The sequence below is a fragment of the Thermobia domestica genome, chromosome 15, assembly GCF_964235325.1.
Source record: "Thermobia domestica chromosome 15, izTheDome1.hap1.1, whole genome shotgun sequence".
Lineage (NCBI taxonomy): Eukaryota > Metazoa > Arthropoda > Insecta > Zygentoma > Lepismatidae > Thermobia > Thermobia domestica.
Genome location: NC_137468.1, coordinates 19861605 through 19933693, shown reverse-complemented (window position 1 = coordinate 19933693; position 72089 = coordinate 19861605). Strand labels below are relative to the sequence as shown.

General features: G+C 35.8%; 1 protein-coding gene across 1 annotated transcript; it reads right to left on the bottom strand.

Moving 5' to 3' along the window:
- Nucleotides 1-34481: 34481 nt before the first annotated feature.
- LOC145672100 (salivary antigen-5-like) lies at nt 34482-71051 on the bottom strand. The gene is made up of 3 exons (XM_081741368.1): nt 55940-71051; nt 46375-46601; nt 34482-34581 (listed from the first exon to the last, which is right to left on the bottom strand). Exons 1-3 carry the CDS (start codon nt 55945-55947, stop codon nt 34559-34561), a joined length of 258 nt encoding a protein of 85 aa, XP_081597494.1. The 5' UTR covers nt 55948-71051; the 3' UTR covers nt 34482-34558.
- Between the last annotated feature and the right edge of the window lie 1038 nt (nt 71052-72089).

Below are 72089 nucleotides of genomic sequence, written 5' to 3'. Positions count from 1 at the left end.
TAATCCTTATACCGATGGAAATTTCCCCCAAGTACTACGCTTGCCAAGTGCTTGTCTTCTGGGCGTTACCACGTTTGGCACTGTGTGATCGATGGAAAATTTCCAGTTCACTCTGAAGAGGTTTTTTAAAAAAGAAAGAAAAATTATAATAATTATTGTTTTCAATAACTGACCAGCGGGCCGGAAGACAGGGTTAGGCGGGCCCGCGAGCCCTGTTGTTGCAAACGGCTGTTGTACAGATGAATCAAAATAACGTTAAACTGTGGTTGGTATGACTAATGGGTATATGGAAATAAGAAAGAAACTTGCTTTCTTCCTACGCAGAGAGAGAAATCGTCCAGGCAACCCAGAAGATAGTGGCACCGAAATACCAATAGATTTCGTTCTAAGAAAAAAGAAAAGCAAGGAAGAAAAGCATTGGTATGAGAACACCTTTCCTAAAACACTCATTTGCTTGGAATGTAGTTATAGGTGGTACTGAAAAAACCTTGCTGGGAAAGGCAACAAAACTAACGAAATTGTGAGATAATAATAATAATAATAATAATAATAATAATAATAATAATAATAATAATAATAATAATAATAATAATAATAATAATAATAATAATAATAATAATAAAAATTACAGCTTTCTTTTGCTTATTACCATTACACACAACCTTATACACACACAGGCGCGTCTGTTCGAGCCAAGATTCGAATATGGAGCTCTGTGATTGGAAGTCTAGTGACGTAAACCTTCCAATCACACAGACTAATACTCAATCACGCGGGGGTCTCACAATTCATTATTCAGCCTTCTGTATTCATTGATGTTCCTTTTTTTTCTCTCTCTCTCTCTCTCTCTCTCTTCTGCATTCCTCCATCTTCGTAAGAATCGCTACAGCTATCCATGGTTTTCTCGGTGCTCTTTCCATCCTGCCGATGTTAATGAGGAGTGTGTGAAGTAGAATCTGTTTCACTTTTCCCCACTATTCTCTATATTGTCAATCATATCTCCCATTGCACAGAATTTTCCTTCAATCTCTTCTTTCACATCATCGTCAATATTTCTTAGTCACTTATGTTCCATTTTCGATTTCTCCTTCCATTTTTCTTGATCGATTTTAACCATTTTTGCACTTCCGCCACCATGATATTGTGATCCGAATCAATGTCCGCTCCTGGCAGTGTCTTCACGTCTCATACTCTATTCCTGAAACGTTGCTTCTCAAGAATGTAATCGATTTGGTAGGTTTTCTTATCTCCTGGACTTTTCTACGTGTACAGCTTGGTTTTCCTTTTCTTAAACCTCGTGTTTGACACCACCAGATCATATTGCTTACAAAAATCGATAAGCATTTGACCTCGTTCGTTTCTTCTACCTAGTCCAAACTGTCCCACTACTTTATTCTCAGCTCCTCCTACTACGCTGTAGAAGTCTCCCATTACTATGGAGTTGACCTTACCTCTTCCTTTTTGATGCAATATGTCACTAATCTGATCATACATTACCTCTACTTCATTATCATCATGGTCGGTTGTTGGTATATACACTTGTATTATCACAATATCCACTGGTTTTGCATGTTGTTATACAAACATTAAGCGGTCACTGCAGTATTCCACTTTGGTTACACTTCTTGCTACTTCGTTCTTCATTGCTATCGAGACACCATTCTTGGCCTTATCGCCATCCAAATAGTACATTCTGTAATTTACCGATACTATTTCATCTTTTCCTGGCCATCTCACTTCACCCAAGCCCACTATGTCCACTTTACACTTGTTCATTTCCCCTTTTAAGTTTCCACGTTTTCCCGCATGTCGTAGATTTCGTACGTTCCTGGTGCCCATGCTGAAATAAAAGTTATTATTTTCTTCTCTGATGATACTTCCCGGAGTAATCCCCACCCGGAAGTCCGAATGGGAGGACTATTTTACCTCCGGAATTTTTTACCTCAGGAAGAATCATTATATTTATTTCTTCTCACCCTTTGCACATAATTAGCCTTGAAATCTAAACGCACAACAAAGAAAAACTCATACTAAATATGAATCCGAATATTATAATTTTTTATGTGTTCACGTTTCGTTTTTAAGTTTTGAATATTAAATCCAGAATATTAGTTATCTCATTGGACAACCGACTAGCAAAGAGGGAACTCTATATGCGAGTAAGTAAAGTTCACGTAAAGTTCGACATAAACCTTCGTATCTTATTTTAAAATTGTTGTGAAATTTAGTGTGAAAGTGTAGCCTTTTAAAGAGCAAGAGATGCGGATATTAAATATACTTTTGGGGAAGGGAAAATCAATCTCATTCTCTACCACCTAACAACATAGTATCTTTTGAAGCCAGAAATGTGATTTTTTTTACGTTCTGGAAACAACCATCCACAACGCATCGATTTGACTATCAGTCCGGGTGCTCGTAAAGAAGGATAGAAGATGAGAGATGTATCAGAAAAAGGGCAACAAACCAACTTCTTAAAATTCCTGTTCTATGGCCATGTTTGCATAGAATGCATCAATGTAATATCCAAAGAAAATTCTTTCTTTCAGGTACGAAAATGTTTTGTTATTTACAGTAATGTCATAGATTTTTCTTTAATTATCTTTCCACTCTGATAAATGATATTTTTCACTAGGAAACGCATCATAACTCTTGTGCTGTTAACACAATTAATTGTATCTTACTGACCACAACCTTTTAACCAAATAGCCGAACAGCAGAACAAAAGCACAGCCGAACTAACTCATAACGGATAATATATAGTTTGCACCTGAAATGAGTAGGTTGGTTTGTACTTTTTACATCAATTGTTCGAGACTTTCTAATTATAGAATTGTTGTACAGTCCGCAGCAAAAACCTGCAACATGAGCATGTAAAATTATTGTGAAACGACGAAGTCTTATGCTCCAAAATAAGTGTGCAGGGGAGGAAGCCGAGGTTTCTCCTGGCGTGATTCTTGCCACTTAGAAGTTATGTTGATTCACTGTGCTGTTAAACGTAGTTTCACAATAAACTTACATGATCATGTTACAAGTTTCTTGCTGCGGACTATACATGGGCAATAATATTTAGAGAAATAAGCTCTAGGGCAATGATAAGAAACAAACTTTAATTTCTGAAACTTATTTACATGATTCCTAGAATCGCCGAATGATTCTTATCTAAACTTAACTTGGAGTTAAAAGATCATTCCCAAAAGTAATTAGATATTACTAAGTTCTGAGAGGGAAACGTATTTTTTCTCTGAATATGTTATTATTAGGGTTCCTAGTCTAGTAATTACAGCATTCAACTCATGTCCACGTCGTCCCATTTTCGATTCACCGCCGGTGAACACCAAATTTGGTGTTCACTCAGCGTCGGTAGGGGAAGAGTAAACTCGGGAGTCACGTGAATAAAAAAAAACGTGACGGCCATAGGTCTAATAAACTCCTTTTACGCCTGTTAGAGTCAAAGAGGCTCGAAACGTTAACTCGTGTCCATCTCAAGATTAACTTTGTTCTGCCGGTCGCTAACGGATAGCGTTGGAGCAGGCTCAGGTTCGCGAAAGACTGAAAATCTAGTGGTTGGTTATATGTAACTTTACTTCCTTGTGATGCATAGATGAGTACTTCGTAGCTGTTCAACTAAATATGAAGTCCCATTTTCTAATCTCATTGTCAACATGACAACATCTTACGTAAATCTGTTCATTATGCGTTGACACAAACTATTCAATGAACCAACACAGTATGGTCTACTGTATCCTTTTAGTGATTTCTGTGAAGAATTTACGGCACTATTTTACAATATTTTAAGGTTTGTCATGTCTACGGAACTAACTCTCACCATTAGAACGGGGATTGACGTTCACTAAGGTTGAAGCTGAATGTTGCGGTGAAATTAACCAATGACATACTGTAGTGTGGGTGAAATTTTATTATGAACTCCAATCCAGGTTCAAAACGATCACATTCTAAAACTTTCTTCTATTTCCCTTTCAGTTCGAGGAGAAACCGAATCCCACAGCCAATGTTGCAATATCACGTGCGGAAATCAAGTGTTAAACCTTCTCCACTTTATTCTCTAAAGTTAGCTTGCAACATCATCATGTTTAAATAAACAACTTCTGCTGTTTGGAAGAACAACTGTAGTATTAGTTCGTTAGTTGGTTCATTCAGTAGGGGAAGGAGAGTTTTCTTTCATGGTTTGATCGATCGATTCAAAATAATAGAAAAGAAATAAACGAAGTGACAGTAGATGGCTAAGAAAAATTAAGAAGAAAACAAGAATGAGAATCGGTTTGAGCTAATCTGTTTCAGAACAAAGACTCATTTGTCAATATTTGACGTGCAATTAACATTTTTAAAGAAAATAAAAGTAAATAGCTATAAGAAATGAATATAACAAAAGCATACATGTTCCAGATATGATTTCGCCTTATATACCTTATAAGGTGATCAATGTTAACAGGTGGACGCTATAATGCGCACCTATTTAATCCAGTGTTAAATGTGCCTAAATTTTGAATGCATGGTACCAAATATTGTTTCAAGTTGTGAATTGGTCCCTATTTTAAAAGTGGATTTCTTCTTATATTATCTCGATATAGAAAAGCAACCTTAAACACCAATTTTCAATCACATAATCAATATACATATGGTGCAATAAAGAAAATGGGTGTAAGTATAAATGGACATTTTAAGAAAATTCTCATACACAGTGTTAGATCTATATAACACTCACGTGCAGGGGTAAAAGTGGATCTGAAAAGCTAGGGGTACGCACGTGACGTTACGCTTCCCTGGTACCATTCTTTACTCATTGTATTTTTTTAAGAAAGCTGTGGTCGCCACAGATACTTTCTGGAAGTGGGAGGAAGGCGCCTCCCTGCGTTCTCCTTCAATTTTACTCCTGCCCACATGGAAATATTTAAAGTCGGTAGAGAAATTCACACACTATAGAAAATGAAATGAAATCTTTAAGTTTTACGTCCCATGGTTATGCCGGTTAGCCTAAAGGTGACGGTGATTATGAGAAATGAATGAAATGGTGGAATGAAGAAAATGGGAGGAAACAGGAGAACCGCGAGAAAACTCACGAACACGGTGTTTGTTCATCACAAAGTCCATACGGCGCGAGCTGGGATCGAACCAGGGACCTCAAGCACAGGAGGTGAACGCTCTACTACTGAGCCACCGCGCCCCCCACCACACAGTACAGATTAATACTGTAGTATTTACATATGATGGTGGTTTGCTCTCCTTTTTCCTACTGTAGGATACTTTAGTTTGTCTATTATTAACGTATTTTTTAATCAAAACCGCTTTGATTATGGAAAGGAACATCACCATTCTTTTTTCTCCGTTACATAACGATTAAATACAATTTGCCTTGAAACACTTATTCTATTAGAAATTGAGTAATAAAACATACAAACTGTTTGTATAATTCCCCATCTAACTTAAAGTACTAGAAATCGCAATTTGCTAACATACATGTTTGCAGTTACTGAATGCATGCAAGGTCATTTTGATCCGCCTTTAATTCTAGGTATTCCTTATACCTTTTGACTAAGTTTCTTCCTCGACATTGAACAACGATTTTTTCTTTTTCTTTTTTCTTTTTCTTTCTTTTTTCTTTCTTTTTTTTGATAGTGTATGTTAGGAATCTAGAAAGGGAACATGGGTAGTTAACGGCTAGTAGCTTTGAAATGTTTTAGATTCAAAGTGTACTCTCCAGTGAATTTTAAAGTTTCCAACTATTTAAAGAAGAAATATTAGTTTCATCTTTTCTTTTGTTGTTGAGGCTATCAATTTCTTTAATTCGTTATTATAGGGAAATGTAGAAATTGTACATAAAGATATACGTGAATAAGAAAGTTGACAGAAGAAAACCATTCTACGAAGCATACTCATAGAAAGTAGTCAAATGAAAACATGAACCAAAGAAGAATGTCCAACAATATGCATAAGATGATTGTGAAGAAAAGATTGGAAGACCTTCGGTCAACAGTCGATTCATAATGGTTGGTTTTCTTTAAGATTTGCCCAAAACATTGTAGAAATTTGCAAATATAAGCTTTCTACAACGATTCTTGTAAACTCTTTCCCATCTCCACTGTGTAAATTTACTTAGGGTTACATTCCGTAGCGGTTTGCGTCAGCACAACGCAAAAGTTGCGATTTACCTTGCAATAGTTTGCCATAGCAGTTATAATGACTTTTTTGCGTTGCGTTGCTGTACGCAGAATTTTTCTAGGGCTAGCACGAAATGACGTCCTTAACGATATCAATGAATTCCAAAGGATGCCATTTGATAGCTGATATTCATTTAGAGAAAACATAGGTATATAGATAAGCAGCTGGCGCAGAGTTCCTGGAGGAAGCTTATTTTACCAACAGTGATATAAGTGTAGTAGGAGTATGTATGTTAGTCAAGAGATATTGTGTCGAGAATTGTGTTGGGAAGCCACTCGGATTTTGAATCCCTTTTCTCTAAGCTGTTTCAAGACTCGATTTTTGTGTTCATTTTGTAAGCGGAATGAGAAATAAGAATAGAAAACTGATACAAAAACTATTCCCAAATATATCACTGTCGTCTGCATTCAAATATGACATTATTATTCTAGCACAATCTGTATTATCTCAGTTATAACTTTCCTAGACAATTTTGAACATTTTGTTAGTAGATTATAGGGGTATTACTTCCTTGTACAGCAATCAATGTTTCAATTACATCTCATAAACGTGATATTATTTATTAAGTACATCATTAAGTACTACACGATTAAGTACATGAAATAAAACAGTTTAATAATATAAAAGTATTAAATATATATATATATATATATATATATATATATATATACTATTGCAGCAGTTGACAATCCTGTAAACACTCTGTAGCTGTTATTTATAATATACAAAGTAATACGAAGAAGTTTTGTAATATGAATTAACACACATTTTGTTATGGAGTTTCGTTCTTTAAAGAATCTTTTCTGTGTTAGGACGTGGAAATACATCTTTTCCCTTGTTTAAGTGTCAAAATTCTATTGGTATTTTCGTTTGAATTCCTGGTAATTTAGTCGATATGCCCGATTCTGGAAGTGGAATTGAAGGGTTCGGTTGTAGGAGAAACTCGTGGTCCCCATGTGAAAAGATAGAGACAATTGCCATAGAATGTTAAAAACTGAACATGTGCATATGGAGAAGAACAAAATATAATACGCACCATCCTGATAGACCAAAACGAAAAGAACGTCGAGGTTGTAGTTAGTAGACATTCCGTCAAAGAAGCCCTTAAGTTCGCCAGGTCTAGTACTTTGCTCCAATTTCATATTTATTTTCTTACATTCGTATTTTCTTACATTTCTCCTCCAATTGTTTTATTTAATGAAGTTTCACACTCCAAGTATAAAGTACTCTTTAACTTTATAGAGATGGTAAACCGCACCTTGAAGAATATTCGTGCCTGATAAGTGATCCACGGAAATGCTGAAAACTGTGTTGTATCGCAGACCACTAAAAACACAAATTAAAAAAAAAAAAACTATGACGATATTGATTTCTTCACGAAGTATTAATTTATAAGATGCAGAACTGAAACAAGGAAGCAAAAGTTATATATTTCGTGTCAGTTGTTCACAGACAATAACAGATGAATGTTAGTGGAAATTAAATAATCCATTGAAGCCAAGCAGCTTTATCGCATGCCCTCTGGGAATACCCATCTCTTCCTGATATAATTACACTCTGATCCCCGTGATTTCCTTCTATTCCTGTAAGTACTAACTCATTTTTTCTTCTAATAATTATTAGGAAGAGACCAACTTATATGAAATTGCTGTGGAGAATTTGGAGATAATTATCTTCCGTTGATAGCACATCTGCCTTCAGTCTCTTGGCCGAATCGCTTTACTCCGTTCTACGTGGGTCAATGGAGCGTGTTAAAACCTTATTTCAATTACTTATCTCATCTTCTTATATGTTGGGTAGCTATGTGTGACGATTATCTTTTCAGATAATGGAACTTTGTATAAAAATTTGGTTCCCGTTAAAAGATATGATGTATGATGTAGATGATCAATATAGATACTCATAATAGAGCACAAATATCTTCACAATGAAAAAAATATACAGAAAGTCTTTACTCGATATGGAAATAGAAAGAGAGTAAACAAAGACATTAGTTATATGAACCTCAAAATGATTTCACCTAAAATTATATACGTTTGGGAGGTGATTGCTGACACCAAGATAAGACAAAAAGTATAGAACAACCTGGGTACACAAATGCTTCCTCTCGGAGTTATAGGTTGCTGGAAACATGAAAAAATGAACTTTTAAAAGTCCATAGCTCCGACACTATGAGACCTACTTAGTCAGGTCAAGACTTTATTTAGGAACTAGTATGTGTCCTATTAAATAAATCCATGTTTCAGAATCCTGCATTACTTCTGCAACATTTTTTATACAAGTAATTGGTGAGTATTTATATGCCAGTAGGCAAACTCTCACTATAAAAATTGTTGCGTGAGTATCTTAGGATTCTGAAACATATATTTTTGGATAGGGTACATGTTTGTCCCTAAATGAATCCCAAATTTTGTCGGTGTTATTTTGAAACACCCTATAAATATATACATATATATTAAACAAATACAATTTTAATGTTTGTAATTCAGCATAATATATTGACAAGATTTTGTTTTTCTATGTATGGTCCCGGATTTGATTGTAGATCGTTTTTCATAACTTAGGTAAAGGGGTGTGTGACGTTATATGTTAATAAAATAAAGAACTGACAATATGTCAGAAATTTAAGTCACTGACCGCTCATTACTATTAATTTTTTGGAAATACAGAGCAACTCACAGATCACAAACGTTATTATTTTATGTCATAGATGTAATACTTAGGCTTGAATCAATCCCACATTGTAAATTTATATTCTAATAATAATTATATCTTAGTGAAACATAAATGAATTTGATATATTTCACATCCCACATTTAGGTAAAGAGCATAAAGGAATCAATTCTAATTATCAAAGTTGTGAGAAAAAGAGGTATTAAGATTTTACTGTCGATACGATTAAGTACTTGGAATTAAGTACTATTTGAATAATCCTCAAAACCATTAAAGTATTTTAAAGGAAATCTTATCGTGAATCTTTCCTCTATACAATAATTTCGTTAGAAAAATGGAAGAAACATATAACGAGATGTATTTGGTTCATTTGATTCAACTATTAAATTGATAGATTGAATTTGAACTTGATTCGATTGATTAATTTATGTATCATCTTCATACTGAAGGGACGATTTAAAAAAGATATTTGACTGCTTAGAAATGTAGATTCTAGCTCTGTACCTACATACTTCTGCCATCTCTTGTAAAGCTTTACTTAGGAGAAAGAAATGAGGCCGTAATGAAAATAAATGTTTAATTTCAAGATTAGTTTCAGCTCTTCATAAATTTTCTTCATCCAAGACCAGTTGACATATTTATTTCAAAATATTTTGATTACATCTTGTAGGATGAAGAATCAAATCATAACTTGAACTAAGTGATGCTTTAGTACGTATATGCAAGGTCTATTTAGTGAGAGGAACCGGAAAATGAACGTCAAAAGGTAAGGAAATGATGTTATACACCTCCAGCTTACAGGACTTAAAATCTAATCAAAGATCCATTAAATGGGGAGCAAACATTCGTTTACTGATTTCCCAGAAATACTATATACCGAAATGTAGAAAGTATATTACCTCACCTTCGTGTATTGTAGGTAAGTGGTTGGTAACGGGAACGGGACTTCTTCGCTTATCTGGTATTGTATGGAAAAGTTTAAGAATCAAAGTCGGACATCTACACTTAAATCAAAATTCATACGTGCCATCATGGGCAAAGTTAATTTCCATATACAATACTCAAACATATATTCGAATATGCGATATACTCAAACACAGAACAAATTGTATAAGAATCTCTGGCACAGTATTCATTTTAGCTATAAAGCTAAAAAAAAAAAAAAAAAAAAAAAAAAAAAGTCTTGACGTTCAATCTCAGATTGTGTCTCAGACAACTGGTGAAGAAAAGTAATGGTCTGCTGTGGTATATTTAGCATAGGGAACATTGTTTATCTACGGCAGCTGATGGTGTACTGTGGTCAGTGTTGGGAAGTAACGTAACGCAAGTAACGTTTCCTAGTAACGCGTTACATTTTTTCCAAAGTAACTGTAACGGTAACGCGTTACAAAATTTTAAGTAACGTACCTAGTTTCCGTTACTTTTTTCGCGTTACATTTCGGATGAGTAACTATAATATATGTATATTTTGTTTTCGGAAACAAATGTTTCTTTCCTGTAAGTGAATTTCTCAGAATGAAACAATCGAGCATGAACTGCGTATGTCAGTGACCGACAGTCACAGACACACAGAGAAATAGATAACTTCGTAGGGCCACTTGCTGTTTTTTGAAGATGAGGACAGCCTTAGGGAAATCACGTGTTCTGATTGCAAGCATCTGGAAGATTTTGTCGTAGATTTTGACACCTCCAAATCAATACATTCAGTGAGTGAATTAGGAGTGAAATGATACTGGTAGTCTATTTTACTTTGATTGGTGTTGTTTTTATAAAGATGGAGAACGAAAATATTTTACCGTACGAACATTTGAAAGAACACTATTTTCTTAAGAGCTGAGGATGATGGTAGACAGAATTTAAAAGTAAAGTGTCTGAAGTGTCCCGGCAGAAAATATTTATCAACAACTAGGGTGCCATAATTAACGATCTACAATGAGGAGTTAATATGAATAAACTGTGTTCTGATGAGCAGGTCTAGTTTATTACTAGGAAATAGTTTGCTGATGGTATGTAATATTGGAGTTCTTTTAGATCAGTTTGCTTATCCTACAGTCCAGTTGATTATAGAGTAGTGTAATGTTTCTCTGTATTCTTTATTTTTAATTTTACATAACAACATTGTTACTATTATATAATTAGTTTAGTAGAAATATTAATAAGCAACCATTTTTTCTAATGCATAAGAATGAGCACGAGTCAAGCTAAAGCTCGACTTGACTCGAATTCGTTTCGAGTCAAGTCAAGGGTAATATCCTCGAGTCGAGTTCCGAGCCGATTCAGTTTTTCGCGTCGAGTTTCGAGTCCAGTCGAGTTTGATAAATGGCTCGTTCGTTTTAAGTCGTCTTGAAATCGTGGCCTGGTTACACTAGAAAACGAAAGCCATGAGAAATGTAAGCTAAATAGTAATAAGGAATACTTTTAGTGTTGCTCACGAGAGGGGACACTGCTCGTATCTCGTCTTCTCTCGATAGCGAGACCACAAGAGATTTTTTATGACAAGCTCAGCTCGGCTTGGTTTAACTAAGCCGATAGCTCGAGCCGGCTCGCTTGGGGTGAACCATCGGCTCGAGCTGGCTTGGTTGGGATGAGCCATTTGCTCAGTTCGGCTCAACTGAGCCGAGGGCTGTAGCCGAGTAGGTTGGGTGAGCTGTTGGCTCGGCTTACTTCTCGGTTGGGGTCGATAGTCAATGCGCTGTGAGCCGAGCTGATCGAGTCCTTGACAATTCTAAACCGGGGTCGAGCAGTTTTGAAGATATTTGGCCAGTGACCTATAACCTTTTAACATTGTTTGGCTCGAGCCCGAATACTCAACCTAGACCCTCAACCCAAATTCAGAAGCTCGTGAACAATGTCCTTGACTCCTAGACCTCACGATTACGAAGGATGGTAATCAACTAGTTTTTTAATATTCAAATACAAACCGGCTAGCTTTAATTTTTATATACAGTGTTGTTATAATTAATAATAATAATAATAATAATAATAATAATAATAATAATAATAATAATAATAATAATAATAATAATAATAATAATAAAAGTTGTAGTAGTAGTAGTGTCATTGATAATAATTATACTGTCTATGTAATATATATGAAGAATGTACTCGAAACTACACACCGGATTTGGCTCGAGTCGACTCGAAACTCGACCCCAATTCGAGTTGAGTTGGAGGAAATTTTCCGAGTCGAGTTCTCGGGTCGAGCTCAATGATGTCTGTTTCTAGCCGAATCGAGTGTCAAAGAAAACTCGCTCGAACTCACTCGTGTCCATCCCTACGAGTAACGCAGTAAGGCATTATATCAATGTTACATTATATGAAAATGTTCATATATCAAGTAAATATTTGTCCTTGCATTTACATAAAGCGATTCATAACGTGCAATAATAAAATTAATAATAATAATAATAATAATAATTATAATAATAATAATAATAATAATAATAATAATAATAATAATAATAATAATAATATTAATAATAGCGGTAGTAATATTAGTACGGAAAATTGAAGTCATAATTTTTTTCACATTTTTAAAGTTTCGGACCTAAAAGTAACGCATTAGTAACGCGTTACTTCCGAAGTAAAGTAACAGTTACTTTTTTGGGGCAAGTAACGCGTTACTAACGCGTTACACTTTAAGAGAAAGTAAAGTAACTTGTAACGCGTTACATTTTTACAAGTAACTTACCCAACACTGACTGTGGTATATTTCGCATAAAGAACATTGTTTATCTACGGCAGCTGAATGGCAATCAATGTCTGAGGTTGCAGAATGTGAAGATCATAACAGAATGTTTCATATCAAACATTTTTCTAGCAAAATAGTTCCCTTCCTTTATTACGACACAGCGTGCTAAATTACCTTGATCAGGCCGGTAGAGTGACTTCAACGCTCTCAGGATCTCACGTCTCTGGACTTCTACGTGTATGACTACCTTAAGGTTTTTGTATATTTTGTCAAGATATTGAATTTGCAATATTTGATGCAGCGAATTGAGGATACTTGTAGCGTCATGTGTCCAAAGACTTTGGTAATCTGAAAATGATGGGTAGAAGAAGAGTGCTATAAATATAGTTGCACAGATGATTACTACGAGAATATGTTTTGAGGAGATCAAGTCATAATTAGCAAACAGTTAGTGATAGGGTAAAATGGTCAGTAGCATTGCGCTCCTGAAAAAATATATGAAAGAAGATCGTTTATTAAAAGAACAGCCAACATGTTTTTATCTTCTCCCTAATGTCTTAAAATTAATTGTGAGCTAATAACAATAATAGTTATTATTATTATTATTATTATTATTATTATTATTATTATTATTATTATTATTATTATTATTATTATTATTATTATTATTATTACATATAAACTTTCTTGTTAATTCCTTCGTCCTAATTTGTTCGTGCAACTATAAGTTCACATATTACAATATCTAAGTTTAAGTTCATTAAAATGAGATAAACTCGCCGTGGTTTAAATTAGATAGATTAATATCTATTGAATTTTGAGTTTAATGTGTTATTTGAAAACATGTAACTATAGCCTTGATCTTTAGATTCAAAAGCTTTTTTGTTTGTTTGTTTGTTTGTTTAGTAGAAAACCAGTTGTTGACTAATGGACCACTGCTCTTCACTGGGAAAACGGATATGGCAACAAAAGCTTAAGGCCTTGTAGAGGATAAATAAACAGAGCACTCACCAACCTCATGACTTTGCAATTTTGGGTTATAATAAAAACTGAAGTAAATGTTATAACATCCCGTGAGATGAATCTCTGGTACAGTCGTTGGAGGTGTCAATAAAGTGAGAAGAAGTAAACTAGTCAAAATGCTTGAAAAAGTGATTTGAGAATTGTCTAACATGTTTGCTTTTGGAGCTGCTTTTACAAGGATACTAATATATTACCAAGAATCCTGCGCAAAGATCCCTTAAAATTTATTGATATTTATATATCGCAGGCTGAAGAGAAGGCTTAACTTTCTGAAGCCCCTCTATTTTCTGGGAGGATTTAAATATATTTTATTAACTAGTAACACGATCATGTGGAGGTCATGAATGGATAAAGTCAAGCAATTCAATGTTTCAAAAGTGGACAAATTGTTAAGTTGGTATTAAATTATATTTTCTTTATTTAGAAAAAAGTAGTTATATATTGAATATACATTTTTCACTTTAATTATTTCTTTAATTTAATTGTTTTATGAATGCCTTTTCGTTCTTCACATGAATGTGATTAACAATTTCAATAGCATTACTCTTTTTTTATAACCGTTTTAGAAATAATTACATAAGTATAGTAGATAGTACTTTGTAATTACAATAATTTAAATATTGTTGGCATCTATACCTTAAAGTGAAATCTTGAAAGCAATACGAAAGTAATTTATTGTAAAATTGTTGGCAGATAATTTTCAAAGATGACTGAATTCCTGCGCCAAGAATTTTATAATTTTATTTTCCGTGGAAAGGCAAATGATTTCATCCCTTCACTTATTTCTTGATGGAGATTATAATCGAACATTATTTGTACCCTAGGCACATTTTTGAAGTTGATTGTTGTCAGAAGGAAGACCGTCTGAGAAATAGCTCAGTTTGTTCATAGAAACAAGAAAGTATAACACGTGTGAATTAAATTATAACTTCAAAATATTAAGGCACACTCGTTTGTTAGCTTTGATATCGACATATTTTTTATTGGTTTGAAGTTTCTAACGTTAGTATTTCCTTATTCCAAACGCAGGAATAAAATATACTTATCCACAGTTGGTATTGTTTAGAATCAATTTCTGTATATACATATTCAAGACACTAGAAAGAAATGTCAGCTTTAAAGGAGTTCTCTAGCGACACATACAATACCATTTTTCAAAAGAAATATACGAGGGGCATTCAATAAGTAAAGAGACAAATTGCTATAGCTCAATAAAGATTTATTTCAATCTTTCAAAACTAAGACTATTTTTCAATATAATCACCCTTTACAGTTATGCATTTGTCCCATCTTTCTTGCAGATTCCTAATTCCCTTGGCGAAGAAATCTTTCGATTTACCCCGAAGCCACATTTGCACCGTCTGGGAACCCATCTGGCACACGCTTTTCTGTACTTTAAAATGTTCCTAATGACATTGTGAACAGTTCCAACACTTACTTGAACTTCCTCAGCTATCATTTCAACAGTAATTCTTCTGTTATCACGAATAAGTCCGTCAATCCTCGATTCCAACGAAGAACCAGAAACTTCCACTGGACGTCCACATCGGGGTTCATCACCATGTTCGGACACTTTTAAACTGATCAACCCACTTGTAGACATTCGCACGGTTCATACAACTGTTGCCGTACTGTCTCAACATTCGAGAAAAAATTTCAGTTGGTTTTACACGTTCTGCGACTAAAAACCTAATGACTGAGCGCTGTTCTTCTAAGGTGCAATCTTCTAGAGGACTTGCCATGATGAATTGATGTTTTTGAAGTTATGTTGTCATAAAATTACGAAACAGATCAGAGCATATCCCATGGTTGCCAGCTAACACCCCTGAAACAAAAAAATAATTCGTGTTAAAAAATATAGACTGTCTCTTTACTTATTGAATGACCCTCGTATTTTGGATATCTAAGTATAACTGGAAAGTAGCTTCTTTCTTGCTGATCTTGTTTCAAACGTTCTGACACTAGTACAAGTCTTTCACGCATTTTTATTTTCTCAAGGATGAAAGGTGATGCGTAACATTAGCTCTCTTTATGCCGTGGACCTCTTTCAGCATTTTATTCGGTTCGCTTATATAGGTAAGAAACTGACACCATCTGTTTCTAATGCGTTTCTCGAATGGAAATATCTCGCATTTTATTCTTCGTTCCTCTTCAAAGCAAATGCAAGGAAAGAAACGAAAGGGACTTTTCTCTCCCTCACAAATTGATCAAAGGGAAGAGAAGGATAATGGCTCAGCGAGACAGGTGAAGAATAGCAAATGTGCCAATCAAATATTAACATAAAAAATCTTACTTTTTCTTATTTTCTGTCATAGATCTTCCAAAAACTAACAATCATTTTCCTTCAGCTCAGTATCAATGAGTAGTTAGTTATGCAGTCAGAAATCAGAGCAGCAGATGAGTTTTATAATCAGAAAATTATTCATAGGAAACGTTGACATTATATTTTAAATTTATTCTCCTTTTATTTGAAAAATTTCGGAAATAAATAATTGCATGACCTAGACGAATTATAGATTCATAAGAGATGAAACTGCATTCATCCAGAAATTTTCGTTGGGGAGAAATCAAAGTTTCTGGGATGCATCATTTCAAGACACTGCGTCTATATAGTATTGAGCTAATGTTATTCTGCACATGAAATGACGATAAGTAATTGTTAATTACCTCCAGCTATATCCTCAGAAACATGATACAACATGGATTGGTTTTATAAGAAACGAAAGAGTACAAATGAAATGTAAGATGGAATATTTGGGCTACACCAGTCGTTCCTCTGCTGAATGAGTTTAGTCTATTAACATAGTGTCCAAATGCAAGTAATATGAACATTTTTTTTTTGTAAGAGAACATGGACTCGCTTGATCCTTTGATCTTCCGCGTGCCAACTTATTTATTTATTTATTTATTTATTTATAAACATAATTCCAGATGCAGCTGAACGCCAGTTTACACTGGATTATCTAACAAATCTAAGAGATGATAACATAAGATAATAATAATAATAATAATAATAATAATAATAATAATAATAATAATAATAATAATAATAATAATAATAATAATAATAATAATAATAAGAAGAAGAAGAAGAAGAAGAAGAAGAAGAAGAAAAGTTGACAATAGCTATGACAATTTATCCATTAAAATGACGTCGTAATGCAGATTTATATGCAGTTTCAGAATTGAATTAATCTACGGGTGTATGTGATATTTCATTGTGTAACTTAGGAAACCTGTAGAACAAAAAGCTTTGAACTATTGACAGTCTAGGTCATACTAAATGAAAAAGATGTGTCTTACGTGCTTTGTCTGAATGGAATTCGGAAATACAATTCTGAGAGTAATGTTTAGGATCTGAACTGGCCATGTGTCAGTTTGTAGAGGTATTTGAAATCACTGACTTTATGACGAGTGTCAGATAGTTGAATATTTAGTGTTCGCAACAGTACGTGCTTTCTCATCGCTCGTGTGCGAGGTACTCTGAAACATACTATTGCCAGAAACAAGTTGAGAACTGAGTTTAGCCGGGATACGTTTAAAGGAGCTGCCATTGTCCAGATAGGTGAACACTATTCCAATTTAGGAGAAATTATTGCCCTGTAGAACATTGCTAAGGAAGAGATGTTCCTTATCTCTGTTAACCTGTGCAAAAGTCCTAGAAGACGCATCAATTGTTTAGTGATAGCGTTTATTTGTTCTGGAAAAGTCACTTTTGTGTCAAAAGTAACTCCAAAATATGTATGAGTATTGACTTTCGTGAAGGGTGAACCATTTATCTTGTATGAGGTGTGCACAATATTTTTCTTTAGGTAAAATGTTATAGATCTACTCTTATCAGGATTTACTTTTAAGAGCCATGTATCACAACAAGAGGAAAAATTATCTATGTTGTTTCGAAGTAAGTCTGAATCTTCTGTACCGTCGACTTCCCTGAAGATTTTACAGTCGTCTGCAAATAACAAGATTCTACTGAAGGCTGAATTGAAGCCAAAACATTAGTAAACGCATAATTAGCATATACCCTAATAATTTATACACTTTAAAACTCAGAAATTATTATTACTATTATTATGATGTAGAAATCGTAAAAAATTTACAATTTTTACATCATATCTAGATATACACAAAATATTGTAGATTGTTCGTCGGCAATATCATTAATCATATAAGCATGTATATCATACAATACATAATCGTGATAGTTGTGTACTAGCTTAAAGTTGAATTCCTGCTTTCGAATTCGTTTGAAAATAAGTGGCTTAAATATAGTTTTATCATTATATTCTCTGGAAATGTTCGTAAATTAACAATAACTATTTTTCTTAAACCTTGTCGAGTTAAATTTGTATCGTTAATACAGGGTCGTATCCAAAAGTAGTAGGACTGACTTAAAAAAAAAATGAACATTTTGGTACATCGACCTAATACTCTTCAAAATAAGCCCCTTGGGCATTCACACACACTTCTGGTAGCGAGCCTAACAGATCGCTAAGGCCTTTTGGAAGTCGTCCTCCGGGATGCCGTTCAGCGCCCTCGTCATCACCGATTGCACCGCATCCACCGAGTCGAAACGATGCCCCTTAAGCTGCCTCTTGATACGGAGGAAGAGCAAGAAGTTCGGCGGTGCCACATCAGGTCTGTAGGGAGGTGAGGCAACGTGGAAACGCCGAATTTGGTCAGGAGATTCCTCACAATCCACGTGCCGTGGCACGGTGCGTTGTCATGGTGGAACTTCCATTTCCCCACCAGGTCTGGTCGGACGCCTGTGATCCGATTTCGCAGCCGTGTGAGCACTTCCACGTAAAATCTTGCATTTACACTCTCCGCAGGAGGCTCAAACTCCTTATGGACAATGCCACGACGGTCAAAAAGTGCAATCAACGTCCTATGCCACTCAAATATCCCGAAACAACTTGTACCACTCAACTATTGAGGAACGGCTCATAGTATCCTCCTTGTAGGCCTGCGTAAGCATGTCTTTGGTTTCGGTCGCTGATTTTCCCAGTTTGACGCAAAACTTGATGGCGTACCGCTGCTCCAAATTTCGTTCCACCACAACTGACGATGAGGCGTCACAACAGGAAGGTCACTAACACAGTGGTCCACACTCAACTAACGCACGCATGCGACTGCCGCCGGTCGACACCTGTTTCCAAGGCTCCCCTCCATAACATCCGGCCTTGCAGCCCCCTAAATTGCTCCGCGCCCGGAGGAAAAATCAGTCCTACTACTTCTGGATACGACCCTGTATTTTTAAATATTACATTATCTTAATTTCTACCTACCTACCTGACTGTACCTGTGACTTGCCAATAAGGGCAGAATACCTATGATGATGATGAATATTTTTAAAAGAGTTAAATATTATGAACAATCTAATGACACATACTAGGAAATGCATTTTAATACTACTATGATTAACGGTGTATGTGTAAGTAGAGATCGAACCTAAGATGGCACAACAGAAAGGTGCAAAAGACAATATTTGACTTTTGAAACCAGTTCGTGAACTTTTTTTTTTTCTAATCTGAGTCGTAGTTGTTTACTCATGACTTACAGTTTTAACTTAATAGTTTGACCATAACTCATATAAATTGTAGGAAATGGTGCTATTTCAGAAACTCCAAAAAATGCACTTATATGAAAAATTCTTCATGTTAACTGTAGGTTATACCAAGATATCTTAGAATATGCCTAGGTTCCATAATTTTACCTATCACAAACTATATTCCAAACAAGCGATAATTAATTAATTAAGATGTTTTACAAACGAACTTTCTAAATGAGTGATAGTCAGTATTATCTGTGTAATGCCAATATAAATCCAATTCAAACACAACAGCATCATTTTTAAACTCTCTTGTACACTAATCACCATATTTCAAGGATTCTGTGCCCGATCTGATTGTGGCCTTAGGAATAAATTTCCAATGTAAGTGGAGATAAATAATTCAGGGATGACTATAACACCAATTTATATGAGATGGAAAGATTATCTTTAAAAAGAAAGAAGAATATTTTTGAAATTAATAGAAAGTAGAGATAGTTAATACCTGTCACATATTTGGGTAATATTTACATTCTGCGCTTCTCAGATCTAATAAATCTAACATTCTGACTCTTATCAATAATGTCAAATCTTGTTAGCAAAAGATTAATAGGTGAAGACGACAGCGGCTCCTTTAATTCATCCGAAAATACAATATGATGTTTTGATGCAGAATAAGTAGGAACAGTTTGAAGGAAGAAAATTTTGCAAAACTGGAATGACGAAACGACCTTAGTTTTTCAACAACATCCTTGAAGTTCGTCTACTTGTCCAATGGTAACTTCACATTAGGGAGGTCGAAGCTGTTTCGTTCTGTGCTCTTTCTAGTGATATAGTGGTTCTTCTTCAATCCAATTTCCGAGATTTGCAATGAACAAATTTATATAATCATTCAAAATAAGTACTGATCACCCTAGTTACGATTCTGTTACATTGAGTTCGCGATAAACGATCTTACATAGTTCCTGTGATAAACTTTATTTTTAATTAATACATGAATTGCAACTGGTTCATTCTACAGTTGTTAGTAACCTCTCCAGGCTAGACAAATCCCTAGCACTTTACCCAACGAAGATGTGGATAACCAAATGGATTTTATTGTGGCAATGGCGTCAAGGAGATGAGAGGAAGGAAAACACTTTTACTTGATTTTCAAAAACTACATAACCTTTGGGTCTCGTTTGGTGATAATTGATAAACCATTACATGTTAGATACATATTTTAAGTATAAACATGAATAGATGGTGATCTTGTTTCGTAACTGGAAAATCAGAATTTCAATCCTGAAATGGGTGATTCGAATCTAATTCTTTTCTCAATTCCCATCCGGTATACGACGTTATCCAACTAAAAATAACAAATAAAAGTTATCCTGGAAATACGACATAAAATATTTAGTTATCGATTTGGATCATACCTTTTAAATGGAAAATGCATACAGACGTAAGTAGGTGGCAAGGGAAAAACTTTGAAATAAGAAGTGATCAGATAAAATTAGAGTTCCATAAGCAATTCTAATCGATATTGTCTACTGTAAGCTCGCAAGCATTCGGCTCGAACTAGGTTTCACTTACTCTGTAGATGAGTGGTCTGATATTAATGCACCATGTCATCTGTTTGTTGTTAACATAGAAACTCTTCAAACGTTCAAAGTTTGTATCTTTAGTTATATACCTATAATAATAAAACTTAATTTTATATATAGGCCTAATTTAATAATTGTTTATTAAATCATTTGCAATTGTACACTTTGCACGCTCACAAGTTTACTGTCCAAATTAAAGTTCTGGCAGTTTAATAAAGAAAGGAAAACATTCTTAAAATCCTGAATACCGCCTTTGATTATTTGATTTTAAAAATGTGGTATTCTTCTCTGAATGTTAAGAACTTGATATTTCAAGAAAAATATCTGAAGGATCCTTTTGTGATGGCTGCTTTGTGTGAGTGGAAGACCGTGCGATGTTTCATCACTTTAACTACGGAGGCTCTTCTACGTGCAACGTATTCCTTTTTTTTCTTTTGCTTTTATTTTTACATTTTATCCTTTATTTCTGAAGTGGATCGAGACAAGACCTTTTCTGAATAATCTTGGTCTTAAGAACGATTACGATAATATTATCTTTACACTCATAGCTATTCCGGTTTGCCTTTGTAACAATTTATTTCATTTTCTATCTTTTTCTAACTTCTCATCTATTTGCACTGCTAAGGATTCTACACATCCTCCTTGTTAAGCATTTCTTTACTACCTTACAACAGCACTCCTGAATGAGTGATAAATATGAACTCAATCCCTAAGATACTCTTCTTCGCCCAATCATAGTTGTAATGGTTCCAAGATTTGATCTGAGAATGGGCGCTTGAGGCTTGTTTTTCTTGTCACTCTCTTCAAAGTGCCTCTCATACCATCGCATGGGCCTTTGCCATGAACTGTAGCAAACAAGTGCCACTCAGCTTCTATTCCGAAGTCTTGTTGGCGTAAGCATAAGTATAGAAAGTTCTTAGAGATTTATAATGTGTAGCTGAAAAGTGGATTTTTTTTCAGGGGCAGTACTATGTTTTTTCGAAGGAATCACGCAAGCTTCAATGAAAAGACTAGAATGCCACGGTATTGTGTTCAAGGCAGTCAGGTATTATGACCAAGTTATAGTGGTCATTTTTGTTACTTTTTTTGGTGATAAATGACTAAGGGAAGGGAATGATAAATTACTTTGCTATGAAGTCATGACTAAGAAGATTATTTAATTTTTGACAAAATAGCCCAATAAATTCTGATGATGGCTTCTGAAGAGTTTCTAATGTACACTCATGTCCAAACTTATTTGTCGCATGTCTATAAATATGTTGTTGTAGGAATATAATTTGATAACGAATTCGCCCGGCATTTCTTATAATGTTAGTATGTGTATAATTGACAAAAAACAAGTATGTGACAAATTTCATGTCAAAAGAGCTCCAAATAAGAACAATAAAACGAAAATAAATTGTTATTGTCCATTTAGCAACATTTTTTTACTCATTCTAATTTTCGTATTTATAATTCTTTTCCTATGAAATTTACCACAAATATACTTTTCCAGATTATACACAGTATCAGTATTAAAAGTACACTGCAAAATCATTATCACATTATATTCTTACAAGAAGACAGTTATGCGACGAACATTTTGAACATGAGTGTACATCATTGACCAATGATAGAACCGATAATTATCGACGGAAAGTAGAGTTTCGATTAAGCTTTCCTCTAGGACGTTTTCTATCAGAGTTTTGATGACGTCAGTTCCTGAGCAAGAAGAGCAAGTTCCTACAAACAGTACTCAGACACAGGTTCACACGTCATGAGATGTAGGCAGTCTCTATAAGTTGTTGTGAAACTATTGGTGAGAGTTTTTAACTTGGAATTTTCTATCATCAACTTCACGCTTTGGTTTGTCGTACAAACGCAAACAGTGTGCGTTTCATTAGTTCCAGATAAAATAACAGTTTTTTGTGCAACGATATGCAAATTATGAAAGCCCTATGTTCATATAAAGAAACTGCTCTGTAAACGACTGATATACTTCCCGCAAATTACACAAAAGAAGGCGTTTAGAAATTTTAACCTAGTACTCTCTCTTACTGAAAGGCAGTCTTTTGCGCCTGGCATAATCCTAGAAATGTCATCACTTTCGGACAATTGACGGCCTGGGTGTTTTCTGGTGGAGCAACTTTACCCGGTTCGTTTCTAGTACTTGTATCTAGCGATCCCATCCAAAATTGTTTTGACCTTGTCTTCATAAAGCCCCAACTTACAAGTTAAATTTTTCACAAATTTAAAATTGCCCTTTTTCGAGAATTCGAATTTTCCAAAATACAATTTAGTACACCCCATTGATTTATAAGTATATCTTTTTAAAAAGCGTGAAACAATGCCTTTGCAATGACGTAACTTATAGTTCGGTACGTTCATTAGGAGTCGAAATATTTCAAATTAAAGAAGCTAATATATGCATTTTTTTTATCAAAATTGGATATTTCGAACAGTAAAATTTCGAAAAATGAATATTTTTATTTTTTAAGAGGTCTAAAGGGTATAAAGAAATTTCCATGTTATTTAATGGGTGTTTTTTGGGATACAAAATAATATCTTTTAGACAGTTGAAATAGGATAATAAACTTGAAATTCGGCAGAATTTTGGGTTTATGAGGTGCAAGGTTGTAGGAGGAGCAAAGGCGGGAGTATGGCGGCGGAGCCCAGAGCAGGGCAAATTCAGGAAATATGAAAAGCAAATGCACGAAATTGGTGCAAAGGCTGATACATAAGAAATGCAAGGCCGTAGAACGAGCGGATGCGGGTCCGGGGACGGAGACCCCGGGTAGCCAAAGGCTAGTCCTATCCTAACTATACATAAAAATAAATGAACTGACATAAAATAAACGGGTACATTCAGTTTACTTGGAAAGTTGAAATTTGGTATAATTGTAGCTTTCCGAGACTAACCCACAGGAAAATTGCCAAAAGTGGATATCTTTAATTTTGGGGGTCAAAAGAGGCTATGAAGAAATTCCCCATGTCATTTAAATAGTTTTTTTCTCGGACCTATAATCACATGTTTTAGGTACTTGGAATTGGAATAAAAACTTGAAATTCAGTATGTTTGTACGCTTTTGTTAGCGTTAACTATGTAAATCACCAAATATAAAAATTTCCAATTTCAGAATGGTTTTATGGGGAATTCAAAAATCTTTCCCATGTTATTTATATAGGGCATCTTCTACACCCCAAAATGTTTAGGCACCTCTGGCAATTAAAATGATGAAATTTCACATGTTTGTAGCCTTCTAGAACTAATTCACAGTAAAATTGTCAAAAGTGAAAATTTTTAGGTTTAAGTGGTCTAAAGAGGGGACGAAGAAATTCCTATGTTATTTAAATGGGTGTTTTCTTGGGTTACAAAATCTAATCTTTTAGATAGTTGAAATGAGAAAAAAACTTGAAATTCAGTAGAATTGTGGGTTTAAGAGGTGCGAGGCCATAGGCCGAGAAAACGCGGGGAAATTGGGGGCGAAGCTCCCAGCTAGCCAAAGACTAGTTTCTGTATAAAACTAGACATAATGTGTGAATGACATTGTAAAAAGTCATTGTAAAGGTAATTGGTGAATGTTTAATTTGTTACGGCTTTTCTAACCAATATTCCATGGATATGGGCGCATCTGTTAATTATCAAGAAGAAACATTTTGAATTCTCGTCTTCTTTTAAATCGAAAGAAAGTAATATTACGTTCTTCAATTAACTTTCTAGTAGGGCCTATTAGTAGTACAGAGGCGCTTATTAAAACCTAAGTATATTTGAAGTGTGTGTCAGTTCTTAAGGTAGTAAGTTTCATTGTATACAATCTATAAAAATATTTTCATTAAGTAAAGGCTTGAGCTCCTCGTGGCTAAGTGCTTACCGTACGCGCCTTTGGCGAGGGAGACCAGCATTCGATTCCTGGTAGGAGCTCATGTGATTTGCATGCTATGTTAGGCTGTAGGTCCTAGTTTCATATAGCCTCACTGCTGGTAGGGACGCTAAACTGAAAATGAACTAGAGGTTTAAAAATAGAAAAAGGTGAAGTCATTTTGCGTCCTAATACCTGTCATAAAATAAATGAAAGATACTACTCTATTATTCTAGAAATGTTTCACTCCCTGTTTCAAATTCACAAGAATCAGAAAATGTTTCAGCTATACCAGTGTACAAAAAGAGACCACCGTTTCAATAAACGAAATAATAATAGTATATTCAATTTTCTTCTTGACATAAACTATTGTGTTTAGTATTATGGAAGCAAAGTTTCGAAAAGAATCGCTAACGCTTCTGCAGAAGGAAGACATTGATTTAACCAGAGCCAATGAAAATCGTTCTAATTTTTCCTTAATTGTCTTGTTTTCTCACTTTGTTGTCTAGACATTGGCAGAAGTAGTTCATTCTTTATATCCAGATGAAGAAGAAAAGTCAGAGTTCATTGTTATTCACATTTCACAACGTTCAGGAAAATATAACTTCTGTGATTTTGCGGATAGGTATTTTGTCTAAATAAGTTACTTACGTAGAAAACCAAATTCAATTTACAGGCTTTTGACTCTTCTGTTCACCCTTTCCTTTGAAGTTACAAAGTAAAGTTATAAAAGTTTGAGTGACGTGTAGCGTCCAACCCCTAAGAATATTCGCAAAACAAGGACGCTTAATTCTATTTCCTGTTGTTTACTTTTAGTCGATAGAGTTTGAAAGAAAATCCGCTTTGCAGTGTCTCTTTGATACTTTCAAATTACTAATGAGAAAAGTAAACTCCTCTATTGGTTTTGTTGCCCAGACGTTGACAAACTAACATGATAGAAATGACAGACGGGCGTAGTGACGTAAATGTAAGAAAACAGACTTTAGCAAAATAAAATATATAAATAAGCAAAATAGACTTCGCTTCTGAATTTTCTCTTCCCCCAATTTTTGGAGTAAAGTGTTCGTGAAAATTGGTCCAGCAAACAATTCTCCATTAGCCGAGTACTTGAAAAGTGGCACTGTGCTCAGGAAAAGTTGATCTGGTGTTTCTCTAGAGTGTAAAATATTTCAGTTATGTTTCAACAGTAAATACAATATTATTATTATTATTATTATTATTATTATTATTATTATTATTATTATTATTATTATTATTATTAATAATAATAATAATAATAATAATAATAATAATAAACTATTTTTAAAAATAATGTGATTATATACTGTAAATATAATCTAAACATATATATCTGAAAGCATTGCCTGTTTAGCTTCAGCTTAATTTCTTCCCGATTCGATTATTTCAACAGGTAAGTACATTATTTTCCGAAGTCTGCCTTGCGTGGTTATTTCTCGTCAATTTGGATCTTTGTTAATGTTCGTGACACTCTAGCGTTCTTAGTTTTAAAATTTCAGCCCTTTTATATGTTAGTTTAAAAGTTATAAAAGTGCGAAGATAAAATAATCCACTAAGTGTGTTCGTGTCACAATATTTTATTTTTTATTTTTACCCTAAGCGTGTTAAACACGAGAACCAATCCCTCACTGCTCCCTAAATAAATCTTATTTACGCAACTGAGATATAACTTGTGGAGGGGGACAGAAACTTCAAATGATACCACTGTATGTGCATAATCACTAACCTCTGTTTCTACTGTGGTTCTATCTTTGGAACTCTCTCCGTCTCAATAATCTCTTTACATGACTGCTGTTTTGACGTGTCCCGTATAACACCAACGTGTCGTTATTGTAAATGTTACCAGAAGCCAGTCGTTGAATTTCGATTGTGGGCAACATTTCGACAGTAATTTCATTTTGAAGGGACGCTCCTTTTTCATTGGAGAAATGTTCCCATACATTCAACTTCTCCATTGTAAATACTTCTCAAAAATATATTCCCTTGCAGTTCTCTCTATATAGTAGGCATGTTTGTCAAAACACTAAAGCAATTAGAAGCAATCTCTGCATTAGTAACTGATGTAATAAACGTCATTTGAGCATTCCTAGTAACGTACAAATGTTTCTGTCACTAGGCCAATAAATATATCAAAATAGTACACCGTAATCGGTATCATGCTCTAGTTCTCTCAGTTTATTTCAGCAATCAAATGTTCTATGTTTGAAAACTAGCATAGCTTTCTTCTCTCAATCCATCATTCATGATTATTTTTAATTCGTCTGTTTTACTTAACTTTGCATAACTGCAAAAAGTCACATTATATTGTATTCTTTTCACACAAAAGCCGTCATTGGACAATTAATTATGGTTGCAATGCGATGGATTTATTTGTATGGTACAGAATTATATGGTAAAATAACAACCTATGATATCTAAGTCAGATGTTTTTTCCACATAGTATACGTTCATTCTTCACGATATTATCAAGATAACTGCATACACCTTACTAAGAAACCTTTTGGAGATGACGGTAACGAAATATACTGTAGTCAGCAGAATTATGTATCAGGAGGTGATACTTTATAATGTACAGTATGTTCTATAGACGTTTGGGGTGCATGCATATATATATATATATATATATATATATATATATATATATATATATATATATATATATATATTAGGGATAGCCAATTCCGGAATTAAAAAATCAGGATTTCGGAAAATTCCGGAATTCGGAGAAAAATATTTTTGTAATCCTAAGAATTTTGTTCAAATGCAAACGAACAAATTTCCATTTTGTAATCCTAAGAATGTATGATGCAAGTTAAGCTGAAACTTACATCCTAAAGTATACACTACTCAATCTTCCCATGTTTAATGAGATGTAGTCCAAAAGTACGATGTAATACTAATATTAAATTTTTGTTTTACTGTGATATTGTCCAGAAGTAAGACATATATCACACTGAGATAAACAGCTTTACATAATGAAGATGTTATCATACGTAGTTTTCAAGAAAATCGTGAGAAGCGAATTTTTATGAAGTTAAAATATGCGTCGCTTGTTGCCAGTGTGATGCAATTGATAAGTTTTATGCTGGAATAGTCTTATTATTATTATTATTATTATTATTATTATTATTATTATTATTATTATTATTATTAAACGCGTATGTACTGTAAAAGAAAAATATTAACCGTTAAGTAGTAGATTTTATCTTTGATTTTTGATATCTTCTAACAGTAATAACAAACTGCTTGTAAATACGCAATGATTATCAAGGACAATGGCATATTAATATAAGGACTACTCTGCAGACTAGCAATAAATAACAGATAAACAATAGTTGCAAAAAAAAGTAACTAACTTGGGCACGTCAGGAAACATCCACATTGCGCATTATGTTTGCGAATATAGACGCATTAAGACTCTAGCAAAGAGCGTGGTGTTATCATGTTCGTTTGGCTGATTTTAATAAGGTGAGCCTGATCAGGTTTGGCAAGGTAATTTACTTGTTACGTATTTTACATAAATTACGCGTAATTTACTAGTAATGTACGTCATGTAGAAAACCAGTTTTTTTACGCAGACGTAGAAAACTATATTTCTTTCATTAAAACTAAGATCGTTTTGAATAGTCGGTTATATTGTAAGCTTAGTTTTCTTATTTAAGCATTAAAACATTATTATCTTCTAAACATTATATTGAAAAGTAATGATTTCATGCCAAATCATAGTAATAAAAGATAATTTTGAATAACCCCTCGCCGGCCCACTACTACTTTCCACCTATTAGTGCACATACAAGCACAACCATCCAACATATAAGCACACACACAATTTATTGTTATACCTTTGCAGCTTTTAATATTAAACTCGAAACATTTCAGTATACTTTGAAACTTCTATTAGAAAAGAAAAAGAGATTGACTGTTAGGCTCATTTCACCTTCATATTACACACTAACACACATATAACTTATACGAAAAATACTGAACAGAATATTGAAATAATGAAATTTTAGTATAAACTGATTTGTTTTTCTTCCACGTCCCAACGATACTATATATACCACTTCATTTAGCACTGGGACATGTTATTAGATTCTCATTTTAAACACAAACAACTGAAAAAATATAAAAGAACAAAACAGAACATTATACTACATTTTTCGGAATGAACTCATTTATTTTGCTCTTTTCTTCCAACTCCAACAACAACACTAAATATATTACTTCCCTTAGCACTTGGCTATCATTTTAACTTTTAATGTAGAAATTTTTCATGCTCATAATAAATAGACAAAACTGAAGAAAATACTCAACAGAATATTAAACTAGCTGTTTCTTCGTTGTTTTTGGAAAGAAACAATTTTTCTTTCTTCCTAGTTCGAATACTGAATATATTTCACTTGGTTGCAATAACACTGAGTACATCATTTCATTTAAAACTTAGCCATTATTTTAATTCTAAAAAAATGTACATGCCATTTCCATTATAGTTTAGTACAATTCGAACACAATACTCTTAATCTCACTAATATTCATAACTTGAGTGGTCTTGTAATTTGAAGTAGTTTCTTCGAACGTTCGAAGCTGAGCCGGTTGCATGTGACGTTATGGACAAAGGACCAATTTGAGAAAAATCTTTCAATTTGCGCTGAAGATGCTGGGATCTTCAGTAACTTCATAGCAAATTCCGACAACTCCTTATGTTGCCGAGTAGCGAAATACCAGAATGTTCGTGGTGTTGTAATTCCCTTCTTCATAAGTTCTTCAAATTTTCCACATTTTCCCCGATATTGTTGGTAGCTAGTTATTCCTGAACGGCCGAGGTTTTCCAACAGAAACTCTACTTGTTCGTGATGCTTTTCTCAGACATTGCATGAAATGGGTTTTGAACAATCACGCGTACAAACCGTATTATACAATGCTACTTTACAAAGCCAATACAAAATTCCCAGTTTATGCTTACGGATTAAGTTTTACAAAATCCAGCTAGATTCCATACAATTTTAGGAAGAATTTTTTTAAAGCTCAGCGCGTAGAACGTTTTCTTTTAATTTGTAGATCTGTTTCTAATTTTTTACGTACTTTACGTATTTTACGTAAATTACGCGTTCTTGCGCGTATTTTACGCGTCACGTAGAAAACCTTTTTTAACGCGTAATTACCCAACCCTGAGCCTGATGTATAAAGTTGTTAAAGTCATATTATTACTCCAAGGGCCGTACGATGGAGGCATTAACGTTAATATAAATGGCAGTAATGAGCACTTACTTCCTCTAACGGTTAACCTCATTTCTGAGATGATTCTTAGAAGTGGGCGTGTTGGCATGCAGTTAGAAGACCTATATGCATTATTTAAAAAGCACACGTTATCTGTGGAGTACTAACGATTTGCGTCACTATCGAACACTAACGTAGCACTAGCAACGTTTCAAGTAGAAATTGGGTGCAGATATAAGTGGCTTGTCAACTTCACGGACATTATATTTTCCTTGAATGCGAGAATTTTGCGCTCGGGAAATTCGCGCCCTACCACGAAAATGCGCCCGCAATATATTTGTACTGGGATGTTTGCGCCCTACCCCAAAAAGAGGGGAAAATGTGCCGGCTATATATTTACACTGGGATGTTTCCGCCCTACAATTCAACTTATTTTTGTATTGTGTAAAGTAACTTCCAGTCACACTTGAACTAGGCTTGCCTCTCATCGTCTCTGTGAGTTACTCCATCCGTTATAATATTCCGAACAAATGAAAAAATACAATTTTATTTCACTAAAGAGCAATCCATGCAAATACAATTCTTCATTACACTACAAAATTTACAATAAAAGTATAAATGACTGATATATAATTATTTATTAATATAATCAAAGAGTATAATGTAATCTACAAAAGGCTCTTTGGCTCTACCCAGATATCTCTGTTCACAATCCTTGCGAGTTGTTTGGCTTTTCAGGACACAAAATATAGAAAAGAAAATGTAAAGTGAATGTAAAATCAGTTCAGTAATATTATCAAGAAAACTATGTACAATGTGTTTACTTGCTGGAATTACACTTCAAACACACAATTGCGTTTAGTCGTTCTTTCAGAAAAAATGTTCCGGGGGGCACACTTAGTATTCCGGAAGGGGGTCACTGCTGGTACTATTCTATTTATTTTTATATTATAGACTTATTATTTTGGTCTCCTTCGAGAGGGCACTCTGAGAGATCTGGGAAGGCCAGTGTTCCCCCAAAATCATCTTTGGAAGAAGCAGCGATTCGTTGATCCGTTGTGTTCTTTTGACTTATATTGAAGTTTATTCTCCCCTTATATAGGCTAGCCACAATGAAAATAAATCACAAATGGCATGGTTGTGGGGGGAGGATTGTTTATGCTGTAATGTCAGCCCCTCCGAGCAAATGCGTAAGCTCAAATAGGTTCTTTTATTTCGTAGGGCTCAAACTTCCCGGTGGAGGTACATAGCACGAGCAATTTTCCTTGTTCTTGAGGTAGGGAGCAAATTTCCCAGGCGCAAAATTCTCGACACCGTTCGAATGACCTCGGAAGACTATATCTTTTTTAATACTTTTTTATATTCTTTTACTCTAGATTTCTTCATAGCTTCTTATTAAAATAGTTACTAACATATCCTCATTTTATTGTCCTAACCAATCAATATGGGTATGTTGTCAGTAAAATATTTAGATTGATCGAGCCCCTGGTGTGTAACCACAGTATTTCATATCATCCCCCCATTAGAAATCTTGGCTAAACGAACCAATATATATTGCCAATAAAATAGTTTAGAAGATTGAGCCCCTGGTAAATAGCCACAGTATTTCGTGACAGACCCCGCTTCCTATTACCATATTCTAGCTACGTGCCTGACTCAGCTAATTCTCTACATTTTTTACCAAGCACACATTTTCTAAAACGGAAAATGCTCTCTAAATACCTAAGTTCATTATTTTCAGCAGATGCAAAAATTGGGTAAGATTCTATCTACATGTATGTTATATATGCCGATTACTGGAAACCGCTTCTCGCTATCTATTACCATACTATATAATGATTAACGTTAAAAGAGGAAATGGTTGATTTGTATCGCTTCAGGTTTGAATATTACATTCATCAGGAAACTCGATTCTTAACTATTGACTCCGTACATCGTGGCCAAAATTGATGGTAATCCATCAGATAGTTCTTGAGACTGTTTGTTTCACTGACGGACAGAATGAATATATGGCTATAGAGTTTTGATAAACTAAATTCGTTAATGAGTGATGATGGAACAAATACAAGAAAGGGAACCAAGAGTACCACCGGGAACATTTTCGAACACAAAATTAGCCATCGAAAACCCACATGTCCTGGGTTAGAATACCATAGATGAAAACTCTACCACTGAGTCATCAATCACCCGCTTATTCGTTTTATTAATTATTATATTAATATAAATTAATGAATGCCTGTTTATGTTAATTATTGAACAATTACATTGTATACTTCGTAAAGTCAAAAATCGTAAATTTGTATTTACTGTACATAGGTATGTTCACAATAAGCGAATGTTACTAGAATATTTGTTGAGATTTCTCTTCCTTCACTGCCTTTCGTCTGGTTAAAAAGTACTTTGCAGTGCTTTGGAGCAGCTGCAGGTGGGAACACAATAATGTTTGAAACATACCGGCGACTTTTTTGTGTGTGAAAATAAGACCTCCCTCATAAAGCAGTAAATAACTGCAGTAGCAATTGTCTACGTAAGTGATAAAGACATATCCAACTACAAGAAACTAATACAAGTATATATATATATTCATTATTGTGTTTTTCTTTCAACAGCTACTAGCTAGGGATGGGCAATTCCAGAATTTTTACTTTCCAGATTCCGGAAAGTAAAATCGGAAAGAAATTCGGATTTTTTTCTAAATTCCGGATTTTTCCAAATATCGGAATTTTTCTATAAATTCCGAAATTTTTCTGAATTCCGGAATTTTTTCAAAATCCGGAAATTTTTCGAATTCCCGAATTTTTCTGAATTCTGTTTTTTTCTAAATTCCGGCATTTCTCTGAATTCCGGAATTTTCCGAAATCCGGATTTTTCTGAATTCTGGATTCTTTCCGAATTCCGGAATTTTTCCGAATTTCTGAATTTTTCCAAATTCCGGAATTTCCCGAAATCCGGATTTTTCTGAATTACGGATTTTTTTCCGAATTCCGGAAAACAAAATTTACGGATTCCGGAAAATTTTGGCCATCCCGAAGATATATATATACACAGGGGTTAGACAAAAATCTAAAACGTTTGCAAAAGTGTGAAAATCTTAACTAGTATTGTATGGGGCCTCCTATTGCGTCCAAAACAGCTTGGATCCGACGTGTTAGACGTATACAGCTCCTGAATCGTGGTGTGTGGAATTCTGTACCATTGTTCCTCCAAAACATGCTCCAGTTCTTTAAGGGATGCTGGTGGAGGATAATGAGACCGAACCCGCCTTTCTAACTCAGACCACAATGGCTCAATGATGTTCAGATCTGGTGATTGTGGGACCCAGGGAAGGTGTGATAGGTGCTTGTCATGCTCCTCAAACTATGATTTCACCGTTTTTGCAGCGTGGCAGGGTGCCAAATCATCTTGGTAGATGCCATCACCATCAGGGAACAATATTTGGGCCATGGTTAGAACCTGGACCCCAAAGTGGCCTCATACGCCTTAGCATTCATCATTCCATGCAGGGCTATGATGAGACCTGCAGGAAACCACGATATCGCTGCCCATACTGTAACAGAACCACCCCTGCTTTACAGTTGGGAGCAGACAATCTGTATCTCAGGCCTACGACGGTATTGTCTATACGTAAATACGACAGGTTGTTGGAAACAAGGTGAAGGTCGATTCATCGGACCACATTACGTGTTTCCACTGCTCATGAGTCCACAGCTTGTGGCCCTTGCACCACTGGTTACGCCTCTTCAGATATACTGCTGTGACCAAGGGTTTAATGATAGCGGTCATGAATTTTAATTTTATGAAGTTCCTGTCGCACTGTTCACGATGAAACCTGGCTTTATAGGCCGGAATTGAGTTCAGACGTGGTCTTTTTAGCTGCTACAATCCGTTTTAACGCCCTCCGGTCCTTAACGAACAGGATTGTCTTTCGACCAGTGTTGTGCTTTACAGACGTCGTTTGCCCATGAATTGTTTATGGTCTCGTGGCATTAGACACAGTACCTTTCGATACCCCCACTGTTTCCACTCAAGCTCCAACCAGACGGGCAACAAGATCATACCTCTTTGGAAGTGTGTCAGGTCACCCATTTTACCGCACCACTTTCACACCACGACACTCACAGGTGAACTGGTTACTGCTGACGGAAGAGGAGGATCAACATGACACATTGAAAACAGAGAACGATCGGAAAGAGCAACAGTGTTGTACAGTGGTAGACCAAACTTACGTGTTCTGTATGAAGTGTTTTAGACCTTTTGTCTACCCCTGTATATATATATATATATATATATATATATATATATATATATATATATATATATAGGTGGCTTCTGATCTATGGTGATGAAAGTAAATAAGTTTATCTTATGTAAAGTCCTAACTCCAGAAAGAGCGATGCTTTATGTGTTAGTCGAGAGTTCAGGTCACAGCTCTGCAGTGGAGTTTCTATTGGAGTAAGTTGGCGCGAAGTACAGTCATGTCAAGACGAGGCCACTACCGTTGAGAGGCTTTTCAGAGAATTTTCATAAACGTGACGTTATCTATACACAAAGGTAATTTTAGAAAAGAAAAACTCATGTAGGTGCAATGATCCACTAGAGAGATGAGAGGGGAAATAACAAGGCGTGGTGGTCTTGATATTCTTCAAAATTTGTGGATAAAACCATATTTATTTATAAATGATAAGCCGCTTATTTTTGTAGAAATTTTTATTTAATTTATTTATTTCTGAATGTACAGCGTGTCCAGAATATTTTCTAACACTACATTTTTTACATTTATTTCTCAAGGCACTGCTTGTTGTTTACCTGAAACAATATGAAAACGTTTTTAATATTTGTCTTACTGATGTTTCATGAAATATAATAACATTTTTAAAGATAGAACTAAAATTAAGATGACTACAAAAGTGAATTGGAAGTACAACAGGTACAAGTTTATAAACATAGGGAAAAGAAGGGAGGAGACAGTAAACGATACAGTAATTTAGGCGTTGATATCTCTTAAGCTCTTTTGTGTATTCATTCCATGGTAATACCCCGAATGCATTGAACTTAAATATAGTGTAAGGGTTATAAAATTAATTTTCAGTGAGTTAATTTTGATATACAAGGTGTCACGAGGGTCCCCTGACATAGAGTAACTCAGTTATTATCAGAGCTTCAACAAAATGTAAGAGGGGGAAACCGTCTTCAAATATGATAAATATTGACCTTTTTGTTTTGAATATAATGTTTAGTTTTATTATTCTCGGAGTTTGCACTCAATAGTAGATCCGAAATAAGCACTGTATACTCAATGATTTGCTTACGTACATGCAAGTCAAAGACGAATCTTTTATTTTGTAATATTTGAATATCTAAATAGTTTACTGAACTAATATAAGGAAAAGAATTTTAGATGTTCATATACTCTCAGGTTCTTCGACAAGTTCTCTGAAAATTTAACGTTTTCTTATCTCTTCATATTTTACTAACCTAACTACTTCATGCAATACAAATTTTATTCTTTGTCTGATTTAAGAAAATTGTTGAGTTTTCACTTGAAAAAAAAAGTTATTTGGAGGCTATTATGGAAAAAAGGAGAACAAAAAAGATAGGATTATTTTTAATATAAAGTAGGCGAGAAAGTAATATTATCTTCCGTTAGTTGATCATAATGGCTTTTACTATCAGCCTTCGCTTCCTTCTCGCCGTTGTTGCTCACTGCTGCGTCGAGTCTAGGGGTAAACACATACCGATGAGACCTCGCGATCGAGGTCAAGGTTTAAGTAGCGGTCGCCATTTCGATGTGTAGGTCGCGATGAATGAAGGTTGAACATAGCGAGGAGATCGCACCCTCGCTATAAGATTCCAGTTTGATGAGGAACATTACTATAACGCGTGTGAAATTATTGCATAAAGATCACTCATATAGACGAGTGCTTGTCTTTGCAGGTATTTCTTTATCTCATTTCAGTAACGAATTTAGAAAGAAAAACCTTTTTCATTAATCTCGGAATTGGGGTGTGTGTAGTTTTCAAGCATAGAAATGATTAACAGTAACTTTGTTTCTTTTTTCTTTTCTTTCTTTTCTTTTTTTTAAGAAATTCCACAATTTACGAACTTCAGCCCGAAAGTCCCCTCGCTGTAACCGCAACTGCCTTATATAATAATAAGCTACAGCATAATTCTCAAATAAATATGAATAAGTTATCTGACATTTCCATTTCAGTTAGTATTTTCGTAAATTTTCTATCCAAAACGTGCCTATTATGATGTTTGTATTTCGTATCCCATATTGCTAGAACATTCCTTACTAGATCTATTAATATGTCTTCATAATCAAATTTAATAGGGCAGCAAAACCTCTCGAGCATAGACACCCATATTCCTATGTAGACAAAATTCTGAACAAATGAAGACTTTATTTTGTGCAGCGCTTAAGGGAGAACCAATGAAAACACGAGCCACAGCGATGCTTCCTCTGAACATCGATGTAAAAACAAACTCGGTTGTTTATCATCGCGACCACTAATTCACTCTCGAGGTCGACCTCTAGGTGGCGATGTAGCGTACTTCTTCGGCATGCGCTTACTACCCATTTAAATCCACGTGTTTGTGCCAGTATTGAGGTAGCGACCGCGACTTAAACCTCGACCTCAATCGCGAGGTCTCTTCTGTATGTCCTTACTCTAAGAGGCCGTTTAGACGTTATGATAAATCATCAAGGGTAGAGATAAATTTCAGAAATCATCACATCTAAATTAGTTTATCTCATGATATCTCTCCTGCATATGATACGATGCGATAAGTTCGACATGTTCAACTTATCGCATGCAAGCCAGGTATAGCCCCCCGTAGAGAAACAAAGGAATGAATAGGTCACCGCTTCCAACCCTTGTTCGCTGCCAGCTTCTTGGAAGGAAAGCGGAAAAAACAGGTTTTGCTAAGAATTTGCTTATACCTGTCGTCCTGTGATCTGTTCTGTTGACAAAAAGGAAAGAAATATCTTTTCCCCATTTTCTGTTCATGAAATGCGAATAGTTTTCCAAACTACGAAAACTACAACAAATTAGCCGTTCGATTTGGTTTGCTTTGATTTATGAAATTTAACCTCGGCTAAAGCAAAGATAGATCCATAGTTTAAAATGAGATAAAACCGACTAGCACCGAGAATTGAAACCTAGACCGCATACATCAGAAGCGGCACGTCCTTGATTGAAACCTTTGTCCATATCTTCGAAACAAGTCATTATAAACCTAAAATTAAATACAGTATTTGCAATAATACTTCCACATAAATTTACTGGGGACCAGAGATGGACACATCAACCATGGTCTACTAGTCTATAAGTAATTGTGAGAGGTAGCCCACGTTGGTCTGTCTTACTGTTTGTATCAATCAAGCATACCAATCTCGATGGACTGATTGCTAGTTTCTGATAACAAATGAACGTTTCTGAGAAAATCAAAATGAATTAATTAGTTTTTTAAATATTTAAATAATCTTAATTTTATGAATCGTATTTCCTTTTTTTTTTTTTTTTTTTTTTTACTGTCCATTACGTCCTCATTATTAGTCTATATTTTAATCAGTAGATCGCTAGTGATTTCAGAAATGAAAAGTAGCGCTCAAACTTAAGAAAGGTTAGCCACCCTTGTTGTAGACCTATTCAATATTGTTTTATTTTTCAGTTCTTACTCTGGTTTGTCAATCAAGCGTTTTAGTGCTTACCTCCTGTTATTGCTGAACGGGACGTAAAACCCAAAATCAACTCAACTCAATTCAATTCCGAATTCAGAAATCGTATATAGATACTTCATAACTAGAATTTCGAATTTTGAATATATATATATATATATATATATATATATATATATATATATATATATATATATATATATATATATATATATATATATATGCTTCATACTTATTTCACTTCTATATAAATTGTATTTTAATTTACAATGTCAGATTAAATATTTTAACCAAAGGCGAGCTCTTTAACCAATAGTAACCATTAGGCTAGAAAGGTTTATCTTCTTCCAAGAACACTTAAGATTATTATAATATAAACTATGGGTGTTCTGAAAATGGTGCCTACGGACCACAGAGCACTCTTCTGCAGGTCACAATAAAGCGAAAATGTTGTATGATGAAATGCCCTCCGTGGCCTCCTTCAGGCTCTATGGGGAATCAAAATTTTACTATGTGGCAACGTCGCAGAGTAACTTGAAGCCATTAGCATTACTCTACGAATACAACAAAGCGTTAAATCGATTGCTTCACTAATAAGTGATGCCAGTATCAATCAATATCGACTTTAGTTGCCATCTGGAAAAGAATCGATATAACTATTTGATAGATTGATACATCTAAATCTATGGTTCTTTATTTGCGACGTTGCTACATAGTGCAATTTATGTCTCCAGACGACGACTCGAAAGGTATACAAATATATATATATATATATACTGGCGGATCCAGGATATGATCAAGGGAGGGGTTAAACCATAGTTTGCCGCTTTATCCTGTGTAAAGCAGGATTGAAGCCCTTTAATCCAGTGTATACCTGAGCGTCAAGAAGGGGGGGCTATAGCCCCCTCCTTGGATCCGCGCCTGTATATATATATATAAGGTATGGGTCGCGGACATAAGCTCACCAGTAATAATACATATAATTGTATTATGAAATAATTAATGAAAGGAAAAAATACAATAATGATAACTAATTACACTTATACGTTAACTAATTTATACTAATTGCAAAGGAAAATAAACATGAATAAAATAAATACAAGTAAGCAATGGAAAAATGGTAAACGGAAAATATGACTAAAATCCAAACTAGACTTTGAATATTAATAATCTGGCAATGTACTATGTTTGTTTTTGTCGATTACAGCGCCATCTATCACGTAACGAAAAAATGTTCAATACGGTAGTTACGTATTTTTTCACGGAGAATCAGAATATGCGATAAAAATGGGAGTTCCTATTTAAGATTTCAAAGTTGCCCCTCCCTCCCCCGGGTGGTGGGGGCAGGGGGTCGCGTGTGGTATCTTTGGATGTTCCCCTTCGAGGTGAACAACTTTTGTTGCAACTTTTTTAAAATCCGATTTGCAGTTTTCAAGATATTCCCAAAAACAATTATAAATGCTTCACCCTATATATATATAGGGAGGATTGGACAAAAATCTAAAACGTTTACAAAAGTGTGAAAATCATACCTAGTATGGTGTGCGGCCTCCTTTTCCGTCCAAAACAGATTGGATCCGACGTGGAATGGACGTATAGAGCTCCTGAATCGTGGTGTGTGGAATTTTGTACCACCAGGGTGCAATGGGTAGAACCTGGTTCCCCAAAATGGCCTCATACTCCTTAGTATTCATCATTCCATGCAGGGCTATGATGGGACCTGCAGAAAACCACGATATCACTGTCCATACTGTAACAGAATCACCCCCATGCTTTACAGTTGGGAGCAGACAGTCTGTATCCTAGGCCTGCGACGGTGTTCTCCATACGTAAACACGACTGGTTGTTGGAAACAAGGTGAAGGTCGATTCATCGGACCACATTACGTGTTTCCACTGCTCATAAGTTCACGCCTTGTGGTCCTTGCACCACTGGATACGCCTCTTCGCATTTACTGCTGTGACTAGGGGATTGGCGATAGCGGCCCTGCCATGAATTTTCATTTTATGAAGTTCCCGTCGGGCTCTGTTTTCGATGAAACCAGGTTCTATAGGCCGGAATTGAGTTCAGACGTAATTTTCATTGCAGTGGTATTCTTTTTTAGCTGCTACAATCCTTTTTAATGCTCTCCGGTCCCTATCTGACAGTAGCTCCAACCAGACGGGCACCAACGATCATGCCTCTTTGGAAGTCTGTCAGGTCGCCCATTTTACCGCACCACTTTCACACCACGACACTCACAGGTGAACTTGTTACTGCTAACGGAAGAGGAAGGTCCACATGACACATTGAAAACAAAAGAACGATCGGCAACCGGAACACATGTTGTACAGTGGAGGGCCAAACTTACGTGTCCTGTGTGAAGTGTTTTTAGATTTTTTGTCCACCTCTGGCCCGGATATATATAGGGCCCGATCCAGGAATCTCTGAGGGGGGTACACTAATAACTACCAGTACATTTGAATTAAATTTGAGTTTTTTAAATGCCTTTAGGCATCTGTGATGTGAATGAGGAATTCCTTTGGAAATGCTAAGTGTCTGCTCTCGAATTCTTTTCCTTCAATCTTCAGAAAATTGACTTAAACTATTGATTTTGCAAAACTCTCTGCTAGCTTCTCACTTTAGGTAGTGTATATTTACAACGGAAGGGGGTGCACGTTTACCCTTGCACCCCCTAAATCCGGCCCTGTATATATATATATATAGTAGGTGACTTGTGTATCTTATTCCGTAGCTCATTGGGTCCCACTTTTTTTTTATTTTTATTTTTTCATTGATCAGACAGGACTCCAGTAAACAGGAAAATATAGTTACAGTTTAAGATGTGATTCGATATTCTGCAAGTATTTATATATTTATTGTCAAGCGAACAAAATGAAGTAGAATTTTACAAGCGTACAACTGTTCTAGATTTTAGTATTAATAAAAACTACGAATATGTTTACAGCTCAAAAATAAATTGAATGCTCTTCAATTGTAGTCCTTAATTAGCTATGGTCAAGAAGATGGATTTAAGTTGTTTTGTGTGTGGTCAGCTCATTGGTTTCCATCATCTTTAATTCTGGAACTAAATATAACTAATTTTATTTTTCGTTTAGAAATAAAATAGTCACCTTTAGCTCGTAACGAAAGAGAGCAAAATGTCACTATGGCATTACATTTCGTTATATAAAGAAATGAAAAAAAAATACATTTATAGTTGAAAATGTCGGAGGTAATTTGACAAATATTATGAACAATTCTATAATATGTAGAATTAAGTAATGGTTTATAATAAAATAAACTGCAATGAAATGCAGGGTATATGAAGTTAGCAAAAATATTTGACTCTATGAGCTGAAATACAAGTTTATTGAATAGATGGGGAAACTTCACCTTGAAATATACACCATGAATTTGATATTCGATAGAATTTGAAATATGTTAAGATCATGGGATCATTTATCATAGGATCATGTTTTATATCTCATTTTGTTCAGAATAGAACATCCTTTCCAACTGTACTACTCCTTTGTCCGTATTATACACCAGAAACTGGAAAATCGAGGAAAACTGGGAGATTTTTCGATTTTTCGAAATTTTTGCATCCCTCTAGTTCGAGCCTGGGTTCACGTAGGGATATGAATTTTTTATGAAAATACGTAGTTATGTACAGAATACGTGTGCTAAATTTAAATCCTGCAAAATTTACATTATATATATAATTTACTGCATCGTTACTATTTGGCCTAGAGTCATGGTTTAAACGCCATTTTCTTCAGTATAACAAACCCTTTCCAACGATACCACTCACATGTCCGTATCATACACCTGGACCGGAAAATTCGGGAAAAACCGGTTTTTTTAAAGGATCCCCCCGAAACACTTCACCACTTTGGCCAGTGGCGGCTCTAGCCCGGGGGACCTAGATCTAGGATTCTCTGAGGGAGTGCACCAATAACTACCAGTACATTTGAATTAAATTTGAGTTTTTTTAAATGCTTTATCTGTGATGTGAATGAGAAATTCCTTTGGAAATGCTGAGTGTCTGATTTCGATGAATTCTTTTCCTTCAACCTTCAGAAAATTGACTTAAACTATTTATTTTGCAAAGCTCTCTGCTAGCTTCTTACTTTAGGTAGTGTACATTTACAACGAAATGAAATGATTTTTTTTAGTTTTCAGCCCCACGGTTATAACGGTTAGGCTAAAGGAGACGGTGAGAATGAGAAATGAATGAAATGGTGGAATGAAGAAAGTGGAAGGAAACCCACGTACACGGTGTTTGTCCACCACAAAGTTCACTTGGCGGGAGCAGGGTTTGAACCAGGAACCCATGCACCAGAGGTGAACGCTCTACCACTGAGCCACCGCGGCCGATATATTTACAACAACGCGGGGGTGCACGTGCACTTTTGCACCTCCCTAAATCATGCCCTGCCTAGGACCCCAGTTTTTTGAGTCAAAAAATAATTTATTATTTATATATTTTTGAAAGTTTATAGTAAAGTCATGATATACCTATCATAGTCTGGGGTCTGGCTGGCTCCCCGATTTTTTACCTTCTACATCCGACACTGACTCTGGCCCGGCCCTGGGTTCACGTAGGGATCTGAAAATTTCTTGAAAATACGTATTACGTACACAATGCGTGTGCTAAATTTCAATCTTGTATCTTGAAAACAAAGGGATGAATTTTTTTTTTTTGAAAGTCTGAATTTAGGCCACACACGCACGTATAACTAACCGGTTAGCGTACGCGCCTTTGGCGTGGGAGACCCGGGTTCGATTTCCAGTGGGAGCTCATGTGGTTTGGATTCCACGTTAATCAGTAGGTCCACGTCTCACATAGCATCACTGCTGAACAGGACATTAAACTCAAAATCAACTCAATCATATTATAAAAATTTACTGCGTCGTTACTATTTGGCCTAGAGTCATGGTTCAAACACTATTTTCTTCAATATAACAAGCCCTTTGCAACGGTATGACTCACATGTGCGTATCGTACACCTAAAGCGGAAAAATTGGTAAAAATCAGATTTTTTTTCTGAAAAAATCGCCCCCTCGGAATAGTTGCGACCCTCAGCCTCGGGCCCGAGTACACATGGATCTAAAGAATTGAGAAATAGGCCTACTCAAAGGTGCACACAATCCGTGTGCAAAGTTTCAATCTGGTATGTTAGAAACTAAAGGCTTGAAAAAGTTTTGAAATTTCCTCAAGGATAAGTCACTTCCCTCTGTCCCCACTTGGCGCCACCAAGATGACCATCTGATTCCAAAATGCATCATTTTTTTGACCAATAAAAAAGCCGGCCTAAATACCTGTTATAGAACCTAAATAAGCGGTCAAAGACAACACTTACGCAAAGATACCATGAATCCTAAAAGATTTAACGAGAAGTTGCGTAGTTACGGATTAGTATACAAGGTATATATATATGGGGGGGTTTTGTATGTTTAAATACTTGGGACAAGAATGTATATTTTATCTTTTAATTTAGATATATTCTGTGGACACAAATACAAAAAATGAATTAAAAACCCCAGCAATAAAATGACACTCGTCTTTCAGCTTACTATTAACGATTCTTAAGTGTCTAAATAGGCAACACCGTTCTATATTTCTTTTCTTTTTTAAACATAAACACAATTATATCATTGCTACGGACATGATAATTGCAAAAGCCGCATAATAGTTCTTTTCCATTTCAAGCTCTTTATTTTACTACGGCGGGAACACAAATTACCAAGAAACAGGAATTGTCCTTTCACAAGTGGCAGGTAGAAACGCACACACACACACCACAAGCAAACATCGTGGCCCTGTATTTTTCTGAAATAGTTCACATAACCTCCGAAAGATGTCAGACTCTATTGACCTCTGTGAGGAATATCTCCGAGCGATATCGCCGTGTGTGAATAGAAAATATCTCTCTTGCATATGATAAAAAAATCTCCACCCTTGATGATTTATCATAACGTCTAAAAAGGGCCTAAGGCGAGTTGAAAGTTTCCGCAAGTGCTGCGTAACTGTCATACCTTTTATCCGAACAAGAGCTAAACGGTGAGCAGGTACAATCATGTTTTATCATCTGACCATTTTTCTTTCGTTTTTTTTTTTTTTTTTTTTTTTTTTTTGTCTTTTTAGTTCGTTGTACGGCGGCAATTCTCTTTAGGTTAACGGAGACGGATGATTAATGAAAGTGATCTTTTTCTTCCTGTCCTCCCCCACGGCAAATCGAACACGGAACGTCGTACAACAGAGGTATATACACTAGTTACTACACCAGAGGGAAGGTCATCTGTTTATGGAAATATTATGCGTCGATCATATGTAGTGAAGAGGTGTCCTGAATTCACGAGAGTAAACAAAGAAGTTAAAATGGAAGCAGTTCTGGCAGCAGGCATAATTCAATGGCTAAGTGATAAAAGAAAAGCTAGACAATGGTGGAAATTACGTCGAAAAGAAACTCTTCTATTAGGAAATACGTAGCAGTAGCCAATTTTTAAGTACATATAAATTCTGTGAAGGAACAAATACTAGGTGTTGTAACCGTATTTTGCGGAACCGCATCGTAACTAGGATTATTACATATATATCTATTATATATATGTGTCGAATTTTAAGTTGATGCATATGGTAAATAATTGATAAGATTTCCTAATAATAATTATTATTATGATAATAATAATAATTTAAATAAAAGGAAGTAGATTTTGAAATACATGCAATAGCTAAGCTACTTTGGCGTTTGAAAATGTGTTACGTTTTTATAAATTATGCTTAATTACTTGTCCATTTTGATTACTAAATATTTCATTAATTTTGCAAAGCCTTTTAAAACAAATGTTGATATTAGACAACGATTATTATTATTTCGTAGTGTGCCGTTTCGCAGGAGATCAACGAATTCAAACGATACCTGATCATCATGAAAGCAAAAGTGGGTCAGCGTTCGTATTTAGCAGACGGTATTGTCATCTCAGCGTTCACCTAGCGTCATCAGGACAAATGGGGAGCTTGTTGAAAATAAGAAGTAGTGAGCTCCGGTTTAGAGAGACTGCAGTAGCAGCAAGGGGACTACAAGCCAGCTGATAAGTCCTAGCAATTTAAGGTTTGGTGTGCCAAGAATTAATTCACTTTCCACCAAGTTTTTTTATCTGATGACTTAATATTTTTTTCAACAAATGTCTAGCAAACGTAGTTATCAAATTCATTGTAAGTCATATTCATACTTATGAAACACTGATAATTACATTACATTTGTTTGACGGCGATTTCTTTTCTCAGTACTAGATAGCAAGAATACTCTCTTTGTCATGGCTTAAAAACTTTAACTGACAATTATGGTAACCAAATACGGAATTAAAATGTCCGTGTTTAAAACCTTCATAATATAGGAAAACAGACTCTAAAATACAGAATAACCTTATACCACTAATACAATATATAATGCAAAATAAGGTCACTTGGGTTATGATGTTTCTCCGGGTCATCTGCGTCTGGGTATCACTTTTAGACCCAGTGTGACCCGGTAACTCGACCAGATCGGATACCATGTCGGACTTTTTGTCCTGATCAGACCCTGAGATCCAGAAGCATATCGATATATGTAATGTTAGTATGAATGTCATCTCTATAGAATTTTATGATTGATTAATAATGTTGAATAAAGTTCAAACATTGATTTGTTTGATTTCGTTTAAACATTTATCAATCAATCCTAAATATATGTTTTCAATATTTGAAAAAAAAATCATATGTATTCGTCTTTCCGTAGTTAAAAATAATTCAGTGATTTCTGTATTTAGTCTTTGCAGGAAAGATTTAACGAAAAGAAAAAAAAACTCTTTGTACTCAGTGGCATATTTTATATTCTAAACAAATTTACAGATTTGTTCGATTAAATGTTGACAATCGCCTATAAGAAAAATCTCTAGTGTATATTTTATATGGTGCTGAGGCGTTAATAGCCTGATAAATCTTGTTGTTAGCTTTCAGTGCAATGTTTTGACACACAGAGAAACGCAAAGAAAAAACGAGGAAGGATAATTGCAAATGTAGTGTGAAGACACAGACAGAGGATATAATCGTGTTCGATATCATTACATTAGCATCCATGTCATATATTCTCCTAATGTGTCTGGGATACTGTATTGTCTCTGAGTTATATAGCTCTGTCAGGATCATTGGCTCACTATGAGTCATTGGTCTATCCATGTCAGAATGGATCACTCCGTGAATTGGGTCTGTTGGGATTGTCGACATTGGTGGTGAGTCGTGAGTTTGACAACCTGTTTCATTTATGGTGGGGTCACGAGCCAGAGAACTTGTGACCTATTCCATCCCTGGAAAAAAGAAGACGCGCAGCACCATATATATAAATAAATATGTTAGAAACAATTAATGATCAACATCGTCTACTGATTAACCTTAAACTATAATGTAACAATTAAAGGGTTTAATGCAAGAACCAGGTATGTCCACTTTTAGATATTTTCTTGAGCTGCTGTCTCTTGCTCTAACTGTATGTAGGTACCTCCATTTACATTATAACACTGAATATAAATGTAGGATCTACATGATTCCTGCACACAATGTAGAGTATTTCTTTCCCTAATGAATCATGCGGAAATCTCAACTTAGCTAAAAGTGAATCTACTGGTTCTTGCATTCAATCCTTCAATTAAAATCTATCATTCTTGTGCACTAGAACATGATTAAAGTATGCTATTTTTCGATTTAATTGTGTTTATTTTCAGAAAATATTTTTTCCTGATACTCTAACCTGTAGAGAAGAGCCTAAACTAACTACAAAACTACCCTGAAAGAGAATACCGTACGAAACTGAATTGTTTTTCGTTAATGTAATCCGTAACTAACATTAAATAGATGTTATGAAATTCAGCGAATAGAAGCGAAACCTTCAACTTACCGCATAAACCAGTATATTTATCATTGCACTGTGTAGACTTGCATTCCCTACATGGAGGCCCCAATTTATAGATTGTAGCTCCCAGGAAATTTCCGGCTACACGGTAGTTACAAATGAGAAATTTTGTGTAAAAGATTCCTTCTCGAAACTTAGAATATCCACAACCAACTTTTGTTGTCTCTGCCCAAACTACTTGGGTGTAATGTCCTGCAGGCATCAAATGCTCACTGTAAGACACATTTAATTCAATTGTATTATTTTCTTGAAATGGTTATTATATTTAAAACACAAAGATTAGAATACTTCGACACATTTATGAATTATATACATATGCTTTATTCCAATACAATTCTTACTAAAATGGATAAATTTATTAGAATCTTTAGTTTACAACAATTTCCACTTTGTTCTACCCTTGAAGGTAAGCCAGAAAATAAAACTTCTACTTATGTTTTATTGTTAATACTAAATATATAGTAAAACGCCTATGTAGAATTAGCACATATCCTTCCGTTAGTTTTCCACATATTCGCCTTCACTGTTAAAATAATTGCCTAGGCAACAGTACCACTGAGAGAACCCCGATGAGATTCTGACTACAAAGCCATCTTGAACCACATACCAGACATTATTATGTGATCAAAATCGCTTGTCATGCATACGTTAATTTATTTTGGGGGAAAGGTTGATATCGGACGGGTCTAGTTCAGGATTGTACAATGAGTGCGAAAGAATTTCCCAGGCACCATCATTGCAAATGTTTCGATGTTGCTTGATATGTTGTGCCACGTTTTACGGTATAAGGGTAAACTGAAAAATTACGATGTAATTCTATGCAATGACACATACCAGACAATCTCCCCTCTTATCTGCGGGGAGATTTCCGAAATTAAACAACCTACATACTGTTATGTGGTTTGATCGCAACGAATTCCACCCAATCACTTAATTTCACTGACGCTCATATATATAAAGTTTTGTTTGCGGGATTAGACTCTCCGAAATACGCAGAGTATTAAGTTTCGGTTAGTATATCATTCTACTGTTGATTAACACGCATATGCATCTCAATCTCAGGGGGGTAATTGCTCTCTCCAAATGGCGTCTCTCTTCCAGACAAATGAGCAATTCCAACCTGTCCGTCGAGAAATACCAGTTTATCAGAGCAAAAACGGAAAAATGTTTATGTATATAATTACGAAAAAAGTCTATATACACAGCTGAATGTCAGTTTGCACTAGAATCGAACAAATTAGTATGACAATAACATATAAAACATAATTATAAGGCAACCTTAACATACAAAATATTAACAAGTGTGGGTAATAATTGAGCACTAAAGTTTGATGCATCTTATTATTTGAGCTTCAGGATTAAAACAATCTACGGATGTGTTTGATATTTTCTTATATAATTCCAGAAATATATAGAACAGAGAACGCTAAATTACAACAAACTTGAACTTTACCCTGTACCTCAAAAAATAAATAAATAAATAAAAAGTGATTTTAATTAAATGACAAATGCCGAATTCATTGGTGGAAACCAAAATTTTCCATCGCATCACGCTTTTGTTGGGCAGACCACAACACATTATACGAAATGTAAATATTTATGTATATTTGCTATGTAATATAGACTAGGAAGTCGCATTACACTAATATTAAATTTTGTTGACTTACACTTAAAATACTTTCTTTGGTCGCTTACGCTTGTAGACATCTTCTGGACTCTCTCTGATGATAGACCAGCAATACTCAGCAATCATAAATTTAGTCCATCTTCCACTGTAACGCTTTTCAAATGTTGTAATCCTCACGAAAACGTTAATCGTGTTCATCACTGGACGAGATTTTGAGGGGAAAAGTCAAGACGTGAGTGCAAAAAGTGTAATTTTAAAGAAATGTTGCACTCCATGCCTTCAGACTTAGTTTCGGGCTATCAATGTACAAGCGTTACTCGAAGGGATTATGTTCATGTCTCAAACACTGACATAAGCCAACTACATTTTTACGACAAGCAATGCATGCATTTTCAACAAAATAGTCTTCAAAATTACTGTGAAGAGATTCAAACCTTGGAGTCTGGAGTCCAACAATGGCCTTTTTTTTAAAGGAAGATTTAAGTCTTGTACAAGATCGTTAAGCTCTTCTTGTGTGATCAATGAGGTGACGTTGACTGGGATGTAGATGGCTGAAAGTTTACATCTTTCCTGTTGCTTCGAATATCTGAAGCATCTTCTTCTGAATCAATAGTGTAATGTTCTGGAGCTTTAGGTACTGGAAGATCTTCACTGTGGGGTACTGGAAGATCAGCTAGGCGAATAGCTAACTTTAAACTAGAGTACTTAATCTGATGTTTAGATTTAGAGGAAAATCTTTTTACATCTGTCAAGCAAAAGTAACAGTCAGTTACATGCTCTATTTGTTCGAGCGAAGTCATAGGAAGAGCAAATTTTATAGAACTGCGTTTTCCTTTAACCAGTTGCAAAAAATCCTGAAAAACGTAGTGCAACATAGGTGGGGCTCAAGACCTATCCTGATCTCCAACCCTTTATTATTGTTCATTAACCTTTTTAACTAAGTATGTAAGACTGCATTTTCGAGTATTAAATGTAAGTTCACCACGCACATAACAATTTAAGTCAAGTTTATTTTTACACGCACGGGACATTGCACTCCACTGCAAATAGCTAAGCGTTTTTTAAGTACTCTCTTGAAAGCCAGATGCACAGCACACACTACCACAAGAGACACAACACGACAAACGTGACCAGTCCTAACGAAACGCCATTCAACAAATAACAATACAATCGAACCAAAAATTACTCAAATGCTAGAACATATGACATCAGTTAGGCAACACAAATCTGAACTCGATTATCACTAGATGTTAATGATCTACTACCTGAAATGAAGAAAAAGAGTGATGACAAATATGCAAATCTAGTGTTCCCTATTATAACACACACACACAAAAAAAAAAAAAAAAAAAAAAACTCTTACGCAGAAGCTTTTTTTTGGACAAACCATGTGCGTGGGTTTCCTTGGGGTTCTCCCGTTTTCTCCCACTTTTTTCATTCTACCTTTTCATCCATACCACTCATCATCACCGTCTCCTTTAGTCTAACGGGCATAATCATGGGACTTAAAACTCAAAGATTTCATTCCATTCCATTCCAGAAGAAAATTTGGAAGACGAGGAGAACACCTCTTTATACAGCGTATTCCTTCTATAAAGAAAAAATGTTTCTCGGGTGATGTTTAAATAAGCGTATATTGTAAGCACGTTTCTGACCCTCCGCCGGTCTAGTGGGAAGCACGTGCACCTTACGTGTACGGGGTCTCGGATTCGAATCCCGGTAGAGAACATTGAACGACACAGCGCTTCTGAATTCACGTTATATTGTAGATCCACGTCTCAAATAGCCTCGCTGCTGAAAAGGTACGCTAAATGTCAATAACTAAACCAATATTAATCATATTTCATCATCATCCGTAAAAATAGGTATTTCACATTACAAAATTTCAAACTTTTCAATTTCTCACAAGCTTTGTATGTGATACATAAAAAAGCAATTCCAGATTTGAATTTCGCATTCAAAAATATATAAGAAAAATATATTTCTATGTAAAGGACAGCTTTTGTGTTGGACAGTGTCATTGGTAAGCCTATGTAGAAGACATGAAAGCGATTTATGTTTTGTGTTTGATTCAGCGGAACTCTTAAATACAGTTCTGAGAGTAACGTTTCGAACCAGGGCTAGCCATGTGTAAATTTATACTTATATTTGCAGTCAGTGATGATTTCAGTAAATTTCATCCTGGAAGAAATTTTAATACATTGGGGGACAAAAGTAGTACCAAGAACGAGCTATCAATTCAAATTCAAGTCAGTAAAACATATGGCTCCGGGGAAAAAAAATATAGCTCCTGGGGAATTTCCCTCCCGGATCACCCCCTGAAATCATCATTGTTTTAAGTAATTAATTTAATGATGGCGACAAGGTGGCTGGATGGTTACTGTTGGCAGATGTTCGTGTTTTGTCATCATACATATGAAAGATATTCTGAAAGGTACTATTGCAAGAAAGGAGTTTAAAAATGAATTTAACCTGAATAGGTTTGTAGGACATGCCATTTTCCAGATAGGTAAACAATATTTTACTTTTAGAGGGAGCACTTTATCTTTTAACGGCAATTAAGAAGTGTGTGGGGTGCTATTTTCTTTAATCGAATGAAAGTTTCCACCTTACCAAAATACGTTCAACCTTATGTGTTAGAGTTCTATTTAAACGTTAAGTGGTATAAATTAAGATTGATTAAAATAGAACAAATATGGTAATGGGGAACGAAAAACTGTTATTTTTTAAAATCCATTCAGTGTATAAAGAAAGGAATACCTCTTTCTTATTGCGCCTGGCCACTGAAACGGAAAGTTCCGAATTCAGAAAGACGGGAATAGAGGACAAGGACAACCGATCTTCATATGGCTTCAGTGTTCCAATACATAGTTATTGGAATCCATATTCTAACCAGAAATGTTGGAAATGTATTATTTCTGGTTTGAACACTGGTCATCATAGTGAAAAAGTGTGCTGCAGAGAGAGAAACGATTTCTTGAAATGGATTCAGTAATGGAAGAATAGCTTCCACGCTTTGGTCATTATCCGTCCGTTTGGAGAAGTATCCGTTACGCCACACAAAAGCGCATTTGAACGAAAACCCGCTTTGAATTCAGTTTTTTTTTTTTTCGCAATATATAACAAGAGTGATTATGTAGGCCGAGTTTGTCAATATAGGTAATCTGTTACGATCTTATAAGGTAACGGTGACTTTAATAGTAACTATAAATATCCCATGCATGTACGTTTAGTGTGATTTTTGTACAATTTCTGACAGTTTCTCCTATTACATCTTACAACAACTCGCATAATTTCTAATTCTAATACAATTTCACTGTGATATATGAAACTTATTTGTGTTTATGTTAGATGTATTCGAAACAACATAGCTTCTGGTGCATGGGGTTCTGGGTTCAAAACCTGCTCCCGCCAAGTGAACTTTGTGGTGGACAAACACCGTGTGCGTTGGTTTTCTCGTATCCGTTTCCTCTCACTTTCTTCATTCCAGCATTTCATTAATTTCTCATAATCATCGTCTCCTTTAGCCTAACCAGCATATTCGCGGGACGTAAAACTCAAATATTTAATTTAATTTTTCTAAACAACATAGCCTGCATGAAAGGCTAATTCCTAACATTTAACAGTCACCACTCCGCTACGTGCACTGCATGCCTGACGTCAGTAGATACTGTTCGCGTGAAGGAAATTGGTAGATGTGCTGTGTATTATTAATACAACAGTCATAACTATATTTAGAAATTATCATTAATGTCCACTTAAACTCAAGTTTTTCTCTGTAGGCAAAGAAAAAGAAGTTAAACATACACAATTATAATTATTTAATAAATGAGGATATTAACCTTTAGTGTAGAGAGAGCCAAAGTCTTTCATTTAACACATACTGATCAGTAATAGAGTTGAATATCGCATAATACAAACACAGGTCATTGCTGCTGCCTATCTAATTGAAGAACAACATGATTAGCCAATATCCAGAAACTAGTAATGAGGTTTCCGGTGGTCCTTAATTGAAAGATGCTTTCCGAAGCATCCATACCTTGTTTTAGAAGGAAAGTATTCAGACCTGTTGAATGGTTAATGTTTAATATAGCAGACATGGGGCTATTTATCAAAAAAATAATTAAAATAAAATAGAACTAAGTTGAATGTTATGAGAAAGCAAATTTTAGAGGTAAATATTTTATTCAACAATTCATTATAGAATCCTCGAACAGAAAGTAGTGCTTAATATCGGTATTTGTTGTTAAATACATTCGAAAAATACGATCAGCAGTGGCGTATTTAGGGCTTGGCTACCGGGCTTAAGCTCCCTTCCCCAAAAATAAATTTCTTAAGCAAAACTTCATTCAAATTTGTCGGCACACAAAAGTGCTTATTCACGTGTTATGCCAAGCCCCCCCTCCCCCGAAACAAAATTGTAAATACGCCACTGACGATGGGAATAATAATGTCCTAACGACGAAGACGGGCATCATAATTTGTCGTACGGGGAAAGGCGTGGAGTTATTGTTTTATGCACAAAAAAAAAAGTGGAAAAATCGTTTGAAAAGCAAACGAGAAAATGAGGGAATATTCTGAAATAGAATCTAAAGTGAAGTGTGTAAAACCATAACTAACTAACTAACTAACTAACTCTATGGCCTATGGAACCCGGAGGTTCAGTGCCGCGTTCACAAAAGCTCTCCACTGACTTCTATCCTTAGCTAATTGGATCCAGTTTCTACTTTGTATTCCTATCTCTGCGAGATCCATCTTAATATTATCCTCCCATCTGCGCCTAGGTCTTCCTAATGGTCGTTTTCCTATGGGTCTACCAGTCAAGACTTTGAAAGCGTTTCTACTTTCTTCCATTCTAGCTACATGACCTGCCCACCTAAGCCTCCTAGACTTGACGACCCTAACAATGTTGGGTAAACCGTATAAACTATGTAGTTCCTCGTTATGAAGCTTCCGCCATTCCCCATTCTCGTTCCTCTTGGGTCCGAATATTCTTCTCAGGATCCTGTTCTCAAATACTTTCAGTCTATGTTCTTCCCTCAGAGTAAGCGACCATGTTTCGCAACCATACAGAACAACAGGCATGATTATCGTTTTATATATTTTAAGCTTCAAATTCCTCGACAGAATTCGCGACGACAAGAGATTTTGAACCGAATAGTAATACGAATTCCCTGCTTTTAGTCGACATTTAATTTCTTCGTGAATATGATTTTCATCTGTTAATATTGATCCTAAATAACAGATTTGAACAGATTTGAAAGTATCCACTTTATCAAAAGTATTATTTAATATTTTAACGCCTCAACAATTTGCCGTATTACGGTCCCGACGCACTTCCATGTATTTAGTTTTCTCTGCATTTACTTCTAGAAAATTAGCTGCATTAATGGGCATAACTGAGTGCATAAATGAACATGCTGCAATAGCAGTTACACTTGAGAAGTACTTAATGTTGAAGAAACGAGTAAAGAGTAATATGGGTTTCATCCTGTGTGGATTTTAGCACCTTTACAAACTTTTATTACTATTAATATTTACTTAATTTTAACAAAATTCATTGGCCAATAAATAACCGCAAACATAATTATGAAACTGTTGTTATATATAGTAACAATTTACCTTAAACAAGTCAAACTTATACATCTTGAAAAATACAGAAAAAAAAAGAAGAATGTTCAAAAGTATTTTTCTAAACAAAACAAATGACCATGAGAATTTCCTAATTATATAATGGGTGATATCAATAAAAATAAGTAACTACTCCTGAGAAGTCCTTCTCGAGAATCGGAGTAACTACACCTGGAGTAATCTCCTCCCTCAATTTCGTATCAATAAAACAAGCCACTACTCAGATCTAGTCTGCTCCAGATTTATGAACGTTTACTTGCGCTTCCTCTGCACGTAGCACTGAGTCGTATCAATAAAAGAAGTAGTTACTCATTTCTCCCATCTGTTGGGCGGTCATTTCGTTGTTTTTAACTTATGGCGTAATATCCTAAACGCCATGGAAGGGACAAGTAGCAACGACAGTTTCAATTAAAGTGCATTTCTGGATATTATAAAAGTTCCAGTGGTACTTTCAAAGTCACAGTTACCAGAAAGTAAACAAAGGAAAGCCGAAGCTTTGAAGGCAATTACAGTGAAATGCAACGAAATATCAAATACATCTACAAATGAGACACAAATTCAAAAGAGAATCTTTAATATCCGAGCGAGCATTAAAAAAAGGTAATACTGAAACCACGGGAACGAACCTCTTGGAACTGATGGATGTTGATTGGAATCCAGCAATATCAAGATTAGCACGACAAGTGCATATCACGTGTTGTCCAAGGTCTTTGTAGATTGTTTGGCTTTAAGAACGAAATCAGACACTTGGTCCCTTTGATTCCTTTTTTAAATAGTCCAGCCAGTCACGTCATAAAGCACATCCATCTGATTGCGTTTTCCACACCATACGTGTCCCCTTTCACCTTGGCATAAAAAAATATACATTCTCATGTATACACCCTTCCTACCAGCGTTGAGTTGAGTTGATTTCGAGTTTAATGTCCTTTTCAGTAGCGAGGCTATATGAGACGGGACCCACTGAGTAACTTGGAATCCGAACCATATGAGCTCCCGCCGGGAATCGAACGCGGGTCTGTCATGCCAAAGGCATGTACGCTATCCGCTTAGCCACGAAGGAGCTCTTCCTATTAGCGTATTCGTCTCCAAAATACTAGGTTTCTTTATTGCCAAGTGTTTATAGTCAAGTGCTCCGATAGCACCCGGAAATGTATATTGTTCTTGCCACTCTGCCTTTGCTGTTTGAATATTACACACACCTCCGGAAACAATCAATTTTCAGATTTCGCAATAATCGCATCCATTACACTTATAGTAGTCACAGACACAGTACTTTGAGCCACAACAGAATCCCCTGACATTCAATTCAGACCTGGAATCCCGGATCACTCACGTAAAGCAAGAAAACCCGCATCTTTTCGTCATTACGTAGTGCACCACGCCAATTTTCCGTTGATTCTCTTAAAAAATGTTGTGCTATCTACTTCACATTTTCTTTCATGAACCTATGTTTTTTGTAATTTCCATTTGCAACATTTCTATGCAATTTATAAGTTTTACTACATAGCAAAACAATCATATACTCTGCCATACTTCGCACGGAGTCACCTATTTAGCTTGCTCCACAAATTTGGAGAAGTTACTAGCATCACAGAAGAGTCTTGATTTTTATTGATATCAAACGCGGAGTAGTTACTCGGCTCGAGAATAGAGGTGTGGTTACTTCAAAAGGGCGGGTCTTCTCCGAGGTCAGCCGAGACGACTAGTGCTCAGTTCTCTTTTTATTGATACCAATGCGAGTAACTACTTCAAAATTGGGCGTAATGAGTAACTTCTTCGTTTTATTGATATCACCCAATGTTACTACTTATTACAAATATAAGTAAAAACATGTAACAGTAACAAGTACATAATAATTTAGTTGCAATTAACATTGAAAAGTTTAGGAATATTTTGTTTACAAATGACGAACTTAGTCAATTAACTTATAGCCTTATGCAACTTTAAATATGTGCATATAATTATTGAACAAATTTTACTTAATAAACTTGACATTCTCAGGAAGCCAACTAAAAGTATATCCAGTAGCATTAGAAGACTTTACAATTTAATTCCATTAAAATACTTTGGCCATCGACTTGAATTTACTGTATAACCACTACTTTAAATGACACCTTTATTAGGTGTTAAATAAAGAAATAAATAAAATAGTTGCTTTACAAATTAATGTAGCTATCGTAAATCTGATATGAAAAGGGAAAGTGAAGATAACTACGGGTTTCTATACAAGCAAAACTATGCTGTGATTATTTTCACCTTAAAGTGAAGAAACATTTATAGTTAATAGCTTACCAAAACATTCATGTTAGATGCTGAAGGTTGCCCTGGCTCTTCCCCTTTAGCCACTCTGTTCCTACGTTTATTATGTTCATCCAATATCAATTGTCTTAGTTCTGTAGTTAGTCCTCCAGAAAGGTCAGTGCACGTACCATCTTGATTTGGACGCTCAGGAAATAAGGAAATATTTTAGGTTTTGTTTATCATTTCCAATCATCTCATTTGCACCATAAACTTTGTTATTTATATCTTCTTATAGGTATAATAATATAGTTAATTATATTGAACTGGCTGGAACTAGTTTAAAATGTATTTTAAAACCTCTCTGTTTTTTAACATATTAAAGAAATAGTGACATGTCACACCCCTTTTTTATACATTGCTACAAACAAAATAATACACGAAGTTAGGAAAAAACTGCCTATACTACGTGTTGTATTGTAACGGGGAAAAACAGTATTCCCTATGACGTTCGATCCATGTACTATGTTTAAATGAAATTGTAGAGGCACGCATATATGCATGTAGAGAAACAAGGATATATATTTCTTTTATGAAAGCATGAAAGAGAAAAATGCACATCCATTCCTGTTCAGAAGCTATATTGACACGTGTCGAATCAACTTGTTTGCTGTGCGATATTTTCCCTTGAGATGAGCTACTCGCTATCAACTAGATAAGAGTCTTCAGGGCCACCGTGAAGAAAGGAAGAAAGAAAGGTATATGTTTAATTTCACGAGGAGAACAAAATAAAATTTTCTTTCTACTCCTTGGCATTAAGTGTTTAAAAACCTAAACTATTCTGAATATGCATTTTCTAATTTCCATATAGAATGCAAATAGAATGCATAAAGAAACAAAACTCTTACCACCCGGCAGTGCAATCAACACTGAAGCTTACTATCACAAACGAAGTTCTTCTGTAGTTTTTGATGTTAATATTATTATTATTATTATTATTATTATTATTATTATTATTATTATTATTATTATTATTATTATTATTATTATTATTATTATTATTATTATTATTTAAATTTGAGATTCAGGTTGAGTTACGAACTGAGTTCGTAATACATGCGAATCTCCTTTGCTACCAGGTAGCTGAAGTGGAATATTTCTGTGCATATGAATCAACTCTTAGTAGGATAGAAAATTGGGCACAAAAAAAAAAAAAAAAACAGTGTTCATTTAGATACACTTTCACACAGTAAATTTTGCTTTTTACAACCTAAGTGCTGAGAACAAAGTTAAACTTAAGAAAAGAAGCAGATAAATTTCCGTAGTTCTTTTCTTACATATCTTCAATAATGTCTTTCACTACCATAACTTGTATATCTTTCATCTTCTTTAATTTACACAACTCAATCTCACTTGTCAGAATGTGAAGCTCAATAAATGCACTATAATTTACTACTATTTTTCTTGGTAGGTATTGAGCAATGATTTTCTGAACGATTACTATGACAAACTTGAACGATTACTATGAACGAGCACTTCGACATCCATGAATACAAAGTTCATACACAATGAATTACTATGTACAAGTTGGTTACAATCAGTGATTTATTTGTGGATTTTGTAGAAGGGGGAATAATTATGAAAGATTGTGTTCCGTATAACAGAACAACTATAAAGTCTGGTTGGGACAACGTTATTTTTAAACCTTTCTACTTTGAAATTATGGTACTAGTTTCAAAGGCAGTCCCCAAGTTCATAATTTTTTTTATAAAAAAATAATTTTATGATAAATATTGGTAGGGACGTTAGGTAATATTTCGTTAGGTAAGTGAGATTACATTCGTTAGCCTTGCTACTTTCCGTCCTACTGCTGAGGACAAGTGTGCAGCATCCAACAAAAGCCCTATAGTTACATTGCAACCTGCATAACTTGTCATAAGCAGTGTCAAGTGTCCAACGTAAAACTGTTTTGTTATGACAAGTAATTCTTTAATCAACTCTTATTAGGTATTTGAAGACGAAATTCATCGGCCGGACAATAAATACTACAAAAGTTAAGAGTTTACTTTTTGCAGAACAGTAATAGGCGCACATGCACTTGATTCTAATTTTATTAAATAGAAGGGAAAAGACTGTACTAAATGTCATTCTTCATACCATAAATAAGTTTTAGTACCAGTAGAATTAATAATTAGTACTGTCATACCGTACCTTACTTTAGAATAGTGAAGCAATAGAAGATTGGTTTAAATCGGATACCGTCTTTTTTCCAGTTGATTTGTCGGTAACAGCATGATATCCACATTTTATTTAGCTGATGATATAGTTTTCTGCATTGAAAGAAGTCTCGTAATGTCCGGTAGATTCGAGGGGTTTTAGAGATAAACGGTTTCTAGCGTCAGTGTGCGGCAAGTTTAAGCTGGAAAAGCCTCTCCCATGGTATGCAGGAGGAACTAGAAGAACAATGATTTCATGTGAAGATTTTCAAGATTTGGTCCAATATTAGGAAGTTCTCTCGGAATGCTGCAGAATTTTGTCTGTACTGTCAGAGGAAAATTTTATTTTATTATTATTATTATTTTAATTTCCATTACTTCTTTGTCGCCGTATAACATTCTTGCAGACAATTCTTCTGGCCACTTGGATTGTAGGAAAACCTCGACCCCACTGAACGTTTCGTTAGGAAAGCAAGACCGTATGTTATCTCCTAGACCCTGACTGAATTGCAATCTTATTTTCTGGTACTTCTCACGAGAACTGTCTAAAGGTTTTGCAAGTGGGGCTCCACAAAACTGACCAGTTACTTCAAACTGACGTTGTAATTCTTCCATGAACATGATATCCTTTTCTTGCAACGCTTCCAGTACACGTGCAGTTGTTTCAATTTTGCTTATTGCCTGTACAGTACAAGGGATGCTAACCTTGTAGAAATAGGCTAAGAACATCTAGAGGTTCCAGCACATCTCGGATCATGGACATTTCATAAACAAAATTCCACTTAATGAAATTTTGCAGGCCCGAAAATATTGCACGCTGCTCAAAACTTCTCTGCAAATTTGTAGAAACTTCTCGGAAGTGTTCCACTAGCGCAGGATAGGATTTCCACAATGCTTCTACTGAACGGTAAGAAGACCCTAACCACCGTATATCAAAAACTGTAGTAATATTATAGAAGAGAATACCTAGTTCTTCTGATATTAATTCGATTTCTCGTGTTTTACGCGGACATTGAGTAATAACCGTGTAATCGCTCTACAAAATTTTGAAAATGAACCATATCTGAAACCGTATTAACAACGTTGTGAAAAAACAGTTCCATCTTCTGACTCATGTAGTAAAACACGAGTAAATTGGCGTCTAATTCTCGCTGCAATAAAGAGACAGCATCATTTATTTCGCCCTGCATGTTACTGGCGCTCACAGAGAAACTGCCATAAGTCCTTCCCGTAATATCGTTTTGAAAAGATTCATACGTTCACATAATCACGGAATCACAAATCTCTCTGCCTGTTATTGCCTGTAACTCAAATAATCCTAAAATTATATTGATGCATACGTGATTAGCTACGGTACGGACATACACAATGAAAACAGATTTATGAGACACAATGGAGTATTCATCCATCATTAGCTCGAAGGGTTCAAAGGAACGCACAATGTACTCGGCCAGTTTGCCTTCACTTCTGTAGCTAAAATTCAATAATATTTGCACATGTAACATACGAGTAAAGAACTTGTCCGACGACCATTAAATTTATTTCTTGCAGTTTAATAAGATGTGAAAGCACCGTAAACGATAGACGATTTTGGACAATAACGTAGGCAGTCCTAAATATCGTAGCTGTCTTTTTACCAGGAATTTCATTTACAATTTTCCATCTGTCTTCTGCATTTGCCATTGAAACCTATATTTCTTCCCTATTTCTTTGTTCACATATTGACATATGAACATTTCTTGTGTGCAATAGACTTTTCGTGGTCAAAGATTTTATAAAATCGTTTCTTTGATGCATTTCCAATAATATCCTTGCACCATACACTTTGTACATTTATTCTTCTTTCTGTATGAATACCGAAATGAAATGAAATCTTCAAGGTTTACATGCCACGTTTATGCCGGTTAGGCTAAAGGAGACGGTGATGATGAGAAATGAATTAAATGGTGGAATGAAGAAAGTGGAAGGAAACAGAAGAACCCCGAGAAAACTCACACACTGTATCAATACGGAGTTTACGAATGGAAGCACATATAGTACACACAACGCGAATGTCATTAGTATTTTGTTTAGCACCTAGCCATTGTCGTTTAGTGAAATTGTTTTTGATCACATATAGAAGGGAACAAGCCACTGGGGCTAGAAATAACCTTACCATTATTAACACTAGGTCCCGAATTATTTTCATCTTTCTGATGAGATGTTTGTAATGTGATTTCGGACGTTGCACTATCTTCAAAGCTCACTTCACTTTGTGTGCTGGAATTACTTACTCATCGTCAGGAGCTTTTCTTTTGTTAAAATATAGTCTAATATTAATTTTCTTTTGTTCTTTTTAACGTGCTTGTCAACGAAGAAGATACCAATTCACAACTGCTATGACTGCTCACTGATTACTGAAAATGTTGTTTTATTATTATTATTATTATTACTGTGCTACTTAGGTTAAGAATGATAAGTAATGATGCCAATTGAAAGATTTTTTCTTCGGAAAGCAATTCCATAAACAAGACCAACACAGCTCGCGACAATAAACATACTGAAAAAATGTATTATTGTACTTTAAAACAGATTTTATAGCCTAAGAAAGGGGGAAATATTTATTTATTTATTTATTTATTTATTTATTTGCCATCAACACAACAGGCATAAGCCCAATTATAGTGTTGGTGTATTACATAATACATTAACAATAGTTTTCTTAAACATAGAGTTCATATTGCAGATGTCAATTTCTTTGTGTTTGATACATATTTTGTTGTAAGTAGAACACATTCTTCAAATTGGTGATTTCAATAATACGTTGGTCCTTGCTTTTTTGCAATAAAACAGACCAGAGTTATTAGCACGAGTTTTAAGTGTCGGGACATGAAAATTTAATGTTGATATGAGATCCGTACAATTAAATTCGTTTTGTACTATTTTATGGAGAAAAATCAAATCTGTCACATTTCGCCTTTGCTCAAGTGTAGGGATACAGAAGTTGTCTATTAATGTTAGATAATTTTCATAATATGGATAGATTCCAGTTGTCTTGTACATCAAGTATTTGATAAATTTAGATTGGACCTTTTCCACTTGCTGTCTGTATTGCTGTTGTGATGGGTTCCAAATCACAGCAGCATATTCCAGTTTTGATCGGACATAGGCATAATACATTTTTGTTAGTGTAGTACTATTGTTAAATTCCTTTCCAGTTCTAATTATGAACCCTAACATCTTGAGAGATTCGTTAACTATGTTCTCTACATGGTTATTAAATGTCAGTTTCGTATCAAATATAACTCCAAGATCTTTGACTGAATTTAATCTATTTAGTAAGATCTGATTCATTGAGTAATCAAACTCTATTTGACTTTTGTTTCTGGTAAACGATAAAATGTTACATTTGTTTATGTTTACATTAAGTTTGTTAAGAGAACACCAATTAGCAATATTTTCCATGTCACGTTGTAAATCGAGACAGTCATGGATGGTCTTTATCCTACCGTATATTTTGAGGTCATCAGCAAAAAGCAATTTGTTACTTAATAATATATGATCAGGGAGATCGTTAATGAATAAAAGGAACAATAACGGACCTAGATTAGAGCCCTGGGGAATTCTAGAATATGCAATATAATCAGATGATTTATATTCCTTGTAGAGATAACAGTTTGTTTACGATTATTTAAATATGATGAAAAGAACTTGATCAAGGGAGAAGATAAATTATATTCGCCTAGCTTATGTAATAATACCTTGTGATTGACTCTGTCAAATGCTTTTTCAAAATCTATATATATTACATCAACCTGACATCCTACATCTAACGAATTTGCTATAAAGTCTGTGATAAGTGCAAGGTTTGTTGTTGTTGATTTGTGTGGGATAAAGCCATGTTGATAAGGTGAGATTACCGGTTGGATGTGGTCAATTATCCGTCGGTATAAGATTTGTTCAAATATCTTTGCAAAAGTAGGTAAAATTGTTATAGGCCGGTAGTTATTTATTTCGTGTTTATCATTGGTTTTTGGTATTGGGCAAACTATAGATGATTTCCATTTATCCGGAAAAACGCATGTTTTTAAAGCGAGATTGAATGCAATCCTTAGCGGATATGTAAACGCATCTATACAACCCTTTATGATATATGGAGGTATTCCATCAGGGCCAACAGCAGTTCTGGGCTTTAATTTTTTGATTGCCATTACTACTTCAGATTGAGTGATTTCCTCAATGGTAAGTGACTCTAGTTTGTTACTTACATAAGTTAATAAATTGTTCGTAGGAATGTCAGTGAAACCTGTATCTGGCACATATACTGACGAGAAATACTGTGCAAAAGCATTGGCTATTTCATCATTATGATAAAGTTCGCGTCCCTCATAATTTAATTTCCCCCCAAGAAGATGTTATGTCTTATTTTTTATAAAATTCCACAATTCATTAGCATTGTTATTAATGTTATTTTCAGAATCTTGTATGAACGCTCTGTATGCCAGCTTAATTTCTTTCTTTATTTCCCTACGCAATTCATTGAATTTATTGAGATAATTTACTTCTTTATTACATTTGTATTTTTTATGATACCTTGCTTTAGTTTTGATTTTTTTTGATAATTTCATGTGTAAACCAGCACGGATAAGCTGTTCTTGAGTTGTTTTTAAGTGGCACGCACTTGTCAAATACACTATAAATAATATAATAGAGATTATCAACTAGGTCCTTGGCGTTTTCATATTTCTTTAGGCAGTTCCAGTCAATAGATGAGAATTCAAGATACAACTCTAAGAAATTAGGTTTCCTAAAATTATATCCTGATATATTAGTTTTCTTTTTAATCTTCGCGCTCTCCTGCTGCAACACGTTTATTACTAAGGATGGATGGTGTACATCTTCTGGAATTAGTGGACAATATTCCCTACTGACTTCTATATTCGTTATATTAGACAGAACCAAATTTAATGTACATTTTCGTTAGTCACATTATTTAATGATTGCAAATTATAATAGCACATAAATTCATATAAATTGTTACATTTAGAAGAGCTTGTTTCAAAATTAAATTCCGTACCGTTTATTTCCGATAAATTGAAATCACCAATCAGGAGAACAGGACAACCTTGAGGACAATTAATTTCAAGTCGAGTAAATAAATCATTATACAATTCAATATTAGATCCCGGTGAGAAATACACAACACAAATATATATTGTTTTCCCCTCACTGTTTATTTTGGCAAATGTTTACTTAGGGCTGCAATAAGAACACCCCCACCCCTTGTTTTACAGGTTTTGACAGAGTTTCTGTCTTGCCTCAACACAGTATATCTGTCATCAAATAACTCAGCATCATAATGAGATTCGTTAATCCGTCTCAGTGATTGCAATTAGATCGTAATTGTTAGTTAATACACCACAAAAGAAATCACATGTTCGACCACGTAAGCTACGAGCATTTTGATAGAATATTTTTAGAGAGTCTTTATCTATACTTACACTTTCTTGGTCTTCTACCGGAGCCTTGTCACAGTTATTTCATTGTTTCCGTACGAGATATTCCGTACGGGAAGGGGGAGGAGTTTTGAGAGGGGGATAGTCCTTCTGTTCATAGAGTTCTTGTGTACTCGCTTGACGGGTGGATGACCTTAGAGCTGGAGGGGGTGGAAATGCGTTCTCGCTCTCTGCCGTTGCATTCGAGATGGAGGTTGAACATTTCTTTTCCTCTTTTTGTCTATTATTTAGGTCTGCCTTCGCCGCGGGGATTGAGGGTTCTGGTGGTGTTTCTCTCCTCTCTCTGGGGACCGCTGCCTCTCGCGTGTTTGGTTCAAGGTCGTACAGACTATAACGCTTGCCATCGATGTAGAGATAGCGATATTGAAGATAGGCAAAGCTGCCGTTTGCACACGTCCCCGGCAATGCCGGATCCGGCACCGACAATGCCGGAACCGGAACCGGGCTGCTTTGCACACGCAGCCGGCAAAACCGGAGCCGGATCCGGCAATGTCGGTGCCGGCGCTGCTTTGCACACACATCCCGGTAATGCCGGTGCCGAAAGGTAGTTTGAGTTTGAACGTGAAGGAGAGAACATGAGTCCGTTTTATACATTATATGAAAAGCTGCGTACATATGATTCGAAATTTTTTTATTAATTACTTTCGCATGTCTAAACAAACGTTCGATTTCTTAGTACAACGAATTAGTAATCATATTCAGCGCTGTTCAGTTTTTTTTTTTTTTTTTTTTTTTTTTTTGCAAGAGCCGTGTAATATTACAGACTGACTTGAATAAATGGAAGGGTCGTTCAATATCTGAGAAATAGCTCAATGCAAAGAACAAGGTTAATTGTATTACGTCAATCAAGTGACGTAGGAGCATTAACGTCTAAATCCCCAAATATCTTTTCTTTAGTACACAAAGGTATATTTGCTCTTTGTGTGTGTGGATGTGTGCGCACGAGGTATATGGCCTTCTTTTGGTTTCTTTCTCTTTTTTTCACTTTTGTTGCCGTAATTTTAACATCTATTTAAATTTCTCAAAATTGAAACATGCTGAGATCAAGCTATTTAAAATAATAATAATAATAATAATAATAATAATAATAATAATAATAATAATAATAATAATAATAATCTCTACAAAGGCAACATTGCGGCTGCCTATTCACTCAGTATACAATCGTTCTATGGAACAAATACCAGACAAGACAGAGTACATATTTTTATTACGATCTATAAGGTAAAACAGTATGCAACCACAAGAATAGAAATTTTCTTGTTCTGTTTGTGCATTTTCAGTTCTTTCTGTAGCTGTGTTGTAGTTTTTATTTACTTTAATTTTATTTACAACCTTTGTTATGCTTGAAAATGCCTACTTCTACGATTATGATGGATATTTATACCGTACATACTGGGTTGCATAATTAACAGGATAAGCACTGGACAACTATCCTAGATTCATAATTTCTTCGTATCTCCATTTTGTTCATTTCCGCCAAGTTGATTTTTTAAAAATTATGACTTCATATATGCTAAGACATATTCTCTATCAAAACGAATCCAACGACCCCTTTGTTTAAATCGTTTAAGTAAGTTTCAGCTGTATAAGATAACAAATTAATATACATACCAGTGTTGGGCAAAATCAATTGAAATCAATTGCAATTGATCAATCAATTGAAAGTAATTGCTCTAAAAATCAATTGCAATTGATTTCAATTGCAATTGATTTCAATTTGTAATTGACAATTAATTTCAATTGTAATTGAATTCAATCATAAAATTTGCAATTAAATTTTCGTCAATTGTTAATTGTTAATTGGTCACCAGGCAATTGAAACTTTTAATTGTTAATTGTCAATTGCAAAGGGTGCAATTGAAACATTCAATTGTTAATTGCAATTGACAATTGAAACTTGTAATTGTTAATTGTAATTGTCAATTGCAATTGAAATCAGCAATTAAAACTGAAGATAAGAAGATGTGTGTATATTGTATTGTCAACTTGTTACTGTTTTACATATTTCAAATAAGGTACTTATAAGAAATGCTGGATACCTACCATCCCTTTCCCCCCTGGGAAGAAAGCCGTGAAACTAAGTATTTTTTAAATATATTATGTTTATGGTTCTATCCCCCTCGAAAGAACTCTATATGCCCGTCATGCATGCAATAGGAATGAGCACGAGCGAGTTCGAGCGAGTTTTCTTTAAAACTCGACTCGACTCGAAGCAGACATCTTTGAGTTCGACTCGACATTTCGGCTCGAAAAATTTCCCCCAACTCGACTCGAATTCGGATCGAGTTTCCAGTCGAGTCGAGCCAATTCGAGCTAAATCCTTTGTGTAGTTCCAAGTACTACTATCTTCAAGTATCCTACATAGACAATATAATTATCAATGATACTACTACTACTACTACTATAACTAATTATTATTATAACACCGTGTACCTGTATAAACATGGAATATAGGCGGTTTGTATCGGAATACTAAAAATTAGTTAACTGTCGATCTCGGTAGTCAAGAAATATTCAGGAGGCGAGGACATCGGTCACGAGGTTCTTGGCTTGAGTTCAGGAGGAGCAAGTATTCGGGCTCGAGCCAAAAATTGTTAGAAGTTATGGGACTCCAGCCAAACATGTTTAAAACTGCTCGACCCGGGTTTAGGGTTGTCAACAACTCAAGCGGCTCGCTCACAGCTCATTCACTTATCGAGCCGAACCGAGAAGTGGGCCGAGCCAACAGCTCATCCAACAGAGCCAGCTCGAGCCGAAGGCTCACACGAGCCGAACCGAACTGAGCTGATTGCTTACCCCAACCGAGCCGGTTCGAGCCATTGGCTCAGTTAAGCTAACTCGAACCCAGCCTATGGACTCGTTTCAATGGAGCTGGTTCGAGCCATTGGCTCCAATCGAGCCGAGTCGATAACTCGCCTTTACCGAGCCGGTTCAAGCCATTGGCTCAATTGAGCCCAGTCGATGGGTAATCCCAACCAAGCCAGCTCAAGCTGTACGCTCAGTTGAACCGAGCTGGGCTGGTTGACATCACTATTCCGGTTGGGCTTCTACTTTGGCTAAAAAATTGGACCGTGCAGTTCTCAGCTTTGATGGTAAGAACTACAAAAAATTATATGAAATCTTTAGTTTTACGTCCCACGTTTATGCCGGTTAGGCTAAAAGAGACGGTGATTTTGGGAAATGAATGAAATGAAGAAAGTGGGAGGAAACGGGAGAACCCCGAGAAAATCCACGAGCACGGTGTTTGTCCACCACAAAGTCCAAACTGCGCGAGCTGGGATCGAACCAGGGACCTCAAGCATCGGAGGTGAACGTTCTACCACTGACCCACCGCGCCCCCTGGTAAGAACTACAGTATATACTTATATTGGTGCTCACGGCGTCATTAACTTGTTCCACCACCAACGAATTTCGAGATACTTTGTTTTGCATCTTTTGTGCGTGTTTTGTGCGCTTTGTGCGCCTATTCCCACATTTTGTGCATCACCGGAAGTGGGTCAAAATGGGCCTACAAATATGATGGAACAAATTATTGCTCTTCCGCCACCAATAAATTTCGAGGTCGTTTCCTTCACATCGTTTTGTGCCGTTTTGTGCGTCTACTTCCGTTTTGTGCGTCACCAGAAGTGGGTCAAAATGGGCTTCCAAGATGGGACGAAAATGACCCACTGTTCCGCCACTATCGAATTTCAAGGTCGTTAACTTCACACCGCGTACCCTTTTGTGCGCCTATTTCGACGTTTTGTGCGTCACTGGAAGACGGTCAAAATGGGTCTCGAAGGTGGGACGAAAATGACCCACTTCTCCGCCACTACCGAATTTCGAGGTCCTTCCTTTTGCAACGACTACTGAATTTTCGTGTTGTTTCGTGCCCCCATTTCCACGTTTTGCGCGTCACCAGAAGTGTGTCAAAATGGGCCTCCAAAATGTGACCAAAATGACCCATTGTTCCGACACTATCGAATTTCTAGGTCGTTTCTTTTGCATGGTTTAGTGCCTATTTTTTAAAAAAGTTTTCTGTACCTACTTCCTCGTCTTGTGCGTCACCGGAAGTGAGTTAAACAGGCCTTTAAAGTGGGAGTTAAATGGCTCACTGTTCCGCCACTATCGAATTTCGGGGTCGGTTCTTTCGCATTGTTTAGTGCCTGTTTTGTACGTTTTGTGCGTCACCAGAAGTGTGTCAAAATGGGCTTCCAAAGTGTGACGAAAATGACCCACTTTTCCGTCACTACCGAATTTCGTGGTCCTTCCTTTCGCATCGACTAGTGAATGTTTCGTGCCGTTTTATGCCCTTATTTCCACGTTTTGCGCGTCACCAGAAGTGTGTCAAAATGGGCCTCCAAAGTGTGACGAAAATGACTCACTCCTCCGCCACTACCGAATTTCGAGGTCCTTCCTTTAGCAGTAACTAGTGCCTGTTTTGTTACGTTTTGCCCCTATTTCCACGTTTTGTTCGTCACTAGAAGTGTGTCAAGATGAGCCTCCAAGGTGTGACGAAAATGACCCACTGTTCCGACACTATCGAATTTCCAGATCGTTACTTTCGCACCGTTTAGTGCCTTTTTTTTTAAAGTTTTCTGTGCCTATTTCTCGTCTTGTGCATCAGCCGAGGTGAGTTAATCGGGGCTTTAAAGTGGGAGTTAAATGGCTCACTGTTCCGCCACTATCGAATTTCGGGGTTGGTTCTTTCGCATCGTTTAGTGTGTATTTTGTACAGTTCTGTTCGCCTACTTCCACGTTTTGAGCATCACCAGAAATGCGTCAAAATGGTCGATCAATGTGTGAAGAAATAGAGCCATTGTTCCGCCACTATCGAATTTGGAGGTCGTTTCTTTCGCATCGTATAGTGCCTGCTTTGTACTGTTTTGTGCTCCTATTTCCACTTTAGTGCGACAACGAAAATGGGTCAAAATGGCCTACAAGTATAGCGGAATAACTTAATGCTGTTCCGTCACCATCGAATGTCGAGGTCGTTTTCTTCACATTTTTTTTTTTTTTTTTTGCATGATTTGTGTCGCTTTGTGCATCAGTGGGAGAGGGTCAAAATGGACCTTGAAAGTGGAATGGATATGTTTTTTTCTGCCATATTTGTAGGTCGTCTTTGACCCACTTTCGTTGGCCTACAAAACGTGAAAATATGCGCAGTAACGGTAAAAACATGCACTAAACAATGCGAAAAAGCGACCTTGAAATTCGATACTGGTGGGAGAGTGGATCATTTTTCTTCCCTCATTGAATGCCCATTTTGACCCACTACCATTGATTCGCAAAACGTGGAAATAGGTTTACAAAACGGTAGAAAACACGCACAAGATGATGTGAAGGAAACGACCTGGAAATCGTTCCTGACGGAACAGCATTAACTTGTTCCACCATATTTGTAGGATAACATTGACCCATTTCCGGTGACGCAGAAAACGAGGAAATAGGCGCACAAAACGACACAAAAAATTTCCATGTAATTAAGCTAACTTTCCATTTAAGTTTGTAAGCTTAATTATATGGAAAATTTTATACATTTTTCCTTTACGTTGGTCTACTTTACGTTGATTTGGGACTTTTAAATTTTATTCAGTTTTCCACTGAAAAGTATCTATAATTCAACAAGGAAATAATTATTATCTATATAATTGAATTCATTGTAATTTGTTCCATAACAAACACTTTACCATTTCGTACTAGCAATTCTTCGCATGGATCAGATAAAATATCAATGTAAACGAACTGAACAACGGGAGAACAATTAAGAAACATTTCTAAAATTGGATATATTTTGTGTGAATATATATCCAACAACGTACATGTGTTTTCATTGGGAAGGCCGATGGGGGCTGAATTTAAACGTATACACTATCGGGGGTGTCACTATACGTCTGAGCAACCCCAATAAATATGGATTCGACACAAATTCTACTACTTTTACATGTCCCGGTGAACCACCCCTCAGACCCCCTTGGTTCGTATTGTGAAAAAATCTCCTCGGGCCCCCACCAACCCCCAACCAAACCGCGAAAACTATGAATGTGACACTAGCATCTGCCATTTTCTACTTCTTTTTACATATGCCGGTAAAAGTCCCTATAATCCTCTGGTTCCAATTTAAAAAAAACAATGCCTCTGGCCCACAGCCGGTGGGGGCTGTATTTGGAAGTCAACGCCTGTGGAAGTATCACCATTCATCTCAGCGACAGCGAAAACTATGGATTTGACACTAATATCGGTCACTTTCCATTATTTTTACATGTCTCGAAATTCCCCACCCCCGGTGACTCCCGGCCCGCATACAATGGTGGCTAAATTTGAAAATCATCGCTAATGAAAGTATCATCATTGATCTCAGCCACCGCGAAAACTACGGATTTGACATCGGTCATTGTGGATTATTTTTACATGTCTCGTGATCCCCTTTATAATGTCCCCCTTTCTTAGCTGATGGGGGCTAAATATGAAAGTAAACGTGGTCTTGAGTTTCACCATTGAGCTCAGCTATCCCGAAAACTATGGATTTGACATTAATATCGGTCATTTTCGATTATTTTTACATGTCTCGGAATTCCCCCCTCTGGTGACCCAAGGCCCGCATACAACGGTGGATGAATTTGAAAGTCATCGCTAATGGTAGTGTCGTCATTGATATCAGCAACCGCGAAAACTATGGATTTGACACTAATATCGGTCATTTTGGATTACTTTTACGTTTCGGTATCCCCCCCCCCCGTTGACCCACGGCCCGCAGCCGAACACGGTGAATTTGGAAGTTAACGCGATCGGAGTTTCACCATTGATCTCAGCGACCGCGAAAACTATGAAATCGACACTGATATCGTTCTACTTTTACATGTCCCGGTAAACGCCCCCCTGAGACCCCCTGGTTCGAATTTTGTTGAAAACGCTTTGCCTTGGTGTGGGACCTGGACCAAGGTATCTTTGACCAAAATTTGGTAACTCTCGGTCGACTTTTCTGGTCCCCAGGCCGGTCCCGGTAAGCGTTCCCTGGAGACCCCCTAGTAAGGAATTAAAAAAAAAATACTCTTCGTCTTGGTCTGGGGCCTAGACCAAGCTACCCGTGACCAAATTTTGAAAAGTTTCGGTCCACTCGTATCGTCCACAGGCCGCACAAAGATAGACAGACAGACACACAAACCAACTCTATTTTATTTATATTAGAAAGGTCAGATCCGCAGTTATTGTATTAGTGCGGTGCTTGAGCGATTGATTGTAGAAATTCAAACTCCGATGAGTGATAATTTTATAGACTTGTTTTATTACAAGTTTAAACTCTTTAGTCAGTAGAGAAGAGGTCGTGAATCATGGGTCAGAGTTGATGACAATGGGTTTTGGTGGATCTGTGGGTCACAGTGGGTAAGAGTGGTTTATGGTGGGTGGTGGGTCAGAGTGGGTCACGGTGGGTCGTGGGTCACGACGGGTGGTGAGTCAATTGGTCGTGGCTAAAGGTTTCATTGCCCCACGCCCTCTCTGAACTACTGTGTTGAAAATTAATCAGTGAAAATCAATTGCAATTGATCAATCAATTGAAAGTAATTGCTGTGAAAATCAATTGCAATTGAATCAATTGCCAATTAATTTCAATTGCAATTGAATTACAGAATTCAATTGCAATTACTTTCCACTGCAATTACTTTCAATCAATTGATCAATTGCAATTGATTCTCCTTTTTCAATGGCCAAGTGCAATTAACAATTAACCATTACTTATTTCAATTGTTAATTGCAATTAACAATTAAATTTACAGATTAATTGTTAATTGTTAATTCAATTGAAATTTGCCCAACACTGATACATACATACATGTGTGAAACTCACTTTACGCGTTGCCGTAGTTGGATAATTCAAACAAGATCCGAATTTCCCTTGCTGAGAATTTATGTAAATAGCAAGCCACTATATTTGTGGTACCTCACAGCCATTTTGATTATTTCATTCTTCATTATATATTCGTATGATGTGAAAAAAGAAAATAACAAAAAACCTGAAGTAAACAAAAAATCCAAATACAGAAAAGAAACAAGAATACACAACGCCTTGCCACTCACTCACTGTAGCTAGATTGAAGAAAACTATCAACAAGCCGGCTCCGTCTTTGCCGGCTGCGTGTGCATCTACGCATAATAAAACATTGCCGCCGACAAAACCGGAGCCGGAGCCGGCACCGACATGTCGGCGGCTAGTCCGGCTGCATTTGCCGGAGCCGGGAGTTCCACCGGCTTTTTTGCCGGGTTGGAAAGCGTGTGCCAGCTACCATTTGATTACATTGCCGCCGACTCCATCGCCGGCATTGTCGGAACCGGATCCGGCATTGCCGGGGACGTGTGCAAACGCTGGTGCCTCGAAGTTTGTTCCTGTTTCTTAGGACAGTCACTTTCTTTTTGTCCGAGAAGAATTTGCAGGACAATTGGGCGCGCATTGCCATTTCTCTTCCTTCCGGTACGGTGCACACGTTGTAAGTCATCATCACTTAATGAGATTTT

Excerpts from the sequence above, each read along its gene's own strand:
- LOC145672100 (XM_081741368.1), bottom strand. Across the intron at positions 34,582-46,374 it reads TAAATATACTGGTTTATGCG|GTAAACAACAAGCAGTGCCT; the intron begins GTAAGTTGAAGG and ends ATATTGTTTCAG.